This window comes from Heterocephalus glaber, unplaced genomic scaffold (assembly GCF_053883595.1).
Source record: "Heterocephalus glaber isolate CG9 unplaced genomic scaffold, H.glaber_assembly_v1.0 deba00000676, whole genome shotgun sequence".
Taxonomy (NCBI): domain Eukaryota; kingdom Metazoa; phylum Chordata; class Mammalia; order Rodentia; family Bathyergidae; genus Heterocephalus; species Heterocephalus glaber.
The window spans coordinates 13930361-14002449 of NW_028258156.1; the positions used below are offsets into that span (position 1 = coordinate 13930361).

Below are 72089 nucleotides of genomic sequence, written 5' to 3' on the forward strand. Positions count from 1 at the left end.
GCACGGATTACATCAGCCCCTTTCTGTGAGTCTCTGTCTTCAGTTGTACTCTTTATGGCCTGTGCCACATAAACATTTTATAGCGAGTGGGAGGAGACAGTAGCTAAAGGAAAATTCAGTGTCTTACCAAGAGACAACTTTTATTACAACTTCCGCTGTGACTGAACAGAACCCAAAGAATAGAAAACCTGTAGCCACAAAATAGTCTTGAGGCATTTCTAGCCAGTAGAAATACTTAATTTTGATAGCCAAGGGGTAAAAAACAAAATCTTTTCTGGTAACTATTCCACACATCTAAGTATAGTCAAAATCACATGGAACTGGGATTCAGATCAAACTTGATCTTTACTAACTATAATTTCTCAGGGGAATTTACTTGGTGTCTCATCTATAAATTGGGGGAGAAATAATTTCTGGGGAAGAAATAAAGTAAATGCTTCACAGAGTCTGTTATGTTACAAGTGACCAATTGTTAATTAGTCTTATATATTTTGTATGACCATGATAGAAATATATGTGAGAACAAAGATCTCATTTGTTTGACATTTTAACTTTGATAAATTAATGCTATTTTAATTAATAGTATTTGACCTCTGACATGCTCACTTTTAAAAGACAGCAGTTTATCTGAAGGATTAGAGATAAAAACATATTTAATGCATCATGCATGGATAGTTAATACGTTTATACCACATAATTTAGTATATGTGTTTAACTAATATGAGCAATGGCAAAAATGATGGTGACATTTTTTCTATAAGTTTCATTAAATTTGTGTCTTATATGTAACAGATACATACACACACACACACACACACACACACACATATATATATATATATGCTAGAATCTTGACAGTTTTACTACAATTATTTCAGAATTCATATATTTCTCCCTTAAGTATTTTATTCTGATTTTGATTTACTTATTTTGCACTTTTGATCACCTAAATTTTCTTTCCAGGCATCTATATAGTAAATCAAGTCTAACATTTTCAAAATTAACTTTAAGTTCATCACTCTTCCCTGTCTCCTCTCCCCAGATAATTATTCCTATCTTGATTCTGCTATTGCTGTTAATGGTACCATTTTCTTCATATCACCTAGATGAATTCTCTCTTTTGAATTTTGAATTCTTCCTTTTTCTTTAACTGCTAAATAATTTCAAGCATATATTTAGTATGTGTATGTATCATCTTTCATGTATACATACATATACACATATGTATGATAGCTAACACATAAATGGAAAATTAATCTGTGTATATATGTAACAGCTGGCATTTATGAATGTATGTACACATGTACACTAGCTGTATACCTTCTATCATATTTATATTTATGAATGTGCTGTGTATGCATATGTGTGGATTTTCTTCTATTTTTATATTAGTCAGGATACTCTAGAGAAATGGAACTAATAGGATGTGTTCATCAATATACACACATGAGGAAGGGAGGGATAAAGAAGGAGTGAGAGGGAGGGGAGGAGCATAAGGAAGGGAGGGAAGGAGGGAGAGAGAGAGAAATTATAGAGGCTGGTAAGTCTAAAGTCTGCAGAGCTGGCTGACAGGCCAGGAACCCACGGGTGAGCTGAGGCGACAGTGTCAGGTCAAAAGCTCCCCCAGATGGAGGCCCAGAAGACAGTACATGTACAAATGAGGTGTGCAGAGTCTGCTGGAGAATTTCTCCTTGCTATGGAAGGTCAGCCTTTTCAACTGATAACATGAGGCCCACCATGGTAATGGACGATGGACAATTTTACTCACAGTCCATCAATTTAAATGTACATCTTCTCTAGAATAAGTTTGATCAAGCATCTGTGCACTTTGGCCCAAATTGATGCTTAAAATTAATCATCACAATTAGTATTAAAATTCTGCCAAATTGGATATTTGTGAGTCCCTCAAACCATCTATTCTTTCCCATCTTCCACTTTTGCCAAGGTATTCCCTTTTACTGAGCAGCACACTCCTACTTCTCACTTTATCATTCAACAATAGCCATGTTGAATTAATGAGAACATACATGTAAGAAGGAAAATGAAAAAAAAGTAGCATTCAAAGTGTTGCCTAAAATGGTAATTGATTAAGGCCTTCAACAAACGCTAATCCAAGCAGGTTTAAAAGGCATGGGGAGCTCTCTCAGCAGTGTCTGCAGCTTGAAGTCATTTGCCATGTGCATGTCTGGTGATCTCTGAATGGATTTAGTCTTCATGGCTGCAGTTCCCAAAGTGTGGTCTCTGCATCAGCAGCAAGACATCATTTGGGGAGAACTTGTTAAGAATGTAAATCTGCAGGATCTGTTCCCAACGCACTGAATCAGAAACTCCAGAAGTGGAGCCCGGCAGCCAGTGTATGCCACATCCTCCACTAAATCTGATGCCACTGAAGTCAGAGGACCACTGGTCTAGGGATTATATTCTTCCAATTTCTTAAAAACATAAAACATGTGGGAAAGAAACACATTAACAATAATAGTAGTAAAGGTAATAAGAGTTCCAGAACTGAAAAGATATTGTAATCAGGAAGGAAGAAAAGCAGTAGATGCAAGAAAGAGTGAATGGTTAAGTGTCTGTGTCCTAGAGTCAGCCTGATCTGGCTTTGAGATGCCAGTGATTTTCCGTCCTATTTTGGGGGGCTTAAATATGTTCCAGAGACTCTTTCCTCAAATTCATTGGCTAGAGTTAGTTTTTTTTTTGTTTTTTTTTATGGATCAACTGCCCATTTTGGTTCTCACAAATCAGGAGCACAGGCAGAATGAAGAGAAATGCTATGGGGACTTTTCCTTTGTTTGGACAGTTTTCCTAGAAAAATTTCACCCTGGGTCTAGTTCAAATTTCTCTGGAAAAATTGACTAGTGCAAGAGAAGAGATCTGCAGATGCTTCATTCAGGGATCCACCATGAAACAGCCAGGCAGGTACTTATAACATAGTTGGCCAACAGACAAACTCCGTCTTCTTGACCAGTTCACATCTATACATGTAAAATAATACAATTGTTGAGAATTGCTTACAGTACCAGAAAATCTCTGCTAGAAAAGAAAGCAACTTAAAAAAAAGAACTTGGCTGAAGCAGAAACAAAATGGCAAATAAATTTTTATTAATCCAAAATTTATGTACTAAATGGTAATAGTTTAAATTTATCTTCCCCTAAGATGAGATGCTCCCTAAGGGTAGAGAAAGGTTGGCATGAACAGTTTAAATGAGAAATTCTGTATCTTAAAATGTTTTTTCACATGCAAACTTAACCCCATGCCAAATCTACTTTATAGCAAAGGCACTCACTCTGGTTTAAATCCAAGGAAATAAATGTATTCACATATACACTGGGCATAGTCATAAAATGTAACAGCTATTAGAGTCCTTTATTATAAAGCTTATTTTACAAAAATGAAAATTAAGACCCCAAAGTCTTACATGGCTTGTGTCACCTGTGAGCCACTGGACCCAGGCTCCCTGACTTTCAAGCTGCTACATGTTCAGGTGCATTGAGCAAGTGAGCTCTCACATAATCATAACATGTGTCTCGTTTTTCCCAGCTGGGATCCAAAACTCTCTAGCTGTTTCCTATAACTGGAGAACATTGGGAGGAAAGTATAAGGACTAAACTAGCCTGAATCCTTCCTAATAAACTATTATAAAGTACAGTGCAGTAGTACTAGTCCTAGTACAAAGGAATATTATTTAAAGTCATCCCCAATTACTACAGCAAAAATGGGCTACCAGGAAATCCTATGAGTTAACATTGAAAGAGTATATACAAAATATACCACCTTTTGATCTTAATCATAGCACAATGAAGTATATGTTTAAATAGTTTACATAAAGTATTAGGTCCAAATGTAAAGATGCAGATTAAGGTATCTAATTCATATAGATTAATTGTACGAAAATATTAGGAGAAAAACTTCCATATAGTACAAGAATTAAAGTTTCAAGCAATCAGAAATTACTTCCTGAACACAGATATGTTGATAGTCTTCATTTTAAATCTCAGTATTTTAAGTGTTATTAAATGAAATGCTTTATTTTATAACAAAATGAACATTTAGAAAACATTTCATATTAAGTGGTTACCACTTAAAAGTAAGGAATAAATTCTCATAAATATATACATTTAGGAAAAAGAATTGTTCATCAAAATTTCATTGTACCTTTTTTGTCCTGTCAAAGTTATGAGTTTAATGAGAAACATGTTAATTTAGGCAGGGTAATATCCCCTTTGTCATCCATCTCATTCTTTATGATAAGACTCGGAAACAAAAAAGATCATGTTTTACTCACTTTATGTCATAAACAGAAATAAATTTTCCACAATTATTCCTCTAAGTAAGAATTTACTGCAGTTTTTTCTCATTTAAAACAGATACTAAGTTACATCTAGATAAAAGAAATAAATACTGGTGTCTTATTGCATTGTGGAGTCACTAGCAATAATGTACTGTATATCTCATACAAGGATATTGAGTGTTCTTGCCACAAAGAAACGACAAATGCATGAGGAGATCGCTGTGGGTACCCTACTTTTACTATTAAACTGTGCATACAAGTACAGTGTTATCACATGGTATCCCATACATCTGTTCAATTTTTATGAGTCAATTTAAAAAATTATTATTACAAGCATTATACAGTACGAAGTTGCTGTTGTGAAGACAAGGCAAAACGCAAAAGGAGAAGACCAGATTCATTTTTTAGATAATCTGTACCCTCTGGCCTTCTGCTTCTCCATGTGCAATTAAAAGCAGTGGAAGCCAGCACCGTGCTATTCTGAGAACTTCCTGTGATGACAAAAATACTCTGTCTGCACTGTCCGATTCAGTAGTTATAAGGTACATTACCTAGGAAGCTCTTGAAAATGTGACTGAGAAATTAATTTCTCCATTTTATTTATTTAATATTTTCAGGATTCTATTTTAGAGCAATTTTTAGTTTCATAGAAAAACTGAAAGTGGGTTCTCATGTAGTCCCTACCATTGTAGAAGTACAGATCCAATATTAACATCCCTCACCACAGTGGTATATTTGATGTAGTTAATCAAGTTATATCAACAAATCATAATTGTGCAGTGGCTGTATTTTGCATTAGGGCTCACTCTTGAGTTTGGACAGTTTCTGGCTTCAGACGGACAAGTGTCTAATGCCATGTGTTCATTATTGTAATATCAGAGAGAGTCCTTACATGTCCCTAAAAATCCTGTGTGGTTTGCTTAATCATCCCTTTTTGCTACAACCTCATTAATTATAGATCTTTTTTTCCATAATTTTGCCTTTTCCAGCACCATATATGGTTAGGATCACACAGTTCATAGCATTTTCAGATTGGCAGTTCCATGACTTTCTATACTGTGGCAGGTAATTTCTTTTTATAGCTGAAGAGTAATCCATTGTCTGATATACCACAGTTAATTTAGCCATCTATTAACCAAAGAACATCTTGATGGCTTCCATGTTTTTCCAACTATGAATAAAACTGATGCAAACGTTTGCATGTAGACTTTTCTTTTTTATTTTGGTACCGGGGATCAAACTCGGGTCCTTGCACTTGCTCAGCAGGCGGTGAAACCACTGAGCTAAATCCCTGGCCCGCATATAGACTTTTCTAAGGACATGCTTTCAATTTCTTTATGTAAATACCAAGAATAATAATTACTGGATCAAATGGTAAGAATATGTTTAGTTTTGCAAGAATCACGTAATGTCTTCCAGCCTCATTGTACCATTTTGTATTTCCCCCTGCACTGAATGAGAGCTCCTGTCCCTCCACATCCTTGCAGTAGTGCTCGGAAGATGTCAGAATGGTTCCCTTTCCACTCTCCCTGCAAGAAACCTGAGAGAATTTTACTCTGCTATTTACTTGAAGAACCTGGACAGGTTCCTGGAGGTAAATTTCACAAAATAGCAGAAGCCCTTGTATGACTTGGTTTCCCTGCAGATTTTAACCCTTAGAAGTCTCCACATTGTGCCTCTAGAAAGTTTTAAAATTATAGTTCTGGGTTCCTAACCCCAAACTGGTTCTCAAGGTGGTTTTTGCTTATGAATTTAGCCTCATTGTATTTGCCCATCTTTCTTTCCAGTCTTGGAGCATAGTTTGTCTATGTCCTGCTCTTTTCTCTTTTATCTGAGAAGAGTTGTCCAATTTTCATCTGTGAGGCTTTTTATTCTTTAGAAAGGAATGGCAACTAAATGTGGAACCAGAAACTAGAGGTCAATTTTGATTAATTTAAATGTAAATAGCCACATGTGGCTAGTATCTATCATGGACATTGGAGGAGTGTACAATTTCTAGAGATCCAATTTAGTTTTTAAAATTTGGTATAATAATGTATCTAATCAAATAACCAGAACACATTGGAAACATATTTTTACAGAAATTTTGTTAACTAAATTATAGACTCAATTGAAATTTCTGGAAAATATCTGAATTTGTGTTTGGTATAAGATATTATGTGATAAAACTTAAATAATTTCTAATGAGGACAAAACACATATAATTTCTTTTATAGTGCTGTGACATAGAATGGGTTTCTATGTAGAATAAAGGTAGAATCACACATCACATTAGTGGTTGCATGATTATTGGTATGTTAATTTAAATCATTGTGCCTTAAATTCTATGTCAATAAAACAGAAAAAATACATATTTTATCAATGTAAGTATGGATTTCAAATGAGATAATATACTAAATATTTAATATACTGTCAAGCATGTAGCTAGTCCTCAAGATATATTTTTCCCTATAACGTTTTAAAAAGTTAATTAAAAATACTTTTATTGTGATCTGGATGACAATCATTTTTTGCCATTTCCTATTCTATTTGATTTTATTTCCTGAAAAAAACCCCATGAATAACGCCAATAAAAAACCTCAATGAATTATAAATCACAAATCAAAGCAACACAGAGTTCAAATGCTGAACAAAAGAAAAATATTCTTCACTTTGAAGGTCCCTTTCTCCAAACCACCAAGTTAAAGGATTTCTTCTTCCAATATTGGTGCTGGCAAGGAGACTACAACCTGTTTGTTTTCCTTCTCGTCTCTCTTTGCTCTGAGTGTTCATTTCTGAGCTTTGCCGCCAGCAGTGTGGGCTCTCATCCTTCCAAGGAGATCCCGTCATTCAGGAAAGGATTTGGGGCGGCCTGGTTGCCGATGGCTCCATGCCCCTGCAGGACTGCCAAATATGTGATATCCCTGCACAACTTCCAGTTAGGTGTGTAGGTGTGGGTTATGTCTGGCACCCTTGGTGCCAGAAGCTGTGTGGGGTCCACTCCCACCATAGACTTACCATTCATTGCTGAAACATTCTTGGAAAGTCAAGACCCAAAGCTGAACAGATAAATTTTGCAATGAAATACATTGACATTTCTAGCATGGCTGTGCAAATGGTTTAGGGAAATATTCATATTCAAACAACAGCAATACTAATGCTTGGTAACCCAAAACTCATACTGACATAGAATTCCCATTGAAATAATATTATATAGCAATCCTATCTTCAAGAAAACATGAGTTTTTCTATACAGTAATGGTGTTTGCTTTTCTTTTTCTATTCATCATACTGTGAGAGCTACTTGTATCTCTCCATTTGTGGGGGTACTACCCTCACACCTATTTTTAAGATCTGTGAAAAATGGTTCTATTTATGAAGATGGAGAACCATAGCTTAATCATAAAAATAAACTAGTAATATTTCTTCAGGGAAGATCCATTATCATAAAATTTGTGCATTGTGAAGTATGATCATGAGCATGAAGTCTACAGAAAGTTATGTGTTTGGAAACAGAGAGTTTATTGCTTCTTTTAAGAACCTTTTCCAGTTTTAATCTCTCTTATATTTAAGAAGCACATGCTTAATTCATTTGGCCACTTGGAAACATGTGATGAATGTGTAATCAAATCCTGCACCTATCCTCATGCTAAGAGCTCCAAAGTAAAATTAAATCTCTCTAAGTAGGAGAGAGTAGGTGGTCATATTTTCCATACTTTGCTGTATAAGCTCCAAGCTCTGGAATGTACCGAGGAATGCATATTGAATGATTTGGTGTTGATATTTTTTTCTTTGATTTTGTTCAGATTTTATTTCACTCACAGGGAAATATGAAATCACTAAGCTATCTCAGGCATTGATTTATTATAGAAATAAAATATAGTGTTTGCTTCTTTATGGATATTTTGCTTTCTATGGTTAAGGAGCCTTTTTCCCAGAGAAAAGTCAAATGTAGTTTAAGCTAATTATAGTGCACCTTTCAGATCCCAGGTTTGGTTTCAGCTGCAGAACTGGAAATCAAATCACATCTCCCCTGCGTCCAGTGAGGAGCGTGATGCCTCATTTATCAGCACGGTTAAAAGGCCAGGGACTCCTCATAAAAGAAATGTCCAGGTTCTTGAATCTTGTTCCTTCATGTGTAAATTGAAAATTTAAAAAATTTCCTAAGTGTACTTAAAAAGGTTACTCATTAATTTCATAAGCCATGTGTCCTGAACACAATTTAATCAAAACTGAAACTGAGCTTCATCACTTATTAGTTCTATAACTTTGGCAAGTTACTAAAATCCAGATCTGCGATTTACTAGTTTTATAATTTTGGCAAATTAGTTAGCCTCTGTTTTCTCATCTGTCAAGCGGAGAAAATTATACCTATGCCACAGTTTGAATTAGCTAATCTTCGTAAAACACCTCATAAACCACCTAATGCACAGTAGAACTACCCAGCATAGCCTCCTGGCCAGGCCTGATGATTCTGTAGCCAGACTGTCTAGATCTGCATGTTGGCTATGCCACTTCCTTGCAAGCAAACGTGAACGGGCTCGTTAACCTAACCTCTCTCTGCCTCAGTTTTCACATCTGTAAAATGGCAATGATATAGCACATAAGTACCTAATATAAAACCCTTAAAGCATTGGCTAGCATATGGTTAGTATTCAATACATTGAGCATTAACAATAAATATTTTATAGAGCATTTGTTAATGATACAACTGCATAAAATTTTGGCAGAGATACATTAATGTGTGAGTGTGTGTTCTTTTTCCCTCCCTCTCTGTCTTTTTTTGACATCTGCTTATTTCACTAATACATTTTAATTATCATCCGTAAAAAGTTCTCTGATATGTATCAACATCCATTTCTATGGTTTAGCAATTTCTTCTGCTTGGTGGATTTGTTCTATCCTTGTTTCCTTGTGAAAATAGTATACTCCAAAAAGGCTGAACAGGCCACATCTGCTAATATTACAGCAATGTTGAATTTTGAGCGAAAACTCAAAAGAAATGCCCATCTGGGCATGCTGACACATGCTGTACCCTCAGTACTCTTGGAGGCTAAGCTAGGAGGATTTCTAGTTCGAGCCCATGCAGAGCAATTTAATGATTTAGTAAGAGCCTGTCCTAGAGAGATAGGTAGGTAGATGGATAGATAGGAAAATGGATGGATGGGTGGATAGATAGATATAGATAGATGATAGATAGATACATAGATAGATAGATAGATAGATAGATAGATAGATAGACAGAAAGATAGATAGTAAGACTGGGGATGTAACCTAGTACAAAGGTGCAAGAGCCTTTAATGCAGCAAAAGAAAGTAAAATAAAAAAAATATAAAAATGCCCACCTGAAGTCCACATTTTCTTCTTTTGGCTCACCCCCCAGGTACCTGTAATTCCAGAATCCTTGTCCACAGTGCCTTATCCTACTTGCAGATTACTATACTGGTATGTACTTAACCAAGCCCAGTGATTAGCTAAAAGGAAGGTTTGTAGGGACAAGGACAGAGCTGAGACATCTGGCCTGGGTTTTTCACTTGGGTGTGCAAGGGTAGCCCTCTAGTCAGTGGGTGGGAACCCGGACTGGGAATGCACTGGAGGTTGGAGGCCCCAGGCTTGCTTCCCCCTATTCTTCAGTCAGGTGTCAACTCTGACTCTGCCATCCCAGGTCATTCTAAAGGTTTACATGTCTAAAGGTTTATATGTCTGAAAGTTTATATATATCAATAAAACATGCTTATATAACAGTTTATTAGCTTGGATTAGAATTTCTGAATATTAGACAATGATTCATTGGTCTCTTTTTGGCCTCTATTCTGACTTAGCAGTAGGCCTAAATAATTTGCCATATATTCTTCTAATAGAGGATAGATGTCTAGATATAAATAAATAGAAAAACCAACCAAAAAATGGGCAAGTGAAATGAATAGAAGCGTCTCCCAAGTAGAAGTACAAATTATCTGTAAGTACATGGAAAAGTGTTCATCATCTTTAGCCAATAAGGAAATGTAAATCAAAACAGTGCAGAGATTCCATCTTACTCCAGCAAAAATAGCTATCAGCAAAAACAGAAAGCAACAAGTGCTGGTGAGGATGTGGTAGGAAGGAACACGTCTACATTGTTTGTGGGAACGTAAACCACCGTGATATAGGCACTATGGAAATCAGTATGGAGAGTCCTCAAAAATTGAAGATAGGAATTCCATTTGATCCATTCGTCTCCTGGGAATCCTCTCGAAAGTGTTAAGGTCACCATACTAAAGTGATGTACGCATTGCTATCTTTATAGCAGCACATATCACAATAGCTAAGGGATGGAAGCAGTGTAGAGACCTATCAAGAGAATCAATAAAATGGCACAAATATACATAATGAAATTTTATGCAGCCATAAAGAAGAATGAATTCAAGTCATAAGTAGGAAAATGGATAGATCTAGAGACCATACTTTTAAGTTAAATAAATCAGACAGAGAAAGATAAATATAATATAGTTTGGCTTATATGAGAAACTCAAAATATAAATAAGGAGAAATAAAGGAGAGCTAGTTGGAAACAGGGAGAAAGACTTTTTACAGATATAAATGGGGATCAAGGGAAGGCGAGAAAGGATGGAAAATGATATATATATTTTATATATATATATATATATATATATATATAACCACAAGTGTGTGATACGCATATAATGAAATCTCATTCTAGAAATATAAAAAAGAATGAATTCCTGATATAAGCAACATGAATGAAAGCATGAAACATGTTACTACTGAGTAAAAGAAGGCCTACATAAACAGAATTTGCATATTTTATGGTTTTATTTATACAAATTTTCAAGCAGTTAATCTATGATTTAGAAAATGCAGGATGTGATTGTCTCTGGGGATGTTGTTGGAGACTGCTGGGCGTCGCCTCAGCCAGTGTTGCAGGACCAAGGTAACAGACTGTGTGCTTGTGAATAAGGCCACAGGAGAAACAGAATATCCTTGAGCAGGGATAGTTCTCTGATAGTGGGAAGAAGGCCATGCTTTGGGATTCTGTCAGGTGCAGGGATTTCTAAGATGTGTTCCAGGGAAGTGGCAGAATGTTCCAGGAAAGTGGCTTGGTGCAACCAGAGGCCTCTGCTTAGGGATAAGGCTGTGATGGATCCCAGAGTCCTGAACATGCACAGGTAGCTTCCTGCAAGGATCAGTTGATCTTGAACAACAGGTAAATCAGAAGGGAAAAATTTGGACTGAGAACCAGACCATGAGTTAACTTTTGTAAGACTCACGGGTTTTTACATGACTTGGAGCAGGCAAGGACTCACAATGACCAAGATTGAATTTAATGCTGTAACGGTAAGTGAGGTCTTAGCCCGAAGAAGAAGAAAAAAATAAGTCAAATCCTGGGTCTTTTATTTTGATTTTATATTTAAAAATTTAGCCCCTGCTATGGAAGGATTAGGCTTCAAATGGGTTATGTGTGTGGCCCGGAAGGCAAAAACCGTAACGAATGCATGGAAGTTTTACAGAAGTCCGTGTCAGCTCAATATAAAGAATATTTCCTAAGGGAGCAATAAAACCGGAAGAGGTAATGTGTTCATCAGCAAATACACATGCTCTGGTTCACTTAAAATTTGATATTCTCTTTGTAAATTAATAAACGGCATTCTGAGACATTAACACAAAAATAAAACCAGAATTGGCTGCTGTTGTAAATTTACCTAAACTGATTTCAGAATTTTTGGGTTCCCTTTGGGTAGATAGCTATAGCCTCAAGCACCTTGCTACCATTTAGGCTGTTAAATAAACGCAAGTGTCAGGCTGAATTCTTCCCTATATATATATATATATATATATATATATATATATATATATATATATTTATTAGCAATCTCACGCACAACAGGCATCCAACCCACAAACTTGAAGTTTCTTTGTTCTTGGGGTACACTTAGAATGAATTTCAAATGAAACAATAAACCAATTTCAGCTTTATATTAGTTTGCAGTGATGTAACCCTCAATCCAGGGTACCATTTTGAAGAATTCAACCAAAAAGAAGAAGAAATGATATTTTCATGCCCCCTAAGACAATCTTCATTTCACCACTGAAAAATCACTGGTAACTTTTGCTGGTAAGCTAACATCCGAGCTGATCAGGGATAAAGACTCAGATAGCTGAATTGATTCTGACCATCCTTGTAAGCCATAGGATTCTGATGTGGATTTTCCAAGTGTTAACCATCCTTGGGCTGTGTGGTCTTGGTTGAGATTCTTCAAGTTAACTCACTGTTCCTATAGAATAGATTAAGACTAACATGCACATTTATATCAATTTAAACTGAGATAATCATAGGTAAAGTATAGAAACATGCTATCTGCTTCAGGGAATGATGAGTCCTGGGTCATCCCTGTGTTGAAATTAAGGTTGTAAAGTCTGTTCTTCACAGTTTTTTTCACTGGAGAAACTTTTTCACTGGTTCTTTTGGATCCTCATCTCATTTAAAAATTCCCTATTTTTATCCAAGGTCACACATCTAATTAGTGGTGAAACTAGGAATGGAAACTGGGATCTCCCTTTGATCAGTTTTTATTCAAGCTGGCTACAAGATTTAACAAGTTATTTGACACATAAACAGTCATTTCTGATCAAGTTTTATAATTTGAACATTTCTTTTCTTACTATTATTTATTTTCTTAATATTCCCCTTTTTATGATTTTTTATGATAAAATTCATAGTCAAGTTTTTTTATTCTGCAGACTAATTGAAAATCTCATTTTATATGAGAAATGGATAAAAAATGAGGCGCTGACCTCTACTAAAGTTTTAAATAAGAATCATTCCTAACATTCATTAGTGAGACTTTTAGTTGCTACATAGCTCACTATTTTCACAGTAATTTAGAATATTTGTAATCTGTCAGAAAAGCTATATGAAATATCAACATCTTTTATTTTTTGTCAGATAAAAAGCTACAAATTTTAATATGTCCAACTATGACAAAAAGTTATTATACATATGTTTATTTTGTTCTGTTAATTTAAAAATGCAAAATTAAATACTGTAATCCCAAGCTTTAGGACATAATGGAAAATACACATTGTGACTGAATGATATTTTTGGTAAGGTCACCGTTTCAGAATAACTAAAACTGCTTTAGTTTTCACAGTGAAATTGAAACTTTCTTTTTATTAGATAAAAAATATTATACATGGGCATTAAGCTCCTAACTACTCTAAGGTAACTTTTCCACTTCTTTACTGATGAACCTTTCTTCTTGTCTTCACCTTCAAGTTTCAGGGACTATGAAAAGTGGCTAAAGGAACACACTGCTCTGTGCAGGCAGGGTTGGTGGTTTGATGGAAGCTAAGTAGCAACCTTTCTTCTCACAGCTCTGCATACATTCTCAATGAGGACAGCTGAAAAAGGCCAAACCAAATGTTTCCTTCCTGGGATTTTGAGGACTCTACTTTGAGTTGAGAAATAAAGGTGCACAATTTAGTGGCTTAGCCTGTTGAAATAAAAACTACTATTTAAGGTTTGAAGAGTTGACTGAGCATGAATTAAAAGTCTAAAGTCTAATGAGTACATTTGATGGGCTTTATAATGATCATTTTAATAATTACATTTATTTAGCATTAAAGAGGCATGAGCCATCCTGATATCTTTGTGAAGTTTATTTTAAATTTAATTCCACTGTTAGAGCATAAACCACATTATATGCCAAGCTTGTGAAATTATTAGGAATTATCTTACATCACAGTGGATCATTTATCTTGCTGACCATTTCATGCACATTTGAAATATGGAGACATATGTATATTTTTTTCTGCAGATATTTGATCTATAGATGTTCAGGAGGCTGATATTTGCAAGACTGACTTTTTAAATTATTTTTATTTTTTTGGTACCAGGAATCGAACTCGGCACCTTATGCTTGCGAGGCAGGCAGTGGAACCATGGAGCTAAATCACTGGCTCCATAGATGATTGAATGTTCATTTCTACCCCAAATTAGTAGAATGGTTTTAAAAGGTGGGACTTTGAAGTTGGTTAGATCGTGGGGATAGAGCTTTTGTGAATGGGTTAGCACCCTTATGAAAGGCATCCCCATCAGCTCCTTAGCTCTTTTTCTACCACATAAGAATGTAAGTGGAAGTTAGCAGTCTGCAGCTTGGAAGAGGACCCTCACTGGATTCAACCATGCTGTATCTGACCCAGACTCACAGCTCTCAGAACTGTTAGAAATAAATTTGTAAGCTGCTAAGTCTCTGAAAGTTAACTACAGGGCACTAAACAAAGATGATGCTGTTCAGCTCTTTCATATGATTATTTTTACCCACTTGTTTTATTACTTGATGAGAAATGAAGATTAAAAATATGTAGAAGTCCTACTCTCATTACACACTTGAGTCTTTGGTTTTATAAAATTTTGCTTTATAATTTAAAACTTTTAAATTAAGATTTCTCATTGTTGTATCTACTTGACAGATTGACTTTTATCATTTTTGTCCAGCAACAGTCCAAGTTTGTGGTCTACTTTGATGTTAATATAGCTGCACCAGCTTTCTGAAGATCAAAAAGTGCAAGGTGACCATGTCCATCCTTTTATATTCAATTTTGTGTTTTTAAATTTTAAACGTGGAATATGGTAAACACTGTATATTTAGATTTTTCTGAAAATTCACTGTTTTAATATAAGCATTTATGATCTATTCGCACCTAATGCAGCTTTTGACAGTTGAATTTGTTTACTACCTTCATAATTTGATTTATATTTTTCTTCTCCTACAAGAAAAACTTTCTTCTTCTATAATCTCAGTTTAGGACACAACCTTAGTGTCAGATAACTCTTCTCTAGATCTCACATACAGGAAAATTTCAAATGACAAAAGCAATCATACAAAATGTATACACACACACACACACACACACACACATCGTCTTTTGGCCTTTTTTATTTTCCTTTGGATCAGTTATTTTCATTTCAAATTATTCTGTTTAATGACATTATACCTTAGTGCTTTATATTTTTAGTTACCGGATTATAGACTAGAATGTACATTTCATATCATTACTTCTATAATCTGAACTTTTCCTCTATATCAGAACAGTGGAAGAATTATTTGGGTATTCAACACTAATGGTATTTGCTACATAAATTCTGATTATGGGTATATTGAAAAGCAGGACATTTTCAGAGTTATTTACTCTTATGAAATAAGAGTATAGTTTTTATAAGAGAAGACAAGAAGTAAGACAAAAATGACAACTATGGTATAAGACTGAAGACCCATTTACATTATTTGGACTTGAGAGCAATGACTCTGTTCTTTAAACTTAGACTTCAGAGAGCTGATGCAGCACATTGAGACTTGAAGGCTAAATACTATTTCAGTAGTCTGAAACCAGTACAGCTTTGAAAGTAAGCTGCCTCACATGAATGAAAAATACATTTGACTGCCAGCCATTCAAGGATTTACATTTACATTATACCTAGGCAAAACATAACTTATTGTTTTCTTTTCATTCCAGTGGTTCATTTATTCATTCATTCATTCATTCAAAGTTAGGTCATTTTGCAACCGGTGTCACTGTGGCCTTGGGAAAACCTTGGGCTGCCTCCTAAGGAGTAGGCCAGAAACAGCTAATGTTTCTTTTTTGTTTCTTCAAAGCAAACGGAGGCCTGGCCTAAATTAAGCTGGGAGTGCTTTTTGCAAAGCATACCAAGCTTTATGGGACTTCAAGCTCAGCATTTTAGGCACAATATTTCAAACTAAATCACAAGAAAAAAATTCACCACTATATTACACTCTTTAAACAAGTCAGCATGAAGCATTTACCCCCCCCTTTTGGAAATGGGATACAGCTGCTTCCTGGGTCATGACTATGTTTGAGGCTCTTTTTCGGGTAAACTGAGGCCCTCCTGAAGAATATCACTATTAAGAAGTGAAAAATATAAGTCTTACTATGTTAAACACTTACTCAGCTGTAGAAAAAACAAAGAAGAGTAAATTTTTAAGGAAAAGAAATAAAACTTCAAGTTTTTAATGCATATTCTTCTCAGCTTTGTAAATTCAGAATCTTATTTTTAGACCATTAAGAACAATTGGAATCAGATTTTTATTTTTCAGGGAAAGAACACTCTTTACTAAATAATACTTATAGTGTGAGAAGAAAAAGTTCCTTGAACTTCTTCAAGTGTTTAAATCAAATATATTTTACAACCAAACTTTCCCCAAACATTTCCTAATTTGAGGAACTAAAAATCTTTTCCACTTACTGTTTATTTTTACAAATATTGTTTACCTAAAATAGATTATCTCATTTTTTTCTTTGGGCTTTTGTTTCTTATTTTTTAGGAAGTCATTTGATTATACATTTTTCCTGATTGAAGAGAAATTCTCATTAGAAAAAAGCTAGAACCAAAGCATTAAAAGCCTATTACTATCTTGGAAGATTTTATTTCATACTTTTCTTTATCTGTATTAATACTAAATATGTGTATGTGTCTGTACATATATAAATGTACACAACACACATATGTAAACATGTTGGATGAGTTCATATTGTGCTTTCCAGACATGTTATTTTATGTGTTACTTTTCTATCAAATAGGCTTTAGGAGATTACTTGTCTCCGAATTTCCATTCAATTTGACTTCTATGCCCTTTCCATAAGGTCATCCCCGATGTCTATCTTCATATGCAGTCCTTGTTCCTCATTTTACTTGATCTTCACATAACATTGTAGATTCTTTTTCTTGAAACACCGCTTTCCTTTCCTTTCCTTCCCAGAACCTCTTTCAGTTTTATTCTCCTGGCTGCTGCTTCTTGGTTTCCTTGCAAGCATCTCCTCAGATCCAGTGTTCAGCCCCTGGAGAGTTGTGGGGCTCAGTCTTTACACCTGTCTTTCTGTCTATCCACCCCCATTCTCTTGGTGCTCAGATACTGTCGGATGCTTTCAAGTACCATGAGAGCAATGGCATCACCCAAATATATATCTGTGCTCTGGCATCTTCTCTGAATTCCTTGCCACTACCTGCAAATACCTACTTGGCATCTCTGTTTGGAAGTGTCATAGGCATCTTGAATTTCAATATTTGAAATTCAACATCAAACCTGATTTTCTAATGTCATCTATCAAACTTAACTGCTTTTCCCTCTCAGTAAATGACAACTTCCTATTATGCAAGAAAAAAACTTGATATTATTTTTAACACATTTACTGATATTTCAACTTGATATGATAGAATGAAGTAGTATTGATTTTCCAAATAAACTCTGAATCTTACTCTTCCCTCGCTCCACTACTACACCCAGGTTCCAGGCTTATCTTTCCTTGTTCAGATTCTTGAAGAAACTTTACAACTGGTCTCCTTTTTCCCTCTGACTAAGTCTAGTCTTTTCTGAACACAGCAACCAGAATGACCTTATTGCAATGTAGACAGGTAACATTGCTTCTATGATTCATGCTTTCCAAAGACCTCATTACCTATTACTCACCTTGTTGCTCTTTCTGAGGCACCCATGAGGGCTCCTTATTCCTCAGAGGCTTTGCATTCACTATTCAGTCTGTACTGGGTCCCATTCTTCTGAGATATGCACAGCTTCTTCTCCGGACTACTTTAGGTCTTAATGCAAATTTCTCCTTCTCACAGGATCATTCACAGACACTCTATTTAGAATATCAACATACATTTTCCTGTTTTATTTTTCTCTTTAGTACTAACATTATAGACTATGTATATATCATACTCATAGTTATGTACTATTGTGTTTCGTCTCTCTCTCCCAATAGAATGCCATCTCTAGGATGGCAGAGGTTTTTCTCTGCTGTATTCATTTCTGTGGCCAGAATACAGACTAGTACCTAGAATACTATGAGAATTTAAATATTTGTCAAGTGAAAGAATAAATTAGATGAAATTCATGACATGGCTGAACATTTCCTTTTTTATAACCAATTGTAGATTGATGAATGCTAGGTTATTTCTATTTATATATTGATATATTATAATAATATTTTGATATCCCAGTGTTTTCTTAAGTTAAGTTCTCATAAGTGGCATTGCTGTATTAAACGACTGCCAGTTTTAAAACTTTATCTATTTGGACAATATTTTCTCAGGAAAGATGAGAAAGTTACATGGCCAAATAGTGTGAGTGCTTTTAGTCTAATACATTGCCTCTAGTGAATATAATCATTCTTCCTAATGTTTCCAAATATTATGTTGAAAACTCAGTATCTCACTTCTATTTCATCTTCATGCAAAGGTCCACATACATCTAGATGGTGCCAGCTCCCAGGCATGTGGACAGCTTTTAGTAGCAGCACTGTAACACCTGTCTGGAATGCACAGAGAAACTGGTAAGAATGCTTCAAATCTAGCTGATGTTTCACCTTCACATGTGGTACCTTCCCTTTTTCCAGGTACTGCTTGTCTGCTGCTGTTGTTTCACTAGTTCCTGGTAAGATCCAGTACCATTGATTAGACTAGCTCTTTGCCAGGAAAAACAGCAAACAAATCTGACCTGACATGGTACAAATGTTTATTTCTCCTCAAAAGCCAGAGTTGGATCCTAATCCCCAGTGCATTGCTGATAGGAAGTGGAACATTTGGGAGGTAAATGGTCTTGATCGCTTATTTTCTCTTTTCTTATAAGTGCATTTATAAAAAAGACTTCGGAGACTGGTCCTGCTTTTACTTCTGTCTAAGGGCTCAGCAAGGAGATGACATCTGTGAACCAGGAAGCAGAGCCTTACTATTTTAAAAAAATTTAATCAGTAGATGTTAGCAGTAGGTAATGATTGCATCTCTCATGTGGAGTTGGCCCACGTATATAACACATCTTAATTCCTTCTCCATGCCTTCCCCTCCCCTCCCTCCCTCTCCTTCCACCTCTTGGTCTCCTTCCCATTTGCAAGAGCTCAGTTCCATTTCTTTTCTTTTAATTCTATTTTTTCATCCCTTTTCTCTCCCCTCTGTTCCCTCCCTATAATCGTGTCCCCCTTGTCATTTGAAAAAAATCTACTTATTTTATGTAATTTATCTTTAATGCTGCACTTTGACATTTTGGACTTCTGATATGAGAGATACCATGCACTATTTAAGCTTGTGATCTGTCTTATTTCACTTAATATTGTGGTCTCAATGTGCTTCCATTTAATTAAAATGCCTCAAGTTTTTCCTTCTTTATGGTAAAGAGGTACTCCACTGTGTATAAATGCCCCATTCTCTTTATCTGTTCACTTGTTATTGGTCATATAGGGCCTTTCCAAGATGTAGCTACTATATCACTGTAATATGACTTTAACTCTTTCTGGAAGGAACCCAGAAGGGAAATACCTGGGTCAAACAGAATTTCTGTTTTAGTTTTTAGAGGAATATCCATACTTATTTCCATAGTGGTTGTACTAGTTGCATTCTTACCAACAAGATAGAACTCCTTTTTCCCCACAGCCACACTAGCATTAGTTATTGTTTGATTTCTTGATGGTGGCCATTCTTTCAGAAGTAGGTTGGAATCTCTGTGTTGTTTAAATTTGTATTTTTCTAATAGCCAGTGATATTGAACAGTATTTTTATGTATTCATGAGCCATTTGTATTTCTTCTTCTGAGAAGTGTCTATTCATTTCAGTTGCCCACTTTTTGATTGGGCCTTTTATTTCGAGGGTTTAAGTTTTTGAGTTCTTTATATAGTCTAGATTAGTGATGGCAAACCTTTTAGAGACCAAGTGCCCAAACTGCAATCCAAACCCATGTATTTATTGCAAAGTGGCAGCATTGTCCCTGTATTCACTGTTATCCAGTGCTTGGGTCCTGAAGCAATGCTGAGGTGACTTGGTTCACTTGTGACATAGATGCCTCTGTGTGCCTGCTGAGGCATGCATGCCATGGGTTCACCACCACTGTTCTACATGTTAGTCCTCTGTCTGAAGAATACCTGGCAAAACATTTTTCCCATTCTGTATGATGTCTCTTCAGTATATTGGCTGTTACCTTTGCTGTGTAATAACTTTGCAATTTGATGTGATCCCAGATGTTGATTCTCAGTACTATTTCTTGTGCAATTGGGCTTCTATTCAGAAAGCCCTTGCCCATGCTTATGCCTTGAGAGTTTTACTTATTTTATCTTCCAGCAGCTTAAGTGTTTCTATTTTAACATTTAGACAGTTAATCCAGTCTCATTTTAGTTTAGTACATAGTGAGATATATGGTTCTAGATTCAATCTTTTGCATGTGAATATCCACCTTTTCCAGCACCATTTATTAAAGAGGCGATCTTTTCTCCAGTGTATGTTTTTGACCCCTTTGTCGGAGATCAAATGGCTGAACTTGCCTGGAGTTCTTTCCACTTCCTCTATTCTGTTTCATTGTTCCTTGTGTCTGTTTTTGTGCCAGTACTATGTTGTTTTTATCACTGTAGCTTTGTGATATAACTTCAAATCTGGGATTGTGATGCCTCCTTCTTGGCTTTTATTACCCTGGATTGCTTTTGCTATCTGAGTCTCTTCTGGTTCCATATGAATTTCAGGATTATTTTCTATAGATCTGTGAGGAATGCTGCTGTATTTTGATTAGGAATATGTTAAATCTATCTATCTATTATCTATCTATCATCTATCTATCTTTCTTTTTTTCTATCTACCTTTCTTAGTTTTTTATATCAGTTTTGGAAGTAACAGCCTTTGTAATTATATTGTCTCTTTCTAACCAGGAATGCATGTTATCTTTCCATTTTCTAAGATCCTGTTCAATCTCCTTTTTCAGGCTGATGTAATTTTTGTTGTAGAGGTCTTTCACTTTAGTGATTAGGTTTATTTCTAAGTATTTAATTTGTCTTGATAGTATTACGAATGGTATTTTTTCCTAAATTCTTAGTGAGCTCATTACAAGAGCACAAGAATAATATTGATTTTTGTGAGTTGATTTTGTAACCTGCTATATTACTGAATCTGGCTATTAGTTCAGGAATATTGGTGAAATATTTTGTGTCTTGTAAGTAAAGGGTCATGTTATGTGCAAATAATGATGCTTTGACTTCATCTTTTCCTATGCAAATCTCTTGTTTCTTTTGCCTAATTACTCTGGTTAATATCTTGAGGACTATGTCAAAGAGAGTGGTGATAATGGACATCCTTGTCTTGCGCCCAATTTTAGAGGGAAAACTTTCAGTTTTTCCTTATTTAATATAATGTTGGCAGCAGGCATGCCATAAATGGCTTTTTTAGATTGATATAAGTTTCTCTTTACCTATTTTCTTTAGAGTTCTTATCTTGAACTGATGTTGGAATGGGCAAAAGTCTTTTTTATGTATCTCTTCAGATGATCTTGTAATTTTTGTCCTTGGTTCTGTTTATGTGATATATTACATGTATTGATTTGTGTATGTTGAATCATCTGTGCATCCCTGGAATAAATTCTACTTGATCATGATGTCTGATCTTTTTGATGATTCAGTGCATTCTGCTTGCCAGTATCTTGTTGAGAATTTTCATCTATATTCATTAGAGAGATTGGCCTGGATTTCTTTTGTAGTTGGATCCTTGTCTGGTTTTGCAATCAGGTTAGTGCTTGCTTCTAGGAATGAATTTGAGAGTACTATTTTTCTTTCAACTTTATTAATGAGTTTGATGCATATTTATTTTAGATCTTTCCTGAAGTTCTGGTAGAGTGCAGCAGTGAATCTGTCAGGTCCTGGACTTTTCTTAGTCAGTAAGTTAATTTTTTTAACTGCTTCAATTTCATTGCCTATTATTGGATTATATAGAGTTTTAAAATCTTGATTCAGTTTTGGTAATTTTTATGAATCTAGGGATCTACCATTTCGTCTTAATTCTTCAGTTTATTGTGGTAGAGGTTTGTAAAGTAGTTGCTAATAATCTTCTGGATTTTTCCTTATGTCCATTGTGATTTTACCTTTTTCATTTCTAATTGTATTGATTTATGTCTTTTCTTTCCTTTTGAGTACAATTAGCTAAAGAGTTGTCTATTTTGTTTATTCTTTCAAGAAACAGCTTTTTAATTCATTGATTGTTTGTCTTGGCTTTTTGGAGGGATCATCATTTCATTGATTTCTGTTCTGATCTTCATTTCTGCTCTGTTCTTCTTTGTAATAACTCTGAATTTGGATTTTTCTTGTCTTGTTTTTCTAACATCTTGAAGTTATTTACTTTGTGCTCACTCTGTTTTCCGATGTGGGCCTTCCTAGTTATAAACTTCTTGTTTAAGACTGGTTTTGTTGTATTCTATAAATTCTCATATGCTTTACTGGCACTATCATTTAATTTTAGGAAACATCTTATTTCTTCCTCAATTTCTTCTGTGACCTATTGATTATTCAAAAGTGTGTTGCTTAATTTCCATGCATTTGCATAAGTTCTGTGGTTTCTTTTACATTGATTTCTAGATTTACTGTGTTATGATATGATACCATGCTTGGTAAAATTTTGATTCTTTTGGATTTACTTAAAAATGTTTTAACTGCTAATATATGGTCTGTTTTGGAGAAAGTTCCATGTGCTGCTGAAAAGAATGTGCAATTTGTTGATGTTGGGTAGAAAACTCTGTATATATTTATTAAGTCTATTTGTTCAAAGCTTTGGTTCAATTCTAATATTTCTTTATTGATATTTTTGGCTAGTTTATCTATTTTTTGATAGTGGGGTATTGAGGTCCCCTACTATAATTGTATTGATGTTTAATTGATTTTTAATACCCAATACTGTTAGTTTTATGAATAGGCAAAAATACAGCATTGGGAAACACTTTTAGGACTTAATGTAGAGTATCAGGAGAAAGAGTGTATAGGTAGAAGTGCTAAGAGTTCGGGTGGGGAAATTAACTTATTTAGAAAAAATGGCAAAGTCATACATGTGCAGCGTGCCATTGGCTAACTTCAGACTTTCGGTTTAGTCATGGGTAGGAGAGAGACTTTACAAATGGTAGTGAGAGTGGCTACAGAAAGGTCGCTATCTAGTGAGGCGTGGGGCAGAGTCACTGTGTTAGACCCGTACCTGACACTTGCCACAGCCAAAGCAGAAGCTCCCAGAACAGCTGTGGGGCAACTGATGTAGCCACGGACAGCCAGAGGGGTTTCCGCCATCTGGACAGTCAAAGAAGGAAGAAAGGCAAAGTACCTCTTGGGGAACACTGGGCCTTTCCTTCTATATCACAAACAGACCACTTTACATGTGATCAAGAATATTCTTTTAGATTATGATCACAATGGAGTAGACTGTCAAAAATATGTGAAAGATTATGAGTAGGTAAACTGTTCACTTGGCATTCTGTCTAGCACTGTTTGGTATTATTATTATTAAATACATTTAAGCTTTTTAATAACTGTATTTTTCAGAAAGTTGTTAGTAATAAAAATCATTCCTGTCCATATAAATATAAAAGCATTTACCTACCAAACCTCCAGGAAGAGGTTTTCTTGAATCTTTTTTCAGATTTACTCCAGTATTCATCACTTCCCATATCTGTGCTTTTTAAATTTTCTTTTGCATATGTTTTAACATCTTCCTGGTTTTCTAATTTATTAATAAGTGAAATAAAATACTGTGTTCAAAAATGGCATAACAAAATTTACATGTTATTCATATATATTCACTATTAATAAAAATAAAACCTCAAGACACTTTGCAATATCTAGTGGGAAAATTACATATTGTTTTTATTTATTTTTTATCTCTTCCTCTAAAATGAAAGCCTCATAAGGACAATGATTTGGTCTTGTTCAATACTATTATCTCCAGAATTTAGAATAGTACCTAGCATATGGAAGGTACAAAATAAATGCTGGCTGAGTAAAAATATTGGCTGAATGATCACATGTTGAGAAAACGAATTATACTTCACACAATTATGTTTGAGTCAATATTTCAACTTTATCAATAGAAAGAATTATGAGACTAAGAAGTAATATGACATTTTGCCATTAGTTGATGAAATTAATAATTTTTTCCTTTTGAAATTAAAAGTTTTAATAACACTAATAAAATTTAAGCTGAGATTATTGTATTTACATATGTGCATTATAAAATAAAATATAATATTTATAAGTTAAATTACTTATATATGCTAATATTTTTATAAAAATATCAATCCAATAGAATTCAAATACATAATTGTAGAAAGTGACTACCTTATTATTACCACTTACAATAGGAAATAAAATAACAAAGTTGTATACAGTAATTAATCATTTGCTTCCACATTCATATTCTCTCTCTCTCTCTCTCTCTCTCTCTCTCTCTCTCTCTCTCTCTCATTCTCTGGCAAACACTGTCATTTACCTCCAGGATCCAACTGTGGAACCAGCCTCTTTCTTCCCTGGAGAAAAACCTGTGGTACTAAAGAGTTTTTAAGTGATTCTCATCAGAGGTGGTATTAATGACAATCAATTGAAATATTCTTGGATTCCATACATATCTTTTCTAAAGTTAATCTGCCCAAGAATATGGCCCTGGTCCAAATTTAGGCTTTTCTTCTTTCCTACCTCATTTATCTGACTCACCATACTCACATTTAGTAAGAGGCATGGCTCGCCTACCAAATCCTATAATTTAGAGTTTTAGATGTAAAACTTCAGGTCACTGAATGAAGAAACAATTGATATGCACTTTATTAGGAAATCTATTTAACTTTTAGTTTTTATGAGTTTTGATCCTTATTTATATTTTGTGTTTCTCATATAAGAGAAACCATGTAATATTTAAACTTGTTTGTGTGATTTGTTTCACAGGAATATGGAAAGGAGGGATACAGATCTTTTGCAGATGGGAAGGAGACCAAGCAATGGAGTGGGTGAGGGCAGGGAAAGGAATCAAGATGCGTTACGTGCATGTTCCAACTCCCCACGAGGAATGCCATCATCGCACAGTACAAATATACACTACTAAAACATAAAAATTGATGAAAAAAGAAATATGACAATAAATTTATGTTTTAATGAGGAAAGCTTATCTATCATAATTTAAAATACGAGGTAATCATTTGCACATCAATAATCATGATAAAAGTTACATCCAGAAAAAAATTCTTAACTTTTAAGAACACATCATCAAAGAGGTCTAAAATTTTAATTGTAATTCATATATACACATATATATGTATACATATGTATATGTAGGCATTTATATGTGTATATATATGTATATATATGTATATATGTATGCTGCTGTCACAGCTGGGAATGAAAAAATGTGTGGTTAATATAAAGATTTTTGAATAAAAAATTTATAGTAGGATGAATTTAAGTGGGAAGAGAGAAAAAGGAAATAATATTTCAAGAAGAAAATTGATCCAAATTGAAATTTCCAAATACTAAAGAAGAGCTTTGCTTGTGCATGAATATTTTGCTAAGTAATGATGAATGTCAAATGGATATTGTATTTGCTTACATTTTAAAAGGATATTCTAAAAATGTACACTTAAACATGCCTAAAGCATTCTATTTTTACAATTCTTTGAAAGGAATATTAGCAAAAACATGTTAAAATTACTGCTTTATACTCTTCCAGGTCTGTAGGCTTTCATGAAAGTGATGACTGGTAATAAGAAATGAATCTTTGTTGTTGATGGGCTAGGCATTGTGTCACCCTCACCTAACCTCATACATTATTACCTTTTAAAAACCCCAGGGAACCTTCACAAATTATTCTAATGATAGATCTGTAAGACTAAGTCATAGGTGTGTGAAAACAGACATTCTTACTTGTAAAAGACTTAATGCCCATCATATCATTGGAGACTGGAGTGTCGATATCTATACAGGATAGGATAGGATATTAACTAACAGCCTGTGTGCCAAATTATTGTTAATTTCACTAAATATCTTTAAAATTCCAATTTCCATCATTTAAAATGGGTCTCTATGAAATAGTCTTACCTCAGGATGCTTTTGAAGAACTAATTATATATCAAGAGCTTAGTACAATGTCAGGAACATGAAAATCAATTACATTTTGGCTTATAATTACTTATGGATGTGCTAATTTATTTCATTCTATAAAATACTGACTAATAGTTATTCCTAGTCAGTACTGAGTATACTATCCATGAAAGCAGCTGAGAAAGAACAAAAGATTAAAAGCTAACTACTACTTTAATTACCCTGTACTCCATTACCTCCATTCTCCTTAAAAATGATGCTTTAAACGACAAAAATAAAACACAAAGCCTTTACTTTGAATACCTGATCATTAAAATTAAGAAATTTACAGAAAAAGGACCAAATATGAGTATAATGCTTGTTTTAAAAGTCCAGATTCTTATTATTACATATTTGGAAATTAATTTAAATATATATATATATACTTATATATATGACTCACAAGCTTACGTATATTCAGGTGTTTCAGAGATGTGCAAATGTTTTAGTTTGGAAGACTTATTCTACCACTCTGGTATAAAATTTCTGAAAATTTTACACCTACACATAATGAAACTTGTCTCCAAAAGCCTTGCCAATTACTCTATCATATCAGCCATCAAATTGTGTTCACAGAAAGCAATAGTTTGTTTTTCTTGTCATTTGACTATTACTAAAGCCAATAAGGCTGGTTTTAAACTTATTTCCTGATGACTTTGGAGAGGTGGCTGTGTATTAATGTCCAGTGAGTGAGCTGCTGTTTTGCAGAATTTATTTGCATATCCTCAAATGTGCCTTGCATCTAGGTAGAATGTCCTCAGGGTACACCTAATACACTCACTGAGTTGGAGCCCAGCTAATGGCACGGAGGGAGGGATTTTCAGCATACTAATCACACCATATATTACACCACAGATTGGCTCTCTTAAACTGGGATAAGCAGTCCAATTTAATCTCAAAAATAAATAGTCTAATTAGTCTGCATTCCAAATGCTGAGGAAATTTGATAAGGTGGTACTTGGAGAAAAGAAAAGCCAAGCAGCTTGAATTTGGCCTTTTCTTCATAAAATCATGCTCATTTTCCAGTTCTCAAGTTACTGGACCAATCAGTGTTACTTGCCACACTTCTCCATTCCTTCCTCACTGAAACACATTCTATACTTGGCCTCTGGAATGTTCTCTCTTGGTCTTTTTTTTTTTTTTTTTTTTTAAACTTACTGGCTTCTCTTCTGTCCTTCATTCCTGGGTTATGTTCCTATTCCCCAACTGCTAAAATTTAGCATGTCCAGCAATCAGCCTCCAACCTCTGTACTATGTGTTCTCATTCACTAAATGATTTAATTTTTTCACAACCTTTAATGTATCTATGTTCCAGTAACTTTCAAATATAAATCTTTAGCCACAATTTCTTTCCCAAGCTCTAGATTTGTACACCAACCATCTACTCAAGAATTCCCCAGGGATACTTACATAAGTCTAATTTTTATCTTTTTTCTAATGCCAAATTTGAAAATTGCTGATGCCAAATTGAACACATAATTCCATTCTCTTTCAATTTAGCATGCTTTCCTGGTATTACACTCTTAGAAAAAGATGACTATTTATTCAGGGAGCAATCATGAATTCTTGATGCCTTTCTTTCTTTCCTGCCCTTTATCCAATGTTTTATCAATATTCAGAATACCGTCAGAATCTGGTGACTTCCACCTACATCCATGATTGTCTCATGAATTCAAACCACTAGTTTTGGTTACTTAGACTCTTGCTTTTTCTAACATGCCTTTTTGCATCTAACTTTCCCTCTGAAAGCCTGTTTTCTCATTTCACTGAGAATGACACACCTCTGCACAAAAACCTCAAGACACAAGTCCAGAGCCTTTATCATATCTATGAAGCCCTACATTTAGTCCTTTTCTCTATTACTATGTCTTATTTCTTTCATATCTCCACACTGTGTTTGAGTTACTTTGTAACTACATTGATAGCATACTGTCTATTTTGTGCTATTTAGAAGAATATTTCTATGCCTATTAGTCCTCCCCAGAGCTTCACATTCTATGGACACAACCTTCTGATCCATATATGTAAAATCAGCTATCAAGGAACAATGTTTTTACAATTAGTTTGTGAAATTAGAGCACTATCAAAAAAAAATACATATATATATCCATCCCATTGCTCCTGGCCTAGAGGAAGGGGCTTCCTGGCCACTGTCCATCCTGCTGCACCCGACCCAGAGGAAAGGGCTTCTGAGCAGCCATCGCACCACTCCCCGCTCAGAGGAAGGGGCTTCTGAGATGCTTTCCCAACCCTCCCAGCTCAGAGGAGGTGAGCAGCGTGGGTGCCAACAGCACCCCCCTGCCCCGAGGGATGAAATGAGAAGGCATGGAAACAAGTCTCAAAACCAGACTTCCAGTTCACCTACAGCAACCCCAAAGGGAAATGAGATGGAACACTCTGATACTCAACCACCTGAACACCCTGAACTGGCAACAAAACAGGATATGGAATAAATGAAATAAGAAATAATTTCTCAGATAACAGCAGAGATTGTGCTTGTAGTGTAAGACATGATTAATAAATCTAGAGAGGAGCTAAGGAAGATGATGGAATCTCAACATAGGAAACAAATGGAATCCATAAAACAGATGCAAATAGATTTCCAGGACATGAAAAATTCCATTGAAAGTCTACACAGCAGAATGAGCCAATGTGAGGACAGAATTTCAGATATAGAAGATAAGATTGCAATTAGTGACCAGGAAAAGAAAAATTGCTTCAAAATTGTAAGGGACCATGAGAAATTGATCCAGCAGCTGTTAGACGATGCAAAGAAGAATAACATCAGACGGATTGGAGTCAAAGAAGAAACAAGAGAAAGTGGAGATGACATAAAAGATCTCTTCACAGAAGGAATGGCAGAAAACTTCCCAAGCAGGGGAAAAGAACTTGATATACAGATAAACGAGGCATATAGGACTCCAAATAGCCTTGATCAAAAAAAATTTACACATAGGCATATAATTGTTAAGATTCCAGAAACTCAACAGAAGAAAAAAGTTCTACAAGCAGTTAGAGAAAAGAAAGAAATCACATACAAAGGAAAGCCCATCAGAATCACAGCAGACTTCTTAATGCAAACCATCAAGGCAAGAAGAGCTTGGAATGACATATTCCAAACCCTAAATGAAAACAGCCTCCAACCCAGATTGATGTACCCTGTAAATCTATCTTTCAAAATTGTTGGGGAAATAATATACTTTCATGACAAAGAGCACCTTAGGAACTTCATGATTACCAAATCAGCACTACAAAGAATTTTAGACAATATCCTAGGACAATGAGGATCACAACCCCAGGAAACACAGCAGAATGAACCCATCGGGCATGGCAAGAAATTAAATGTAAAGGGGGAGAATCTAACAAAAAGAAAAAGTCATGACAATGATAAGTCAATACGTATCAGTTATAACCATCAATGTTAATGGTCTCAACTCACCAATCAAAAGAAATAGACTGGCAGAATGGGTCAAGAAGCAAAATCCAACAATATGCTGCATACAAGAAACACACTTAATTCAAAAGGAAACTCATAGACTGAAAGTTAAAGGGTGGAAAACAATACTCCATGCCACGGGAACCTGAAAAAAAGCAGGAGTAGCTATCCTCCTGGCAGATCAAGTAGATTTCAAACCAGCACTGATTAAGAGAGACAAAGAAGGACACTACATCCTTGTAAAGGGAAGAATCCAAGAGGAAGAGATGACAATCATAAATATCTATGCAACAAACACTAGTGCCCCCAACTATATAAAACAAATACTAATGGACATGAAAAGTCATATATGCACTAATACAATTGTAGTGGGGGACCTCAATACCCCACTGTCACAAATGGATAGATCAACTAGAAAAAAACAAGTAATGAAATACTAGAACTCAATCGAACTCTTCAACAAAGGAGCTTAACAAATGTTTACAGAGTGTTCCACCCCACAAAATCAGAATACACATTCTTCTCAGCTGCACATGGGTCATTCTTCAAAATAGACTACATACTGGTGCATAGAACATGTTTAAGTAAGTGCAAAGGAATTGAAGTTATCCCCTGTATATTATCAGACAATAGTGTGATGAAATTGGAGATCCATAGCAAAAGAAACTGGAAAAATTTCATAAACACGTGGAAATTGAACAACACACTTCTGAATAACCAGTGAGTCACAGAGGAAATTAAAGAAATCTGACAGTTGCTTCAATTAAATGACAATGACAATACAACATATTGGAATCTATGCTACACAATGAAAGCAGTCTTGTGAGGGAAATTCATAGCAGTGAATATGCATATTAGGAAAACAGAATGAGCCCAATTAAACAATCTGATGTTGAACCTCAAGCTTCTCAGAAAAGAAGAGCAGGACAAACCCAAGCTCATACAAGGGAGTAAATTATAAAGATCAGAGCAGAAATGAATGCAATGGAGACTAAGAGAACAATACAAAAATTCAATGATGCCAAGAGTTGGATCTTCAAAAAAATAAATAAAATTGACAAACCCCTAGCCAACCTTATCAGAAAAAGGAAAGAAAAGGCCCAAATCCATGCAATTAGGAATGAAAAGGGTGAAATTACAACAGACCCAGCAGAAGTCCAGAGGATCATCAATACCTACTTCCAGAACCTATACACCAATAAGATGGACAACACAGAAGAAATGGACAGATTCCTAGACATGTATGAATTACCAAAGTTGAAGGAAGAAAACCTAAAAATTCTAAACAACCCAGTATCAACCAATGAAATTGAAAACATAATTAAAAACTTATCAACTAAGAAAATCCCAGGTCCTGATGGCTTCACTGCTGAATTCTACAAGACATTTAGTTGGGTATTTTTTGGTACCAGGAATTGAACTCAGGACCTTGTGCTTGCGAGGCAGGTCTACAAGACTTTTAGAGTGGAACTACTGCCAATACTGTTTAAAATCTTTAATGAAATTGAAAGGGAAGCAATACTCCCAAATTCATTCCTGGAAGAAAGCATCACTTTGATCCTCAATGCAGAGAAAGACCCAACTGAAAAAGAGAACTATAGGCCAATCTCACTAATGAACACAAGTGCAAAAATCCTTAATAAGATAGTGGCAAGTAGAATGTAGAAGATCATCAAGAAGTTCATACACCCTGATCAAGTGGGATTCATCCCAGGGATGGTTGAACATAAGCAAATCAATGTAATACACTCTATCAATAGAGCCAAGGAGAAAAACCATATGATTATCTCCATAGATGCAGAAAAAGCAGTTGACAAAATCCAACATGCATTTATGATAAAAACCCTACAAAAAATTGGAATAGATGGTCTCTAACTCAAACTGATAAAAGCCACCTGTGAAAAACCAACAGCCAGGATCATATTAAATGGTCAAACACTGAAATCCTTCACACTAAAATCAGGAACAAGACAAGGAAGTCACTATCACCACTCTTCTTCAATATAGTTTTGGAAACATTAGCCACAGCAATTAGACAAGAGGAAAGAAATAAAAGGAATAAAGATAGGAAATGAAGTCAAATTGTCATTATTTGCAGATGACATGATGCTGTATATAGAAGACCCCAAGAACTTTACCAAAAGTCTTCTTGACTTAATAACCAAATTTAGTAAATTAGCTGGATACAAGGTCAACACAGAAAAAATCAATAGCTTTCCTCTACACAAATAACAGACTCACTGAGAGAGAAATAAGGCAAATAATTCCTTTCACAATAGCATCCAAAAAACTGAAATATCTAGGAATCAACCTAACAAAAGAAATCAAAGACCTCTTGTCTGAAAATTATAGCACTCTGAAAAGAGAGATTGAAGGTGATATCACGAAATGGACAGACATCCCCTGATCCTGGGTAGGAATGATCAATATAGTGAAAATGGCCATATTTCCAAAACTGCTATATAGATTCAATGCAATTCCAATTGAGATCCCAGCAGCATACTTCATGGACCTTGACAAAACAATCCAAAAATTCATTTGTAACAACAAGAGTCCCAGAATAGCAAAAGCAATTCTAGGTAACAGAGAAATGCCAGGGGGTATCACAATCCCCAAATTGAAACTATAGTACAAAGCTACTGTGATAAAAACAGCATAGTACTGGCAAAGAAATAGACCTGAGGACCAGTGGAACACATTAGAAGATGCAGAAACAACTCCAGATGCACTCAGTCTTCTCATCCTGGATAAAGGAGCCAAACACCCTCACTTGAGGAAAGATATCCTCTTTAATAAATGGTGCTCATAAATTGGGTTTCAACTTGCCAAAGATTAAAACTAGATCTATATCTCTTGCCATGTACTGAACTATAATCGAAATGGATTAAAGTTCTAAATATTAAAATAGAAATGCTGAACTGGCTGGAACAGAGGTTAGATAGAACTCTTGAGGACATTGGTGTAGGAAAAGATTTTATGAACAAAACCTCAGTTGCCTATGAACTAGCACAAACAATCAACAAGTGGGATCTCTTCTTATTAAAAGGCTTCTGCACAGCAAGAGAAACCACCAGCAGTGTGAAGAGGCAACCCACAATGTGGGAAAAAATCTTCACCTGCTCTTCCTCAGACAAAGGTCTACTATCTCGAATCTATAAAGAACTTAAAAAGATCAGACTTCCCAAATTTAAAGACCCAATCCAAAAATGGGCATCTGAAATGAACAGACATTTCTCAGACAAAGAAGTAGAAATAGCAAATAAATACATTAAAAAAATGTTCAACATTACTGGTCATTGGAGAGATGCAAATGAAAACAACGCTGAGATTCCACTTCACTCCAGAAAGAATGGCTGCTATCATGAAATCAACCAACAACAAATGCTGGCAGGGCTGTGGGGAAAGAGGAAGCCTGCTCCACTGCTTGTGGGAGTGTAGACTGATGCAAGCACTGTGGAAATCAGTATGGAGATACCTCAAAGAACTAGGACTGGAAGTCCCATTTGACCCCGCTATTCCACTGCTGGGTATCTTCCCCAAAGAATTAAAAGAATCATACCACAGTGATATATGTGCATCCATGTTCATAGCAGCACAGTTTGTAATAGCTAAAACTTGGAAACAGCCCAAATGCCCATCAACTGGAGACTGGATAAAGAAAATGTGGTTTTTTAAATAAAATGGAGTACTGCTCAGCCATAAAAAATGAGAAATTAGAGACATTTATAGCTAAATGGATGCACATTGAGGCGATAGTCTTAAGTGAAATAAATAGGACACACATGTGTAAATACCGAATAGTTTTGTTGGTGTGAGAAACTGAAAGTGTAAATAAGGACTAAAAGCTAAAATAGAAAATGTGAAATAGGAAGAAAAGGGGCAAAGGGGAAGGGGAAGTGGGAGGGGTAGGGGAACGGAAAGAAGGTAATGGAATTAATATGAGAAAATGAAAAAATGGAAACAAAGTCTTTGTAATAGGGAAGGGTGGAGGGGGTGAAGGGAGAGTAGGGAATGGGGAAAAAATAAGAGCCAAGATGCATCATGTAAAGGTACAAGTTCCCAATGAGAAACGTAAATGTGTTGTATATCTAAAATGTACCAATAAAAGAATTTAAAAAAAATAAATTTACTATAGAAAAATGGAAAAAAAAAGCTTGACATGATTCATATAGGTAAGAGATAATTTTTTTCAGTATTTCCACATCATTCCTTTTTCACTTTGGTATGAAAGGAGAGACCAACACTGGCAGAAATCCCATAACCCTTTCTGTACTCTCTACTTGCTTTCATTGCCACGTCATATGAAGGGAACATTTTCCAATAATATTTGCCGCTCAAATTCTGGAACTAATCTTATTCTTCTGCCGATATAAATGGATTGCTAGAAGATAGTATCTATTTCACAAAAATATTTAATTATAATTCCCAGGCCAGATGGCACCAGTGCCAGAGAATCTGAACCACTCAACCTAGCTGCATGTCAACTACCAACCATGACAGAAAGAGGAAAAGGAACAAACAAACAAACAAACAAACAGTAAGTCCATGGAATAAAGGCAGCAGTTTTTATTAGATAATTCCTCAACTTTCAGAAGTCTGCAATGGCTAATGATTTCTTTATTCATGTCTCACTCTGCCCCAGCAGCCCCAAAGATGCTTTTCTTGGCATTTTTCACAAACCACCCTAATCTCAGCTCTAGTTTCCCAGTGGAATCCTGTCTAGCACCCAGCTGCACTTCAGAAGAGCCAAGGGTCTCACTTCCTCTGTGACTTACACCAGCTCTTCTCACTGGCACCTGAGGCTTTCCCTCCAGAGCCACAACTCTGCTGACTAGCAGATTCTATGCACACTTCTGGTTGAGAGGTCATATTTGGATCCTAGCAGTGAGATCTGTTCAGACTCCAGTGCTCATTAAACTTCATCATCTTGAAGTTCACTGGCATAGCTATTATTTTCAAGAACACTAAAGTATGAAACACACATTCCATATTTACTAAGTATGGCTTTCATCACTAAGAATTTCCATATTCAAAATATAAGCCTAGATTTCTTCTATGGCTTCTGAAAAACAGTTATAGAAAGTCTCCATTTCAGTTGAATAAATACACATTAATTTTTGTTTTCTCAAAAGACTTTCCAAAATGAAGAAACTAAGAACAAGAAACTGTGGGACTCTTTCTACAGAGATGATTTTAAACATATAAGCAGCATTAGCAATTACCCTTGCCTCATATCCTTTCCAACTGATACTCTGGAGACCAGGGAAGCCTCCAGAAAAATGCTTTTTGTAAGAGTTATTGTTGTTATTATTTTTTGTTGTCTTTTATTTTTAGCATATTTAGAGAAATCCAGGGAATAAATGCAACTAGTGATGAAAAACTAAAAATTCATACTTGAAGTATTACCACCTTAGGTATTTGTGAACCTTGAGAATGACAATATTGTTTTTATTACAGATATAAATCTTATGTTTACCCTGCCAAAGTTGACATATTAACCCAAAGAAAAATAAAAGCTTCTATTCACTTTTTATAAGCAATTCTCTGAGTAGCACTAAAGGAATTAGGTAGGATGGCAAATTCCAAAGTGGTTTCTTAAATGTGATTTATTTCCATTCACATGAGTTTCTTTTTTTCTTTTAGCATATCAATGGCTGACATCTCTGCATGGTCAGATCTACACCCACTGAGTTTGGAAAAATGACACAAGGAAAGGGTATAATGGAAAGTAAAAAATTCCTCAGTACCACAAAAAAGTGCATTATATACTTACTCTATAGAAACTTTCTACAAGAGATGAAATAGAAAAATCTTGCACCAGCAGGGAGGGGGACAGTAATTTCTTACTATTTCCTCAGTGTCTTTGCAAAAGAACATGTTTGTCAAGCACCCTAGAATTAATGACACCTTTTGATGGGAGAACAAGAAGGTCTATGCTTCAGTGCCCCCAGCCACAGAACAGGAAATGGAGCTGTTTCTAAGAGAAATGAAGTTGCCTTCTCCAGGGGGAAGACAAAGGATCATTTGAACAGGCAATTGATCAATAGGAAGACTGCAAGGTGATAAAAGAACTGGAAGTCACAAAAGCCCCTGGCATACTAGTTTTAATAAAGAGAATTCTGTCTCAAGCTAGACTTTATGCAATGAATTCCATGACATATGTTTCTAAATTTATTTTTAACACTGCAGGTGTTTCCATCCAGAGCCAGCCCTTTCTTTACCAAAGATAAAAGGATCCCTTTGGACTATTTATCTGAATGACCAATCAGGTTGTGCATTTATATTTTTACTGATTTTGACCAGAGTGTTTGCTGCTCTCTACTGTCCCAGATAATGTGAACTATAGTTTTGATTCTGTAACTTTTTAATGATTCTTCTCAGATTAATTTTGAAGCCATTAAAAAATAGGCACTTACTAATGATTACCTTTTTGATAAAGTTATTACATGGCAAAAATCCCAAGTTTAGTTATGAGTAAAATATTTAATGGCTCAAATTAATTTAACATATGAACATCTTAAGACATAAAAATTAATGTTTAACCTATTGACCCTTATAATATGCTGACTTATGCCATTTATTTTGTGGTCATTATATTAGAGTTTTAAAAACATGAACTAGATCATTCTAAAGATTATAACCATCACAAATGCATCCCACGATTCATAATATCTCCTTACCATGATTCAATGTCATTAACAGATGAAACCATACTAGCTATTAAAATAATTTTCAATTCAAAAAGAATACCTGGTCTTGAGGTTTAAATATAGTGGACCATTGACTTAAAACTCAATCGGTTCCTGAGGAACGGTTGGTAATAAGTCAATACAGCTAAGATCTGGATGTTTACCTGGGTAAAAGAAGCAGATGAATCTTCTATTAACCTAATTAACTCAAGTTGTTTGTATGTCTGGCCAGTCATAACTTGAGGATCCACTGTAAATTCAGTTCAAACAGAATATGTTGGGATTTCTAGAATTTAAAAAAAACAGTGTAGCCCTGGCACATTTTTGTGAAGAAATTGGCTGTATAGAAACATCCTGGCAACTTAGTGAAATGATTGTGATGATACCTCCTCCTCCTTTTTCTCCTTCTCCTTCTTGTTCCATTCACCTGGCATTTTCCAGGTCATTTATCACTATTGCCAAGCAGCTACTTCTCAAAATTGGGATGAATAAAAATCTTATGCACTAGATATTTCATTTGGCATCAACTGGAAGATGATTTGTTTAAAAAAACACACCAAAATTCAGCAACACATCAGGATCCTTTGCCATTGTCATTGACCCTAAATACACTAGAATTTGTAGATGTCATTTCTCTGGCTTAGGGGTAGGAATGATGGAGATGACTCCACAGTAGGAGACAGAATCTTTTGACTTTGTGTTTTAAGAGTCAATGCCCATGGCTTTTGTGAATCACTTCTATCCACAGTTTCATTGGAAATACTGCTGAGAATACAGAAAAAGTTTCCAGAGTCTCATGGAGGGAATCTTTCTTGTGGCTATCTATACACATTCAAATCAGATTCATCTTAAGGTTACCACCAATCCACCACATTCCCTCTCAAGTACAAGATTATTCATCAGTCACATTAGGGGAAGCTTTTGAACAAACATAGATCAGCATATCAAAGCCATAAAATGTGCTTGGCTCGAGTGAAGACATTTCTTCATGGGTTCTTTGTATATATGTTTCCACAGAGCTCAAGTAAATAATAATTTGAGATAGTTAAATGTTTAAATATAAGCAATGTAATGTAGTGTTAAATGTTTATATGTCCAGCCATGTACTTATGTATTGACCTATTGTAATCAGAAAGAATCTTCTTCTGGCTGCTGCCTGGGAGACACATTGTAACCCTTACATATTTCCCTACTTTGCAATGTCAGGTGCAAAGAGCACAGCCAAACACACCAATGCCCAGCTCTTCATTAATCAGCTGTGTGGCTTTGAGCAAGTACCTTAATCCTGGAGTCTCATTTTTAATAAAATGTCAAAGATAATTTAACACTTTTCATTTGGAATTATTAAAGGCAATAATATTTTAAATACCTAGCTTCACAAGGAGCACACATTGGAAATTTTGTGAATGTCAGTTTCCTTCAGTTTTCGTGTTCATGTGGTTGAAGTGCATATATTATTTCTTGTAGAAATGGACACCTGATTTTAAGGTGGCACCATGTTCTGGGAGAAGAGTGTGGAGAGTCTAGCATCATAAAGCTCTGGGTACCTCAGGTAACTTAATTCTCTGAAACTGTTTTTAAGCCTAGCAGTTACTAAATTAAATGCTATATTTTAGAGTGCTTGCTATAGTGCATCCATAATGCTGTATAATATGTTTAATAAACTGACAGGCCAATCTCCCTAATGAACATAAGTACAAAAATTGTCAATAAGATATTAGCTAACAGAATGCAGCAAATCATCAAGAAGATTATACCATGTTCAAGTAGGACTCATCCCAAGGATGCAGGGATGTTTCAACATACATAAATCAACAAAATGTAGTAGATTGTATTAACAGATCCAAGGACAAAAATCATATGATCATCTCAATAGATGAAGAAAAAGCATTTGACAAAATCCAACACTCATTCATGATAAAAACTCTACAGAAAATTGGAATAGATAGTCTCTATCTCAATCTGATAAAAGCCATCTATGACAAACAGACAAACAATATTATACTAAGTAGTCAAAACCTGAAAGCTTTCACTCTAAAATCAGGAATAAGACAAGGATGTCCACTCTCACCAATATATTATTCAATATATTTTTGAAAACATTAGCCAGAGCAATTAGAAAACAGAAAGAAAAAAAGAAAGAAGGATGGTAAAGGAAGATGTTAAATTATTACTATTTGCCGATGACATGATATTCTACATGAAAGACCCCGAATACTCCACCCAAAGACTTCTAGATTTAATAACCAAAATCAGTAACATAGCTGGATACAAAGTCAGCACCCAAAAAACACTAGCATCCCTGTACACAAATAAGAGACTCACTGAGAGAGAAATTAGGGAGACCACACTTTTCAGAATAGTATCCAAAAAACTGAAATACCAGGGAATCGATGTAATGAAGGAAGTAAAAGATATTTACAATGAAAAGTATAGTACTCTGAAAAAGGAAATGAAAAAAGATATCAGAAAACTGGAATATAGCACTTGTTCTTAGGTAGGAAGAACCAATATAGGCCATAATTCCAAAAATATTATGCAGATTTAATGCAATCTCAATCAAAATACCAATAGCATATATCACAGAATTAGCAAAAGAAATCCTAAAGTTTATTTGGAACAAGAAGAGACTTAGAATAGCAAAAGCAATTCTGGGCAACAAAGCCAAGGCAGGAGCATTACAATCCCTGACCTGAAACTATACTACAAAGCTATTGTGATAAAAACAGCATGGTACTGGGCCGGGGATTTAGCTCAGTGGTTCTGGTGCCTGCCTCACAAGTGGAAGGTCCTGAGTTCGATCCCTGGTACCAAAAAAAAAACAACAAAAAAACCCAAAACAAAACAGCATGGAACTGGCAAAGAAACAGACCCGAGGATCAGTGGAACAGATCAGAAGATGCAGAAACAACTCCAAATACACTCAGCCACCTCATCTTTGACAAAGAAGCCAAACAACCTCACTGGAAGAAAGATAGCCTCTTTAATAAATGGTTCTAGAAAAACTGGCTTTCCACATGCCAAAGATTAAAATGAGACCCATACCTTTCACCATGCACTAAACCAAAATAGAAATGGATCAAAGATCTAAATATTAAAACAGAAGTATGAAATCTACTGGAAGATAGAATAGGCAGAACTCTTGAAGACAACTGTGTAGGTAAAGACTTTATGATCAAAAACCTAATTTCACAGGTAATGTGACTTTTACTACAATAAATTTTTAAACTTTAGACATTCACTATATTTTTAATCACATTTCATATAACAGTAAATCCTTCTGTATCATAAAATAATTGAATAATTTAGTGTCATAGACAATGTGTTCTAGTGGTATGATTTCACTATAATTAAGGGCATATATAATTGTTCATCCAAACATCAACACTTTTGAGTTGAATGTGACCTTGTAACCTGCACAATATTCATGTGAGATGGGGAGTAGCAATACAATTTAAGATAATTTGGGGGTGGAAAGGTTAGGACAGAAATAATTGCTGTAGAATACAATTACAATGTAAAATAGTTTTGGAATAAGTAGGTTTTTTAAGACTTGAGTATTCCACCAATGTGTAAAAGTGATTTCCTTAACTGCTTGTCTTCTCTACTTGATGTTAAACATGTTTCAATAAACATGCTGGTTAAACAGTTGTACATGGAATTTTATTCCATGTAAGCTTTTCAGTTTCTTTATTATGTTTATAAATGCCATTCACCTCCAAGGAAGGCTGCCTTGGTTCCTCAGAGGCAGATTCTAAAATGAATATTTATGTGTAAGAGATTTGTCAATAAAAAGGATTCCAGCCCTTCATTTTTATCCTTTCCTTGGTGTACATGCACACTTTTTCCATACTAGCACAGAGTAAGTACCAAAGCCATGATGTCAGCAGTGAAAGACACAGTGGAGTAAGGCATCTCAGGGAAAAGCAAGATTCAATCCAGCTATAGACAATCAAGGAAGCATGGACTAGATGGCTTGGAATAGGAGGGAAATACAGGATCAGATAGAAGGAGATCTAAGGGAAATGAGAATAAGATCCGAATGTTCTTCTGTGAATAAGATCCAAATCAACACCTTGTTTTTTTACATTGAATATCCAATATAAGCCAAATTTCTCTCTGCAGAATAGAAGATGATGTGACATGAAGACCCACATGTCTCTCTCATCCCTTTTCTTGTTACTCTTCTCTCTTTATTCATCAAGCCATGGCACTGGCTTTCTTTCAGTTCCCTAAACCTGCCAAGCTCAGTCCTACCATGGACATTTGGGGTGCTCTCTGGAAGATACATAAGAAAATATTTCAGGGATATGGAAACATTTTATATCTTAATTGAATTTGTTGTCTCATGGAGAGATATTTGTAAACGTTTACCAAACTCTACACCTAAAATAAGGGCATTTTAGTATATGTAAACTATATCCCAAGAAAGTTGACTGAAAAAAATCTCTAATTTAGTTATAGAACTCACAAAGGAGAATTGACCTTAGAATATATTTTCAAAAAATTTTGCAGGCATTTATGGATAAAGTTGGTGATGTTTTCCTTCTCTGGTATGTAGAAGCTGATTTTCTCTGACATTAAACTTAAATGACTGGACACAGGATTAGAGTAAAGGAAGTGGGATGTGGTGAACATGAACTGAAAATGAGCGGTGGACCGAGAATTCAATAGGGGCTGATCACAGACTTATCTGTGATCCTCACTAGGCACAGATCCAGCCAATTGGAGACAATGGAGGGGGCCTTTAAAATACAGTTGCAAAACTCCCTTTCTAAACTTTGAGTTTAATTTTGAAGTCTAATTCCAGTTCATCACAGCAAACAAAACAAAGCCAAATAAAAAGCTGTTGGTTCCTGTTTTTCTGATTTGGGAGATACACTGGAGATATTTTCAAGGATACTATGGAACCAAACTTGTACAACTCACTTCATTGTACACATGTAGGACATCCTAAAGGAAATAAGCCAAGATGTGACAAGAAAGCATTTACTATTGAGAAGAAACTGCAAACTGTAAAAAACAAATTGCTAGTGGTTACCAGTGGTGTTTTCCCTCTTAATCTTCACTTGCTGTGGCCTTGATTAAAAGGAAAGGGAAGAATTCCTGCAGTTGATTCGCTCTCCCTAGGTTTTTAGAATTATGTAAGGATAATAGTATTTCCCCACCCATCCCCTGAGGAACCTTTAAGACTAGCATCTGTGAGGTGCATTTCCTAGATAAATGCAATCTGCCCTTTGGCTTTCTTCAAGATAAGAAAACACTGACCCTTTTAACCAAGTTATTTATGACATTCACATAATGTGAAACAGGGCTCGGACCTGATGAGAACGCCCAGGAGTACACACACCACACCGAAGGCACTTAGGTTCCCCCTTTGCTACTACATAGGAGAGGCCACCACACAAGTCGAACAAGGCCCAAGGCTCATTAAAGAGTTTGATGAATTTAATACTAAAATTAAAGGAGCTCTCAGGGGAACAAGATTAGAAAAGAAAACCAGATGGGGCTCCAGGGTAGAGCATCCAGAGAACAAGAGTGGGATGTCTTATAATCCCAGGGATTCTGAAGACATGAGAAAATGTGATTTATCTTCTTGGTGAATTAATGTGCAAATTGCGTTGGAGGCATAATATTGAGTTTCACATTTTATAATGCAATTTTCCAGATTGAGAAGGAAAAAAGACCACTAGATATTGGAAGGAGTCACCTCTTCTTCCCATGAGACTTGCCAAAGTAAAGGAGAACAAAAGAAGAGAAAAATGCAGACAATCTACCAATGCTAGTTATCAAGTGGGAAATGGCAGAATGTGTGCCACCAAGAAAATAAGGACGGATCTTGGATCCAGATATCAGCTTGGTCAAGAGCTCTTTTTGCTTTTTCTTTAGTACAGGAGTAATGATGCTAAATGACACTTTGCCCATTGGGCTGGAGAATGGAGGAGTGGTGATTTTATCAAGAGAAAATGCGCAGGGAAAGGGAAAAAATGTAATAAAACATTCAGTTTGCTATTTTCTAAATAGGCAATGTTTAAAAATAGATTCTGAAAAGGAAGTTGGAAAAGTGTATGTCTAGCTTGGTCACTATATGTTGCCTATATTTAATCTAGAGTTTCCAATTTGATTTTGTCATGGTGGTTTCACCATTTCTGAAATAAGCTCCTGACTAGATCAGGTACAGGCGAAGGCAGTGTCTGCCTCTGGTCAGACGAGGGCTGCCAACCCAGAGGAAGTGGAGAAAGGTTTGATTTATCTTATTCTGTTTTAGGAAATCTCATGAAAATATTCTTTCAAAAATCATATTGGATTGATTCCTAGATATTTCCCTTTTTGGGATGCTATTGTGAAAGGAATTGTTTCCCTAATTTCTCTCTCTGTGAGTCTGTTATTTGTGTATAAGAAGGCTATTGATTTTTGAGTGTTGACCTTGTATCCACCTACTCTACTGAATCTGTCAGTTAAGTCTAGAAGTCTTTTTCTGGAGTTTTTTGGGTCTTCTATGTAAAGTACCATATTGTCAGCAAATAATGACAGTATAACTTCTTCCTTTCCTATCTTTTTTCCTTTTATTTCTTTCTCTTGTCTAATTGCTGTGGCTAATGTTTCCAGAACTATATTGAACAGGAGTGGTGATAGTGGGCATCTCTAATGTGAGAAACTGAAAGTGTAAATAAGGGTTAAAATGATTAAAATGAACAATTGATAATTTGAAATAGGAAAAAAGGTCCAAAGTGGTAGGGATGAAGAGAGGGGAAGGGGAAAGGGAAGAAGGGAAAGAAAGAATTATGAGAAAAGAAAAAAAAATGGAAATGATGTCTACGTAAATAGGGAAGGGTGGAGGGGGTGAAGGGTGCACAGGTAATGGGGAAAAAATAAGAATCAAAATACATCACGTACAGGTACAAACACCCAATGATAAATGTAAACGTATTGTATGCCTAAAATGTACCAATAAAAGAACTTAGGAATAAAAAAATAAATCATATTGGTGATTTGTGTTACTAATACCCTGTTTTGAAAATATTACCAAAGCTCAAACCCAGAACAAGTATTCCCAAGTAAATGAGTATTCTAAATTTTCAATATGCACTTTATCAGAAAATATAAAATAGTGAAAATTAAATTCTATTACTCAGAATTATGCAAAACTTTTTGAAAAATAAAGTCATATGCTCAAATTATGTAATATGTTTTTCTTTTATGTAGTTAATATCTTTTCATGTCAAAACACACAGATTAAAATAATGGTTGATAATGACCATTTAATACATTGTATATACCATGATTGAATTACTAAGTATATCATTTTAGTGTATTTATGTTGTTTTCAATTATATTCTATAATTAAAAATAATACTGGGATAAATATATAGAATTATCAGAGCAAGTTCTGTATTTTGATTCTCTTTCTAGTATCTTAAGAAAGAGCAAAATGAATGAATTAATGATTGACCTAACCATTTTAATTTTATGGTATATAATATACAATATTTTTCAGTTCCATTCTGCCTTGAAGTCTTTATCCTAACTTATTGGCATTAACTAGTCAAAGGAAATAGGAATCATTTAGAGAGGAATTAAAACACAGGAAGCCTGTACTCTCTTACAATGACCTTATTAGAAGCCTGAGGAAAAATGTGTGTCGCATATAAAAAATAACTGGAGCTCACGTTGGCAAGCAAAATGGGAAATGAGGGATAATCTGATTGTTGAGGGGTGGGATGAAATCACCTTTAGAGGAAAGCAAGGTATGCACAAACTTTGGCAGGCTAATATATTTTTAAAAAAATACTTGTACTGGGCAAATAAAGCATGTGTTCTATATTTAATTGGCCGACTAGATATAAATAAGTCATCAGGGATCCTGGGGAAACCTTTGGCTTGAATGTGCAAACTGTCATGCTAAGCTGACTTGTGGTAGCAAAGACTAATGGTTTCCAGTACACAGTGTCCTCTGGGAGGAAATTGGAAGCAAACCTGGAAGCTTCAGAGTGGTGATTGGTATCCCCATTCTTGTCAGGATGGCAGCAGCTGGAAAGAATGATGATATCCTGGATTCCTAGAAAAATATAACTTTGATATGAAACATGAATCCTACAAGGGAAAATAGTGCCCCAGTTATTAACTCAATCAGAATTGTGAGTCCTATTGATTGAGCCCCTAATGAGTAGTTTGTCTCCTCTTGTGTTGTGGCTCTAGAATTTTCAGATGATCTGACTTCCTCTAGCCTCACTTCCCATAGGATACCCTTTATTCTCCTATCAGAGGAATCTCTCCGGCTCATGTATTTCCCAGCAAATGTTTAACTGCCCAAACTGCAGGATAAATTGGAACTCTACCAATAGCTGAAAAGGCTTTCACATTAGGGTCTGTTCTGATCTCTTCCTCCGTGGCCTCTACCTCTGAAATTCTTGATAGCCTGCAGCCCTTTCCACAGGTGACATGGTGCAGCCTCTAGGGCTTAGAATGTGCTATTCCTTTTTGTGAGAATGAACTTCCTGTCTCAGGTAAACCTTCTTGGGTGGCTATAAATACAGAGCTAGCAATGTGCGCCCTTGTACTTTCTTCTCATAGTAGACTGCAAAGAGCGAGGCCTTTCACAGACACATGAGTGTTCCTTCCATGTGTCCTTATAGTCTCTCATAGTGGCTCGCACATGGGAAGTTCTCAAAAAAAGGTTTTTTGTAGTAAACAAATGTCCTGGATTTCTCAGAAGTAATAAGGACAAAAGAGAAGGAAATTTTAATTCCACTTTCAAAACGATTATGAAAGTGTGTATGGTATATGTGGTCAAACAACAATTCTTTAAAAAAACTTGGCTTCCTTGTCATTATGGAACATGTTTTGTCTTAAGTACGGAAATACTTTAATGACAGGAAGCAATGTGTAGGGATAAATGATGATTTCTCTACTTAGAAAAGTGTTAGTGCCAATGTTCCCTGGGGACTGGTGCTAGAACATAATCTCAACCAATATGCTAAATGTATTGCTTAGAATAAAAGGCAGAAAGAATCCTTTATTTTTATTTTATTTTTTAAAATTAATTTTATTGGTACACTTTAAGTATACAATTCATTTACATTTATCATTGGGTGTTTGTACCTGTACATGATATATCTTGGTTCTTAATTTTTTCCCCATTACCTGTGTGCCCTTCACCCCCTCTACCCTTCCCTATTTACATAGATTTCATTTCCATTTTTTTTCTTTTCCTGTAGTTTTTCCTTTCCCTCTTTTCCTTTCCCCTTCCCTTCCCTTCACTCCTTCGTCTTTGGAACTTTTTTCCTATTTCAAATCATCAATTATTCATTTTAATCATTTTAACCCTTGTTTACACTATCAGTTTCTCACACTAGTGAAACTATTTGGTATTTACACATGTGTGTCCTATTTATTTCACTTAAGAGTATGGCCTCAATATGCATCCATTTTGCTATAAATGACTTTGGTTTTTCATTCTTTATGGCTGTGTAATACTCCATTTTATTAAAAAAAAACACATTTTCTTTATCCAGTTTCCAGTTGATGGGCACTTGGGCTGCTTCCAAGCTTTAGCTATTACAAACTGTGCCACTATAAACATGGGTGCACATATATCACTGTGGTATAATTCTTTTAATTCTTTTGGGAAGACACCCAGCAGGGGAATAGCTGGGTCAAATGGAACTTCTAGTCCTAGTTCTTTGAGGTATCTCCATACTGATTTCCACAGTGGTTTCACCAGTCTGCACTCCCACTAGCAATGGAGAAGGGTTCCTTTCTCCCCACAACCTGGCCAGCATTTGTTATTTGTTGATTTCTTGATAGCAGCCATTCTTTCTGGGGTGAGGTGGAATCTCAGTGTTGTTTTCATCTGCATCTCTCGAATGACGAGTGATGTTGAACATTTTTTCATATATTTGTTTGCTGCTTTTACTTCCTTGTCTGAGAAATGTCTGTTCATTTCAGATGCCCATTTTTGAATTGGTTCTTTGAATTTGGGGAGGTCTGATTTTTTCAATTCTTTATATATTCTAGTGAAAATGGCCATATTTCCAAAACTACTATATAGATTCAATGGAATGCCAATTGAAATTCCAACAATATACTTCACAGAACTAGAGAAAACAATCCAAAAATTCATTTGGAACCATAAGAGACCTAGAATAGCTAAAGCAATTCTAAGCAACAGAGGTATGGCTGGAGTATCACAGTCCCCAACTTGAAACTATATTACAAAGCTACTGTGATAAAATCAGCATGGTACTGGCAAAGGAACAGACCTGAGGATCAGTAGAATAGATTAGAAGATGCAGAAACAACTGCAGTCATGCTCAGCCACCTCATCTTTGACAAAGGAGCCAACAACCATCATTGGAGGAAAGATAGCCTATTTAATAAATGGTGTTGGAAAAACTGGATTTCAACCTGCCAAAGATTGAAACTAGACCCATACCTATCACCATGCACTAAACTAAGATTGAAGTGGATTAAAGATATGAATATTAAGACAGAAACACTAAACTTGCTGGAAGATAAGTTAGGTAGAACTCTTGAAGACATTGGCATAGGAAAAGTCTTCATGAACAAAACCTCAGCAGCATGGGAACTAGCAGAAAGAAGCAACAACTGGGATATCATCTCATTAAAAAGCTTCTACACTGCAAAAGAAACCACCAACAGAGCTAAGAGACAACCTACAATGTGGGAAAAAATTTTTAGCACCAGTACCTCAGACAAAGGACTACTATCTAGAATATATAAAGAATCCTTTAAGATTAATTTGTTACTGGTATCTTCAGTGTAGTGAAATAACTATTTGGTGGACAAAGCACACAAGCATGTAATAAAATCAGGGATTTAGCTCAGTGGTTCCACTGCCTGCCTTGCAAGAGCAAGGTGCCAAGTTCGATCTTCGGCATCAAAAAAAAAAAAAAAAGATTGATGGCATTTGACTTTGATGTGAGAAAATGAAGGTATAGGGTTAAAGAAAAATCCATTCATCTGATTTATTTCCTGTGCTTATTACATACAAATCTTACTTTAAAAGTTGCAGAGGTGAACAAAATTAAGCCATTGCATCTTGAGACTTGAGTGCAAATTTTAATCAAAGTGAAATGTATTAAATCTTACAGAGATACAGCCATATAAATATTTCAGAGAAAAAAAGCTAATATTTAGTTGGAAGAATCAGGAGTTTCAGGAAAACCATGATGTTTGAGCAACTATTGACATCTGGTTATTATTATTACTATCATTTATTATTGTTATTGTTATTATTACTACTTTTGAAACAGGGTCTTGCTATGTAGTTCAATCTGACCTTGAACTCACTGTGTAATCCATGCTGGCCTCGAATTTATGGTGAACCACCTGTTTCAGCCTCTTAAGTGCTGGGATTACAGATATGAGCCACTGTACCTGGACCCTGAATATTATTTTTAAAATGAAGTTTAGTGGAGATTATTTAAACTGGTGAATAAACCACAAAAAATCAACAAATATGATTTCCTAAGTAAAACTTGTGGTTATTGAAAGGCGATAATTCACAATTTAGAAAATTAATTTGAAGGGAGAAAAAAGGATCTGATGAATTAAGTTAAGGGCAGTGAAGTATACGCTTCTGCCCTCTAAGTGATACATGGACACCTGGGAAAAAGATTATGGAGTATGGGGAACACTTCAGCTTGTTATCACAGTGGTAGCTGAACAAATAGTACAATCGTGCATTCTAAAGATTATTAGAAATAAAAAACTTTATAATGAAATGAATCATTTTGTGAGAAATAAAGCATTCAATAGGACCTATTTGTTGCATAAATCTTGATGCTCCTATGCCCGAATAAGCCTTTGTTTATAACACCTTATTATTTGAAAATTATTTTGTGTACATGATCTCACATCAGATTTTATAAAAAGATGTTGTCATGTTCACTTTAAGAGTAAAAGGTACAGATGATGTGGTTTATATAATTTACACCAAGCTTACATTACTAGTAAGAGATAGGGAAGGATAACCAGGGATTGAACCTAGGTTTTCTACACACAATGTCACTGTTTATTTCCCTAGGCCACTTAGCACTCAAAGAAGATCTAGACGTAAAGTACTAAAAAAGGTACAAAGAACACCACTAAAATATTCAAGAGAATAAAGAAGATTCTTAGGAAGGAAAAAATTAAAAGTACACATATTAAAATTTAATTTGGAAGGCAGCAGATTTTGTTAATCACTTTGTAAGTGCTACATATAAGTGAGAGTGGCTTAGACTACACAGTTTAGATGACTAGCATTGGAAGCTACAGAGGTTCTGGGAAAAGTGGGTTTTGTACCAATAGGACACTCAGCCAGAACTGAATACACACTATACTCTTTAAAAGTAGAATTCTTTCTCTGCTTCAACACACAATCCCTAATGTGCACAGCAGAAGTATACTAGCCACTAGTGGATTACACCTAGGCTGCTTCACACCTTCATGTTACAGAGGAAGTAAGCATCTGAGTGTTGGTCACTACTGTGAAATCTAAGCAGAAATGTTTGGAGGTGATATTTGATACTGATGGTGGCAGATAGTTTTATCCTCCTCCAAACTAATTCTCTGAATATGGTAAGCAAGAATGAGCATAGAATGAAACTTTAGAAGACATATTCCACTCTCAAAAGTGGACTTTCATGTTGTTGGTAGATATCTAGGGAAAAAAATCTAAATATTCCTGCTTAGAAAGAACATAACCCCTGGCTCTTTCAGAAGTTAAACTTTTAAAAAACATTTTTATTTACTGTTTTATTTTTTTAATAAGTATATGTTTGCACTACATGTTTGCAGTACCTCCATTTAACAATCATCTTGGGAAGTGGGTACATGTACATAATGCAACTTGCTTCTTTTTTTCAATTTGTGTCCCTGTCTCTCCCAAAGTCAGATTCATTCATTTATTCAAATATTTGAGTGTTTATTGTGTGCCTCGTAGTTTTAGTGTGTAAGTCCAAAGCAGGTGGTCTAAACCTAAGTTTAAAATCCTGAACATCATGGACCTTAGACCTTACATTTAGTGAGAACAGAGAAAAAATAAACTGTATCAATAATCAACGAAATTTAGAACAAAATAAACAGTAATAAAAGCAACAAATCGAAAAGCTAGTTTTTCAAAAGACTAAATAAAATAGATAATCCCTTAGCCAGGCTCACCAAGAGAAAGAGAGAAAAGACTCACATCAATGCAATTAGAAATGAAAAAGATAACATCACAACAGACACTATCAAAATCCAGAAGATAATAACTACTTTGAAAAATTGTATTCCAATAAGTTAGCAAATTTGGAAGAAATGAACAAATTCTTAGATACATACAAACTACTAAAATTAACCCAAGAATACATAAATGTGCTTAACACCCTGATATGAAGCAATAAAATTGACACAGTAATAAAGAATCTTCCAATTAAAAAAAGCCTAAGACCTGACAGATTCTACATGCTGAATTCTACAAAAACTTCAAGGTTGTTATGTCACCAACACTCCTCAAGATCTCCAAAGGAATTGAAAGGGATGGAGTGTTCTCAAATTCATTTATGGAAGCCAGTATCACCCTGATCACAAAACCAGATAAAGATTCAATTGAAAAAATAAATCATAGGCTAATCCCCTTAATGAACATAGAGGCAAAATCCTCAACAGGATATTGGCACATTATCAAAAAGCTGATACATCATGATGAAGTAGATTTCATCCCAGAGATGCAACGATGGTTCAACACATGTAAGTCAATAAATGTAATACATCACATAAACAGGATCAAGGTCAAAAACCATATGATCCTATAAATAGATGCAGAAAAGGCCTGTAACAAAATCTAACACCCCTTCATGATAAAAACCCTAAAGAAAACAAGTACAGAACAAACCTGAATATGATAAAGGCTTTTTATGACAAACCCATAGCCAGTATCATTAAATGGAGAAAAACTAAAAGCATTCACCCTAAAGTCAGGAACAAGACAAAGATGTCCACTATTACCTCTTCTACTCAACACAGTACTTGAAACATTAGCCAGAGCAATTAGACAAGAGAAAGAAATAAAAGGGATACATATAGGAAGGGGAAAACTCAAATTATCATTATTTGCAGACAGCATGGTACTCTACATAGAAGACCCAAAGAATTCCACCAAAAAAACTTAGAATTAATAACCAATTTCAGCAATGTAGCAGTATACAGGATCAACACACAAAAATCATTAGCATTTGTTTATACCAAAAATGAGCTTGATGAGAAGGAAGTTATGAAAACAATAGCATTTATACTAGCTTCAAGAAAAATGAAATACTTTGGAATTAACCTAATGAAAGAAGTGAAATACCTCTATAAAGAAAACTACAGTAATCTGAAGAAGGAGATTGAAAGGACATCAGACAAAGGAAACATGTGCCCTGCTCCTGAATAAGCAAAATCACTATTGTCAAAATGGCCATACTCCCAAACTGCTGTATGGATTCAATGCAGTCCCAATCAAAACACCAACAGCATACTTCACAAAACTAGAGAAAACAATTCTAAAATTTATATGGAACCAGAAGAGACCTAAAATAGGAAAAGCAATTTTGGGCAATGACAGCAAAGCAAGAGGCATAGAAATATCTGATTTCAAGCTATACTACAAAGCAATAATGATAAAAGTGGTATGATACTGGAACAAAAACACATAGGTGGATCAATGGAACAGAATAGAGGATACAGAAACCTGCCCAGTCACATTCAGCCATATGATCTTTGACAAAGGAGCCAAAAGCATATGTTGGAGGAAGATCACCTATTCAACAAGTCATTGAAAATGATTGGGAAAACTGCTTATCTGTTTGCAGAAGATTGAAATTAAATGCTTATCTCTCACCATGAAATAAATTAAAATAAAATCGATCACAGATCTAAACATTAAAACTGAAACGTTAAAGCTACTGGAAGACAAAATATGTAAAACACTTGAAGACATAGGTATAGGGAAGGATTTTTCTGAATAGAACCTCAATAGCACAAGAAATAATCACAAAAAGCAACAAATGGGATTATATCAGACCAAAGAGTTTCTGAAAAGAAAAAGTATCAATCAGTAGAATGAAGAGACAACCTACAGGATAGGAAAATTTTTGCCAACTGCTCTTCAGGTAGAGTAGTAATATCTAGAATATAGAAAGAGCTAAAAAAAATTAAACCACCTAAAATTAAAGACCTAGTCAAGGAGTGGGTAAGAGAAATGAACAGATACTTCAAAGAGGAAGAAATACAAAAACTATTAACAAATATATTAAAAAATATTCCACATCTCTGGGCCTTAGAGAAATACAAATTAAAACAGCATTAAGATTCTATCCTACTCCATGGGCCAGGGATTTAGGTCAGTGGTGCTGCACCTGCCTGGCAAGTGCAAGGTCCTGAGTTAGATCCCTGGTACCAAAACAAAAAAGATTCTATCCTACTCCACCTACTCCAGAAAGAATGGAAATCATTAAAAAATCAAACAATAAGAAATGCTGGCATGGATGTGATGAAAAAGAAACTCTCCTTCATTGATGGTGGCAATGTACAACCATACGACCATTATGGAAATCAGTATGGAGATTTCTCAAAGAACTAAACTTAGAAATTCCATAGGACCCAGCTATCTTCCTGCTAGGTGTGTTCCCCAAAGAACATAAGACATCATACAACAGTGATAGTTGCATACCAATATTCATAGCAGCACAATGCACAATAGCTAAATCCTGGAAGCAGCTGGCATATCCATCAACAGATGACTGGATAAAGACAATGTGGTATATATATATATACATATAGTAAAATACTACTGAACTATAAAGAATTACAAATTTGAGACATTTGTAGGAAAATGAATGCTCCTGGAAAATATAATGTTGAGTGAAATAAGCTAGACACAGAATCTTAAATACCATATGGTAGCTCTTATTTGAGTGAGGCAAAGTACAAACAAAGAAAACAATAAAGGATGGATAGAAGGGGACCAGGGGATGGATCTTTTGGAATAGAGAAGTGATCCAACAGAACACAGGCAAGGGGTGAGGAGGAGGGGAAGGAGAAATAAATAGAATAAAACTATGGCATGTACAGGAACCTAATAACCTCAACTAATGTAAATTAATGTATTGATATAATTAATGTGCATGCAAAAATGAGCTAAGATTAATAATACTGTAACAACAAGAATGAAAAATCAGACAGAGAACCTTGAGGAAGAGGGAGGGAGGAGGAAAAAGCATTAGGGGACTACAAAAAAATAAGGAAAGAAACATGTAATATGTATGTGTAACCACTTATTGAGACAACTGTAAACTACATGAACAGCAAACATGTCCAAATAAAATTTTAAAAATTTAAAAAGAAAAACAATTACTTGATTAAAAGATTTTTTAAAAAACCAAAAAATGTAGTATGTTGTAGAAAAGGACTTGAAAATCTATGAAGGGTTGGCAATTTATTAAGAGATCATGGAAAGCCTCATTGAAAAAGTGAAATTTTAATAACAATTGAAAATTTTTTTGTATTCATTAACTTTATTGGGGCATTTTAGGTATACAATATGAGAACATTAATCACTGAGAATTTTTTACCATTACATGATATATCTTGGTTCTTATTGTTTTCCTCATTCCCCTGCCCTCTCTTCAACCCCTCCATCCCTCCTTATTTACAAAGACTTTGTTTCCGTTTTTCCCTTTTCTCATATTTATACCTTTCCCTTCTTTCCTTTCCCCTATGCCTCCCACTTCCTCATCCCCTTTGGACCTTTTCTTCCTATTCCACATTATCTATTATACATTTTGATCCTTGTTTACACTTTCAATTTCTCACACCAGAGAAACTATTCAGTATTTACACATGTATGTCCTCAATGTGCATTTAAGAGTATCGCCTCAATGTGCATCCATTTAGCTATAAATATCTCTAGTTTCTCATTCTTTATGGCTGAGTAATACTCCATTTTATATTAAAAAAACACCCACATCTTCTTTATACAGTCTCCAGTTGATGGGCCCTTGGGCTGTTTCCAAGTTTTAGTTATTACAAACTGTGCCACTATAAACATGGGTGCACATATAGCACTATGGTATGATTCTTTTCATTCTTTTGGGAAGATACCCAGCAAGAGAATAGCTGGGTCAAATGGGACTTCTAATCCTAGTTTTTTTAGTTATTTCCATACAGATTTCCACAGTGGTTGCACCAGTCTACACTCCCATCAACAATGGAGATGGGTTCCTTTTTCCCCACAACCCCACCAGCATTTATTATTGGTTGATTTTCTGATAGCAGCCATTCTTTCTGGAGTGAGGTGACATCTCAGCATTGTTTTCATTTGCATCTCTTGAATGACCAGTTATTTTGGAACATTTTTTCATATGTTTATTTGCTGTTTCTACTTCTTTGTCTGAGAAATGTCTGTGCATTTCAGATAGTCACCTCATCTTTGACAAAGGAGCCAAGCATCCTCACTGGAGGAAAGATAGCCTCTTTAATCAATGGTGCTGGAAAAACTGGTTTTCAATTTGCCAAAGATTAAAACTTGACCTATATCTCTCACCATGCATTAAACTAAAGCAAAAATGGATCAAAGAACTAAATATTAAGACAGAAACACTAAACCAAGCAGAAGAGAGGTTAGGTAGAACACTTGAAGACATTGGAGAAAGAAAAGACTTCATGGACAAAACGTCAGTAGCACAGGAATAGCACAAAGAATCAACAACTGGGATCTCATCTTATTAAAAAGCTTCTGCACAGCAAGAGAGGCCACCAACGACAGAGTGAAGAGACAACCCACGATGTGGGAAAAAATTTTTACCAGCTGTTTCTCAGACAAAGGTCTACTATCTAGAGTATATAAAAAATTTAATAACAACTTGATAAAAGAGCAAGAAAAATTGCAGTTTCTGAAGCAAGAGGATTCTAAGCAAAGCTGATTCTGAAATCATTCCTATACATTGCCCTTTGTGTCCAGGGAGTTTCCTGCTACTGACAAATAAGAGATTTAACCATTTTGACCCAAAAGAACTGTATATCTGATGGTACCTGTGTTATTAAGGATTTTAAAGCTATTATTGTTTTAATTTATCAGGCAAGAACACACTACAGTACTACAGGATTTGCTAAATTTAGTATTCAAAATTATTTTGTTTTTGTTAACTCTACTGGATATTAATAATTTCTTTTTCTTTCTCTTTAAAAAAATCAAGGATAAACATAATAAAACACAAACTATTATTACCAGAAATCTATAGAATTACTTTGGTCTTTTCCTTAAACTAAGACTTGAATAGAAAAAAAGTTTAACATTTATTCCCCAATTTTGAGATTCTTCCAAGATGCACAGATTACCATTTTTTTAAAGAGTAGGTAGAAAAACTATTTTGCATGAGCATGAACCAGCTTCTTTCACATTTATTTTTCTTAGAAAAAATTATTGTACAAATGAGTAAATTGAGACTTGGGCTAGCTAACTTATACAAATTTGTATAGCTAAGCAAGTCAGCAAGACAGGATTCTACCTCTTCTAATTTTAATGTTAGGTTTCTGTACTCTGAGAAAATCAGAAAGTTCTTTTATAGACCACAATAAATATGACCACAACTGTGTAACCACAATGCTACTTACTTCAGGTGGCTCCTTAATGTAACACTAAAAGAAATCATACCAGTTTTGGGCAGCATCACGTGAAGCTGATGGAACTATGTAAAGGGGAAATTCACATAGTAATTACTAGAGGAGAAGGTGTCCCCTTTCTGGCTGATCCTTGTGGTTCTATCTATGCACCATTAGACAATACACCCCTTCTCTGGGAGACTTCTGGAAAAAAATTCCCAAATCAGTAGTTTTTGTATGTGGAAGCCTAGGGCCGTAAAAAAGAAAAGAAAACTGATGAGAGAAAAGAAAGAGAGAGAGACAGAGACAAGGACAGAGACAGAGGCTGAGGAAGAATGACTTCCCAGTGGGCTCCAGGTTCTCAGGACAGAGCAACCCAACACGGCTCTGTGCATAAGAAATGTCAAGCCCGCAGTGCTTGGAGAACAACGCAGCACTCTCTTGTAACTGTTCTGATGAGGTGTCACCTATTTCCATCCAAAAGCTGTTGTAATATGATAACACCTTTGGGATAAGGCACTTTTCTGTCTATGAAATTATTGAATACAGGCCTTATTCACCTCTCTACATGAGGCTTGAATGCTCAGAATCTGACTTCAGGCTCTGCAGAAGTGAAGAAGCATCCAACATATGAAAATCTTCCATCTGGAAAACTCTTTAATGGGAAATAGATGAACTAGATAATCCAATGAGGTCTTCCACATCTTTAATTTCCATGACTCTGCCTAGAAAATATTTTGGAACTTTCCTAACCCAAGGCAGATTCCACTGATTTTTAAGGTGGGTGGAGGGATTGGCATTCAAGCAAGGAAAGGAATGGTCCTTGATGGCTAGAGAAAGTTGGAAGGCAGGGAGGGAGAAAAGGGCTGTGATTGGCAATGGAGCTCACACTGCCTTATCTTGGTGGAATACCAGAGAGGGACAGAGGGTGCTGGGCTGCCAATCTGCTGACTTTCCTGGATAGATTTAAGAGTTATCACTGCAGTTCTCCCTTGGGTAATCATCTGCTGAGAAATGGACTCACTGTGCCCATCAGGGCCTAAAGCCTATCTTCCCATAAAATAAGCAATTAAGTGAATCCTTTTTGGTTATCAGTCATTTTTTCAGCTTCACTTTCTAATATTTATTGTTAAATGTCCACATGAGACAACAACTGGCTGCAGGAGGTCTTAGGAAGAGAAAACCGGAAACGGACTTGCAGTATTTGGTGATCAATGCATCCTCATACTGGGCTCTGAGACACAGGCAGCATCTGTATCACTTGTGCAGTGTTGCTTAGAACAATGAATGAAAATGTATCCATTCCAAATATTTTTGCATTTAAAAATAAATGTAAGCCCTTGCTACTTCATCTCCACAGTTGCCCATGTATCTTAAAGAATCTATATGACAGAGCAAGTATTTCAAACTAGATCTGTCCTCCCCCAGGAGTAAGACTCTTAGTGAGCACAGTGTACTATTTAGAACCTTTATTTCTTTGCTAGTGAGCTAATTTTATCATGCATGAAGCACTTTTCTATTTGAAATCAACTACATCATTTTTACATTTTTTTTCTTACATTCAAGAAATGAGATCTCATGAGGTTGCCCAGGCTAGTGTCAAATTCCTGGGCTCAAGTAAATCTCTTGCCTTAGCCTCCTAGGTGGTGGAGCTACAGGGGCATGTTACTGTGACCAGCTTTCCATAATTTTTGATTCTATAATTGGTTTTGGATTTTTCCTATTTGAGATTTTTCAAGTTTCTGAGTGCTAGCTATTTTCAATGTTCTCTTCTCCCCTGTACATACACAGACAGCCTTTCTCAGCCTTCTAGGAATTTATTTCTGATTCTCAACATCTACTCATATTACTCTTGATCCTTTTTCTCCAAAAGATGTTTCGATGCTAAAATATATTTCCTACAAAAAGATAAAGTTATATTTACTGAAATAGAACACTTAGTTGAAAGGGAAATTGGCATGTTTTTGTGGCCCGATATGAAAAGTACTAGGTGCTAGTGGTGGTGGTAGTGGTGTGTGTGTGTGTGTGCGTGTGTGTTGGTTTTAGTTTTAGTTTTTATTTCTTGTTTGTTTTTACTCCTTGAGACTATGTTCCTGAGGGAAAAGCCTTCAATATTTTGCTCTCAATTGCTAAACTTAAAAGAATATTTTTAAGAGAATATTTTTAGAGAGTAGGAATCTGAAGAAAATCTTCAAGATTTAGTGATGTATGAGCACCGAAATCCTAGCACAGGCTCCATTCTTGCTACCTATGGGCTGTCTGTCATGACTGTGTTACTAACGGAAAGTGGCAGCTGTGACTGATCTTGAAATTATTAGTTTAGGACTCTTTGATTTTCCTCACTCGATGCCACAAGAGACACTGTTATGGTGCTGTGCCTATCTACTCCAGGCAGCCTCACTGGACTTGGCTTGGGAAGGGCCACCTGGGTCTGTTGCCCTGGGTACAGAGAGCAGTTCCTTCCCCATGGGAACCCATCCCAGCATCCTAGTTGAACTTAGTGTTGTGTTCCACTGGATCCCCAACTTCCTGCCTTTCTGCATATTGGAAGGTTCAGTAACTGTTAAATGGCTCCTGAATACATTGAGTAAATCAATCTTTACTCACTCGTGCACATGGAAACAGTATTATACTTTTTCTTTCCATGTCCAGGAGAACAGTGGAAGTAGAATCCTATTAGTATAAACAAACATGGTCTCCCACTAATTATATGTATGACCTCATGCAGGGGACTCACCTCTCTAGACCCTGGTTTCCTCATCTATAAAGAGAGGGAATTAAACCAGATAATCTCCAAAGTTGCTTCCTGTTATTCCATACAGTGATTCTTGTGTGATGACATAGGACGTGCTCTGGTATTATTTAGTGTTGGGGGCAGTGGCCTTGAATGCCACTTACTCTTCCTCAAAAAGGAAATGAGTTGATTTTAATAGGCAACTAGAGAGGAAAGCAAAAATAAAAGTTTTCTCCCTTTCACTGACTGGTACGCTCCTTTGTTTAGGCTTTAGGAAGCTAAGAGGATAAGAAAAGGAATTGAAGGAGCAAAAAAAAATTTTATACAGGAAAATATTTTATTTTGACCAATTAACTCGATAATGGTTAGCTTTATTCAAAGGAAGGACAATGGTTTTCATATTCATAAAATATTAATGACCCCAGGCCTATTTAATTTCTACACATCTGTTAGGTACAGAAAAAAGAAACTTAATGATCTAACAGAAAAACACACTTAAGGATAACATTTGGTTTGCAGATCTACCGTTCTGTTGCCAAAATGAAGTTACTGAAGCTTTTGTAGTAATTGCTGTGACTGGGCAGAGCACAGGGCCTCATGTACATTCATGCTATTATGTGTACACATGTATTTGTGCCTCCCCAGCCCATATTAGAGCCTGCTATTTATTTCCTGAATGAAGCCTAATTGAGATAGTGATATTCGTCGATGCTGCTGAGAAATGGATGTGCAATGTGTTCTCATTTAAAAGCGAGACAATGAGCAGATGGCAACACAGGAGCATTAAATTACTATGGCCCCATTTACTTCTTAGCAGAACTCTTGCTGAAAGGTCTTTGAGGAAAACAAGGACATTCAAAGAGGAAAGGCTCTGACTATGGATGAATGCATTTATTGAGAGCCTGTGTGGTGAGCTAGGTATAGATTTTTAGATTTAGAGCCCCCCTCCCTTTTTATTTCCCTCTGGGTCCAAGCTCCTCATCTGATAACTGAGGTTAATACAGTATGGCAGTGGGGATGAAGTGAGATACCCGTATGAGCATATCAAGAAGCAATGAGAGAGGGCAGGGTGAGGTCACTCTCAAATCCATGATGACAAAAGCTATTCTACGCTTTTACTCCTTGCAACTTTGAAAGTCCTCTTGGCTTTCATGGAGCAAATATGAAAATCACCTGCCCTTAGTCTGTCACAGTGTTCCTCAGCCATGTTACACTGCAACTGTAATTGTAGACTTGCCACCAACACCAGCTAGGGCTTCTGCCACCACCATCACCTCCTACACGGGGCAAGAAACTGTGTGTTCAATAGGACAGCACATGAGAGGCAAAGTGTACAAGCAAGCAGCTGTGTAAGTGGTAATGTTACTGTATGCATAGCCCAACTTGTTTAGCAATAGTGGAAGCATTACAAGTTTCACCAAGCATAAATCCAAGCAAAGATAAAATAGGAGTGTTGTATTTAGGGGAAACCTACAGCAGATTACAATTTTTAAATTTCAACTCTTTTACTTCTGAGCTAAGAAAAGCTGTTGAATGTGTGCTCTGTGGCAGCACCTGGTCATTTGCCCCACATCCACCTCTACCCTACTTCTAGATGCTGAAAGTCACCAAGAAGAAACTACTTCTGGATAAAAAGACTGATCTGTGCTGGCAAGAGAAATTTCCATAGTGCCCCAAATCTCTCTTTCGTCTATATGCTCCTCACCAATATATGATTTTTTTCGGCCAAGATCTTTATCAAACCAAGACTTACATTAAAACTGAGGATCTCTACCTTTTGAAAGCTTTAAAAGTCTGATTTCATGAATAACCAATCACAGCTGAGAAGCACTGTCAACAACTCCCAGAGTAGGTCCATCTCTTTCTCCATAAACTACTTGCTGTTGCTCTGTACTAAATAAGCACGGTCTGGAAGCCAGTGCTGTGAATCTGGTATTTGGTGAGGTTTGCTGCTGAGGTTCCCAGCTCTCTCTGTTTTCTATTTCCTTGGTATTGAAAGTATCATCTTCTGAGTTAGCCCTTGAATATCTATGAAGAAAATGGCTCTCCTAGATACCAAAATGATTCTTTGGTTATGTCTCAGAGTTTGGGGATTGTTGGATTTGTGTGCCAAAAATATCACTTTACGAGCTTTTTCTCTGCAATTATTCCTGTGGAAGTCAAATGTCTTCAAGCTTCCTGCAGAAAGCTGCTGGCATGGATAGCAGGGCCATCCGGAAAAAACAGGCAGTATACCACATGGCCTTCTTTTGAGGAACTCACTAATAGGGTGTAACAATGTGTTCTCTTATTAAAAATCTCAATACTAAGAGTCTTTTTGTACATATCTGTAGCTCCTTAATGGACATTTGAATTGGGTATGCAAATATTTGAGTTTTTATATTTAGCCATAAAATTAGGAGTATGAGAAATAGCAGTGTCAAGTACAACATTCTTGACTTCATTACACAAGTTAAAGACAAAAATCATGAAAGTTGGTGTATTTCATAAATGTGTAAATTTAACCATTACCATTTACAAATTTAATAGAAATAAAAAATTTTGCCAATCAATGATAGTGATATTCTTTAGTCATCTTGATTCAATTCTGGATATTTGAATAATATATAATTGAACAGAAATTTTGTGTATATAAAATAATTATTTAGGTTTAAGAATGTTACTTTAAAAAATATACAAATCTATCTATCTATCTATCTATCTATCTATCTATCTATATATATGTCCATGGATCTCATATCTATTGTATTCTATAACCCAGGTCAATATTGAAAACGTGATCAATAATATTTGCTGAATAGGGCCAGGGATTTAGCTCAGTGGCACTACACCTTCCTTCCAAATGCAAGGTCCTGAGTTTGATCCTCAGTACCAAAAAAAAAAAAAAAAAAAAAAAGAAAAAAATACAAATCAATATATATATCCATGTATCCCATATTTATTGTAATCTATAGCTCAGGTCAATATTGAAAATATGATCAATAATATTTGCTGAATGAATTTTCTTAAGACATAGTCTCACTATGTAGTCCAGGCTGGCCTTGAATTTATAATCCTCTTGGCTCAGGTTTCCAAGTTCTGGGGATACAGCACCATGCCTGACTTGCAAAATTAGTTTTTAAAAATACACATGTTAATTGGTTACTGACTAAATTTAAACTAGCATATAGTCTAGAGACATGTCTTTGCTTCAAGCCTAGAATTAAGAAAATTAACTCATAGACTCCAGGTAGAGTCAGGTAAGAAATCAAGGTAATTAAACTACTGTAGCTATGTAGGACTATGCCTTGATTAATGATTTAAATATTATTGCTAATAAATAATTCACACTATGATGGCATTTTTAAAAACTGTGTTTTCTTATACCTCTTGGTTTTCTTAAGCTTTTCCTGCAATATTTTCCTCTGACATCTAAGAATTAGCCCTTCAGGGCTCTCCGGGAACAAAGAGGTTATTTTAATTTGAAAGATGTTAGATTCACCCAAAAAATTAACCAGGGTCACAGATCTGCACCTTCCACCTCATAACCAAAACCAAAATTAGATAATTACAACTTGGCTGTATTAAAGTGATATGCTTTGTTGGTCATATTTGGTTAATAATAAAAGGTGAGGCAACACGGGATAGGGTCCAAACTTAAGTGAGGACAAATAAATTTTCTCTGATAATATTCCAAATAGTGTAAATGTAAAATGTATTTTTCTTCTATTATGCAATTCCAAGAAAAAAGGAGGTAAATAAGGAAAATATAAAACCATACATATAAATTTAAACATTATATATGATTTGTATAAATTTGAAAGAAACAGCTTAATGAAATACTAGTTGGATTGATTAATATTCAGTCTACAGCTTTCCAAATTAGCAGTTGAATACTTTATTGAGTTTATACCATTTATTCATTCTTTCCTTCAGCAAATACTGAGTGTTTCATAGTACTTCTCCAAGCTAGTTTCTGGGGATGTATAAATCAACCTGTGCAATTCCTGTCCTCTGACTACCTATTGCTAGTTCTGGAGATAGCACTTTTCTTTTGTCAAGTACAGACCAAAATAGAAAAAAGCCATGTAGTTACTCTGAGAAGTCAGAGAGACATAGCTCAAACGCCTTATCTGTCTATTCCAGAGAAGCTACTAGAAAATGTGTCAGGTGAGTTTCTTCAAGACAAAAAAAAAAAAGGTGAAGTTATCTTTCTAAGGCAAAAGTGTTGTAGATCAACCACTCGTGCCATGTAGCACAGTTAGCTGGATGGAGACATCACCATTAACAACTTCCTAGGTCTTTTCTTGGCACATGTATCACTCAGAGTTCAGGATATTTTGAGTAGCCTGGAACAATGGAGGCTTCCATTAATTTAGAGATTGTCACAATAATCATTTCTCTTAGTTACTGAAAAAACTAAAATGCAGTTAATCTATGCTGTCACAACTTGCAAGTTATATATTTTGGAATGGTATATCATCCTACATATTTGCGTTTTTGTCTTAAAAAGATAAAAATTGGCCTCAGGCTCTCTTATCTAAAAGGTGGCATTATTCACATATTAATTCATTAAAGAAGTATCTACCCTCAAGGGAAAATGGACAGGTCACAGGGAGTTAGACCATTCTTATCCTGGATGGTAAGTTCTGACAAATTGATGGACTGATTAGAATACGGTTTTGGAAACAACCCAAGTGCCCATCAACTGGAGACTGGGTAAAAAAGATGTGCTTTTTTTATAAAATGGAGTACTACTCAGCTGTAAAGAATGAGAAACTAGAGATATTTATAGCTAAATGGATGCACATTGAGGCCATCCTCTTAAGTGAAATAAATAGGACACAGGTGTAAATACCAAATAGTTTCTCTAGTGTGAGAAACTGAAAGTGTAATTAAGGATTAAAATTTTTAAAACAAATAATGGATAATTTGAAATAGGAAGAAAAGGCTCAAAGGGGTAGGGGTGGCAGGAGGGGATGGGGAGAGATCAGAGTTACAGGCTGGAATCTGGAAAGAACCCATATATAGATTGTGTTTAAACTATAGGAAGAGATGTAGATAGAGACTAGGCTGGAGCTCATCAGTGGGTTGGGAAGGAAGAGTCACTGAGATCAAAGGAGAGAAGGGTGTGTTTCCAGAAGAAGCATATATAACTATGTACAGTACACAGTACTCCATAGTGAGATAAATGACTGTTACTGTTTTAAGTACTTTATAACATGCTGTATTTTTCATCCTTTAGAGCATAATTCTACTTACAAAAAAGAGTTTACTGTAAAACAGTGTGCTGCTATGCCAGTGGTAGCCTCATGTATCTTGTGTTTAACTGTGCATTTGGATAATATCAAGGGGCCATCACAGATGATTGATGTATACCTTTTCAGTTTGCACTTAGAAGATGGCACTCTGTGTGGTACTTTGCGATACACATGGATGAAATTGCCTAATAACGTATTTCTCAGATTATATTTCCATCATGTGTCACATGACTGTATTGAAATTTAAATTTTAAAAAATTGGCCTATATGGAGTCTACTAGTTAATTAGAATTTTTTCTCCAGAGCACTATTTGATCAATATTAATTTTGAAAATCTTTCTAAAACAAATCACATCTTCTGATGTCTTGTTAATACTTGAGATTTTTTTTTAATTATATGGAAAAATGTTTAAGTACTTTTCAGTTTTGCTTTGGTTGAGTTCTATTATGTTTGAATGTTATTATAGTTTTTTCCCTTGCATTGTTTTTCTTTGAATAATTTTAATTTTTATATATGAGTGTGTTCAGTGAATGATAATAAAGTTATACATTAATAAAAAAAAAGAATATGGTTTTATTTCCTGTGTAGTTTGACAACAATTAAGGCACATGCAGAGGGTGTAGGTAGCTTGCTTTTAAAAACAGTTATCATTGTAAATCAATGATTTGTTTTTCTGGTATTATGTGACAGTCTGTGATCTTGGTTATGGCACTGCCTTTGCTTCTGCAGTATAAAAAAAAAAAAACAAAAAGCAAATCAAACAAACAAACCCTAAAACAACCCAAGTTTCTGAGATGAAAAAACTGAAAGTTTGAACCTGGATGTGGCACTAAGATGACTGGCTACAGTAAAGGAATTACAGCCATCTCAGAAGTGTCTCCCCATCCTCGAGCAAGAGTACTTTAGATCCCATAAGTTCTAGCCACATATGCCTGGAAGAAATTCACTTGTTTTCTAAAGCTTAAAAACTTTCTACGAACCTGATTTCACAATCTCCAATGTGTTTATTAAAGTATTTCATTAAAGATTTTAAGTTATTTCCAAATATTAATTTGGCACTTTTTTCTCATCCGAACAAAGAATAATTCTAGGGAAAAAGCAAGTCTTATATTTATTTTTGTGTGTTTTTTTCATTTTGGTGCAATGCCTTTATAAATTAGCATATAAAGATATGATAAAACTCAGAACCAAAGAAAAATCCAGAAATTTACAACTGATCACACTATTCATTAACGTTTACTTTAAGATATAAAAATGTGAATAAACTGAAGTAGAAAATGGGTGCTGAAATGTATACCATTCTGGTAATACAGTGGTCAATATTCATTATGATTTATTTTCCCTTGACACGTATTAGACTTTAAGTTATTTTGGTGCAAAAGATCAGAGTACTATTACGTTTGTCCTTGTTTTTTTTTTTCTCAATAGAACTACTGCTGCATTATTTAGTCTAATATTTATCTCTGCACTGGAATATTTCTTGAATCTTTCTTATTTTTAAGTTTCCTATTCTAGAGTGGAGTTCATTTGCTTCTATAGCCTGCTGCAAGTAAGTTAAATGTGATAGTAAAGCTTATGGAAAAGTAGAAACAATGAAATTTTGAAAATTGGAATCCTGTCTTTCTTCTTTTCTGAGAAAATGTTTTTTATATCTATGTGCTTTAGGGATTTGTCATTAGTCTTTCCGTTGACCCTAGGAAAGGATGTGACCTGAATCTTCTTAAACAAGATCATTTTCATTGTTAAATGTTATTGTATTTTTTATGTAAACCTGATTTAAACAATTCTTTCTATCCCGGTTGTTTTTCCTTCTATAAGGAAGCATATATAGTTTTTATCCTTATCAACCCTTGTGCCTATTTGTTAACATTTCCTTAAATGCTTTTTCTCCAGATGTAGGAAGTAAAAAGGGCCTTGCTAGTTTTTCCATTGTCACTCTTAACTACTTTCCATAGGCAGAGACTAGAGCAAGCCAAGCGCTGGAGGAAATAACGCAAGTGTGAGCCCCAACTTACAGGCACAAAAATAACTTCTGTTAAATGGGTTTTAAGTGCCACCCCTTTCAAGCCTAGAAAGCAGTAACTGAGGGGAACATCAGACACAAGTCCAGGGATCCCAGAAATGTTCCATGGTGTGACATTAGCAGGGATGATGACATTCCCAGCTTGCTGCCAGCACATTCCAGAAGGCCCTTTTGCCTCAACAGCATGGCTCTAACTTAGGGAGGTGAGTGTTTATTTGTACAAACCGCCCCTGAGAACTTCAACCCCAGTGCTCACCAGCAAATAGATAAAAGACAAATAGAGAGTCCTAATGCAGGAGCAAGAGCGAAACTCCTGGGTTTTTTCCTTTGAGTGCAGACAGAATCCTGAGGCTGGCGAGGCCTGCAGCAGGCCGGTTCCTGCTGTTCGTAGAATGTTACAGATGGCCGGGCCGGAAGCCCTCCCTTCCTAACTGTGCTCTGGGGAGCACGAGGGGGCCTGGAACCAGCCCTCTCCTTCCCTTCCAAACCTCTTCTCCAAACCCCTACTGAGAAAAAGGGGAGCGGGGGTAAAAAATAAAAAAGCACATCCCTGGAAACATTTCTGCCAGTCTGTGTTTTAGTGGAATCTTGAATTAACCTCTTCACTCCAGATTAGAAGAGCGATTTTTAAACTTTGCAGGCGTTTCTTTAATGTCCCGAATCAGTTTAACCAGCCCATTGAAGTACTGTACCATTTGGGTTGAATTAGAATAGCACTTCTGAGTTATGCAACAATTTCAAGTAAGCGAAAGCAGGTTTGAATTCTGAAATAATTAAAAAGCGTTTTAGCAGTCAAGTACTGTGTTAATAGTGTCCTCTCCGTTTTGTTAAATCACATTTTAAAGTTTTGTTTTTCTCAGTTTTCCCTTTGCTTGTGTTGGTTTCTTTTTTTTAAAGGTAAATTTAAAAAGAGAACTTAATTTTCTTTCTTTTTCTTTTTGTTTTTGGTATCTGGGATCAAACTCAGGACATTGTGCTTGCAAAGCAGGGTGTGGAACCACTGAGCTAAATCCCCAGCCCTGAAAGCATCATTTTCTTTGGAGCTTATTAACAAGGGGTTAATTGCATAACAATCATCTTTCATTTATAATTTTAAGGCCATATCATCAGAGTCATTTATTTACAAATTTTTGTCCTACTGTATTTGCATGCTAAAACAAGACATTTCCTAAAGGTAACTAATTTTGGACTTCATAAAGTTAAGGTGATTTAGCTTACATATCTCTGCTAAAGATGAAATAAATCAAATAATTTATACTAAAATGTAAACTACACTGTTATTTCTGATTTCATAATTGCTATCATAGTGGAAGCAAAATATGCCACATAAAGAATATGGCTATTTGGGAATATTTGCTATTTATTTGATTCAAATCTACAAACTATGCAAACTCTGTAATGCCAAGATAAAATGGATAGGTAATTCATCAAACAAAGAATGATATGTTCCAACCACCACTGGGTAGCTAGATTCCACCAAAGACGAAGGCAGAAAGAAGGGAAACTATGGAAAATGTAACCAAAAAGCCTAACATGGAAAAGTTTAAAAAAGAATTGTCTTTAGTTCATATTAGGGTATATCCAGATATTCTGTGATTAAATATTTTCATTGATTGACAAATTTTGAGTACCTTCTAAGTTTTGAGATCATGCTAAATGTGATTCATACTTGAGTAAAACACACTATTTGGTGGCAAGAAACTGACAGTGTGATGCAAGACATGGCACACTGGAGTTTCATCATCTTTTCTATCTAAATGAAGACATTTTTACTCATGTAGTGTTCACTAATCATTTATATAGGACACCTATTTTTATTGGTCAATGCATTGTAAGTACCACTTACTAAATATTTTGAATAACATGCCTGTTTATATACAATAGAAAATTTGGTCATTCAGTCACCTCTCAAACGAAATATTTTTATATTTTATCTTTCATTCTGACTGAAAATAAACATCTATAAGGCAGTAAAAGCAAAAGCTGAATTCTGTGGAAGGAGGAGTTTCTGAGAAGTGTTTTTCCTTTGAGAAAAGAGAACAAAATGGAGGAGATCTCTACTTCTTCGCCCTTGCCTCTGATAGGATAAGGAAGCAATGCTGCAGCACTCTTGTGGTTAGGAGGGAGGGAGAGCAGAGGAGCTGGCCCAGTGTCCTGCAAATATGAGTACCTCAACTAATCCACCTAGCTTGGGTGACCTCTGCTTTTATTACATGCACTACCTTGATGATCTTCCTTGTTTAATCCTCTTGGAAATCTGCTATTTGTGGTCAAAAGCAATTGAACTGAAAAAAAATGTATTTAGAGGAAGTAGGATGAATTTTATTTCCTAAGAATAAAAATGGAATGCCCTTATTTAAATTCCAAGTAAGGGATTCGTATTTAGTTCATGTAGGTTTCCAAATTGTAAAACTTCTTGGGAGGCATTTTAAGCTTCATAAAATCTAGATTTTAGAATTCAGTATTATTTCATCAATAAACAGCCTTCTTCCATGCATTCTTGAACTACATCTAACTTTGATAGCTAAGTTCAGGTGACTCTCTGCTTGCTGGGTGCAGAGTTGGTGGTGGGACTTATGGTTATAGCTCACAATTTGACTAACCACATCATAAAACACTCAATAGAAATTTTGGCCAACGCATTCAAGTGAGAGCCCAGGACAAAAGCCAAAGTTTCCATCTCTGTATTTAACTGTCATTGACTCTAAATATGCCCTTAAGGGAAAGAATGTCTATTGGACAAATTAAAGCCTGTCGGCTCAGCTTACTAACTATATCACATCTAGCTATTTTCCCTCCTGTGAATTAAAATCATCCAAATGGAAGCAAAAGAGAAAAAGAAGGCATTCTGTTTTGATCGTTCCTTTTGTCGGTTTCCCAGATTTCAACTTCTTTTGCTGTAGTATGATTGGTTCCAGTACACATAAAGACAATGATATTTGAAAATATATATTTGAGCAATCTGAACAACTGATATAATTTAGTTTATTGTTAAATTAGTAGGGCTTAGAGGTTTTAAAAGGATGCATTGATTTCTCAAGGACAGACGAAAATTCCATAGATAACCTTAATAAAATATGAAAACCAAAAGAAGCCCCGTGCGTGTAAGTGTGTCTGAGTGTGAAGGATCTCATTTATTATGCTTTTTACTGGATAGCTATACAGAAGAAATCACCATAAAGATACATGAAAGTGGAAAAAGGACCTGTGTTGTTTAAGCATAATAGATAAAACATGAAGTATGCTCCAGGGGAAGAAAATCAAGTCACACCGAAAATGCCATAAATGTCTACATGTGTAATGATTCAGCAGGACCCTGAACACTAATGATGGCCTATTGCTTCATGCCACAATGCTGCAAAGCAAAGCCATTCCTTTACGTTGCCCTATCCAAGTCCATTAAGAAATAATGGTTCTAAGATGAAAGTCATGTTAGGGTTTCAATGAAAATGTTTGGCACACCATGATGAAAAGCCAACAATCTGCCTTTAACAAGATACACTGGAAAAACGTTGGTTAACATACCACTGAAAATATTAATTCTCCTTAATAGCAGGATGCAACGTAGCTTTTTATAGTTTTTGATCCATGTCATAAATTTGGCTATGACAAAGGGATACTCCAGCTTTAACTCACTGGCAAGTATATTAGCTGTTTTCCAGCCCTAAAAGCTTTGGCCATTAGGATTGTTTGTAATGCACTGACGGGCCAGATTTCGATCCTCAGAGGACAGGCAGTGTGTGTATGTGTGTGTATGTGTGTGTGTATGTGTGTGTGTGCACGCGCTAACTCACGTGACTATGTCAGTGTGTAGTCAGTGTGTGTGTGGACTGTGTGACTGGTTTTCTTTGAGCTTTTAGAGAGAAAAAATAAAGAAAAAGTGTTATAAATCCCAAGTCTTGGCATCCTTGTCAGAATTCCAGTATTTACAAAGCTGAATCAATGAATTGACTTACAAACCACAATGATTTGACCGTTGTGTCCCTTATCATATGCTGTCCATTTCAACTGAATATTGATTTAAAAATATATTTTTCATATGCTTTTCTTCCTTTACATAATTGTAAATTTCTGGATTTTAAAGATGAATGAGAATGCCAAGGGGGAAGGTGGTCCACCTACTACGTAGGTGACTCTGGCTATAAATCTGGCTTTGGATCTTCAAAAACATTTCAAAACAGTGTTACAGTTGTTCAAAGTTTTCATGGAGTCCCCGTTTAGTAAAAAATAGATGTATGTATATGTGTGACAAGTATAACTTTAATGCCAGACTTTAACATTTTATCCCAAATGCTTTCTTTCAACTCTGCCAGTGAATGTTTTTATTTTTCTTCAACAATTGGAGAAAGGGGGATTTATTTTTTCCAATTGTATAACTACAGGGGCAATCACTAAAGGAATGATTCCTTGTTGCTGTGATGGGAGCATATAATACTAATCATAATGTTTTAGGTTTACTCCTGATGATTTTTTGATTCCTCAACAAAAAGAATAAAAACTCATAAACTTAAAATATGTTAAAAGGTTTCTGTTCCTTCTATTTTAAATTTCAATATGAGTCCTATGTTTTATAGAAATGATTGAGAAAAAAGATGAAGTGTGAACTTCATATATAGGAAAAGTGTCTTTTTACCAGAACAATTTAAATGTTTTTGATGACCTGGGATATGAGAAGAGCAAATTGTATGTCAATGCTACTTCTTTTTTTTTTTTTGGTACCGGGGATCGAACTCAGATCCTTGAGCTTGAGCAGCAGGCGGCAAAACCACTCAGCTAAATCCCCGGCCCAATGCTACCTCTTAATAAGAGTATTTTTTCAACTTTTGTCAGCACAAGAATCACTTCTTCGAGCTGAGGAACTTATTAAAAACCAGTGTTTCTGTACCAGAGAGTCTAGAATCACTAGGTATGAGGTGGGTTCTGCATTTAGAACAATTTCCTATTGCTCCTACCCTTGGGCACTATGTCATTGGTCTTTTATTCAATTTTATGTAACACTGCTTTAAATCTTATGAAGAATTACATTTTACACAAATGGTATTACACTTATTCATGGCCCAATTGGTTTCTCTATTAAGGGAATATTTTTGTACACACAAAACAAAAAAACAAACAAAAAACATTGGTTCCGCCCAAGGACATGGAACCCTCTTCAGTGAAAGTGTTCACTTAAGAGGCACTGGCAGGGAATGCCACAAAGTAAACTTAAATATCAGAGAGATGATTAAATTAAATTGACTTCAGGGTGATTTCCAACCTTTATCTTTGTATCTGTTTTTTTAGTGGCCTTTGTGTGTTGAAATAATCTCTCTTTTCATTCATTGTATGTGGTTTTTTATTTATATGCATCCCAGAAAAATATTTTTTGTCTTTTAGAGTGCACATGTATTTATTTTACACATAGCAGTGCATTATATGTCAAGTTCTCATCTATATTTTTAGTATCATATCTTAAAGTCTATCCACATTGTAATGCATAATCTTATCCACAATATCATGCAATTTGTCCTCCACATTTTACCTGTTTTTCCAAGGATGGAATTCTAGCTTGCCTCCAATTACTCTCCACCAAAAAATGATAGTAAGATATACATTATCTTATTGATCTCCAGACGAATCTACACACATCCATTTCACAGCAGATATTATTAATTTGTGCTTTAAAAGAAACTTTAGCACAGGGGAATCCATTGTTTCTTCAAATCTTTTCATTAATTTGGTACCTGTTTAGGAACACTGAAAGCAATATTTTTATGATAACCTTGTGAGAAGCATAGTTTACTTCATGAAATAATTAGTGTAATTCACTCATTTTCTCCTACAGTGTCCTCTATGGCCATAAACTGATTTAAAACAAAAAGAACAGAAAACAATAAAGAGAAAAACATTATCCACTCTTTATTGTTTTCAGAAAGGTGAAATAACTCCTTTTCCTACCTCTTAAATCTACTTAGATCAAATTGACCAAAAAACATTTTTCTCCTGTCATTGGAAAAATCAGGCCAAATGCAGAGAATGTTCCGAGTCAAATTTAGTGAATAAGTGAATGCTTTAAAAAATTCTCTTTAAGCATTAGCAAGTTCTGAGTTTTACATTTAAAAATACTATTTGAGTTGTACATACCTTTGAATAAGGCACAAGCTTAATAGATCAGTCCATTTTGTTCATATTTATTTTGTTCATATTTACTGTGTTCACATTTAATGGACTTTCACATCCTTGCATTTAATGAAGTGTTACTGTAATTTGATTTGTTTATCTCATGCCTCTTTTATATTTGAAGTCATCCAACACCAAACACACAAAAGCTGTTGTGCTGAGATCAGCAAATATCTTTGAAAACTCAGAAATGTAAAGGCAACTTCAGAACACATTAGTGATTCCATACTGCCCCTGCAAATTTCTCCATGTGGTCATTTTGTAGATGATTTAAGTTCTGCACAACTTTAAATGGCTGATCAGAATGATGGGTTGAGTAGCATGTTCCAGTCAAGTAAGATAAAAGTATATATATTTTACCAAATTGAAAAACATTATATTGATTAAATATTTCAATGGGACAAGAGAGAACACTTTTTAAATGGAAGTAAAGATCTGAAAGTCCATGGAAAGTCAATATAGAAATAAAATTTAACATAAATCGCAATCTAACATATCACTTTAAAGAAATATTAATGGAACTCTGGGGAAGAGGTACAGTCATGTATTTATTATAGTTTGAGAGATGATAGAGGTTAAGTCTTAGGAACTGCTTTTCCTATAGTTCTTTAAGGAGTTATTACCATACCCATTTTACCTATAAACCTCTTTACTCCCTAGAAGCTGCTCTAGCAGGAAGTGTAGGCCCAGCCTGACGTGTCTGAACCCATATCCCCAACCCAGCACCTCCAAGGCAATATTGACGCTCCATGAAAACCCATGTGGAATCCACTGATTCAAAAGGAGATGGAAATGGTAACCTTACGGCCTGCTTAAACGGATTAAAAGTAGAGTGAATCTCACTGAATTAGAGAGAAGCTGAAAATGTATCCTTGCCATTATATTTGATGCAGACTCATGAATTTCCCTGAGTCAAGCCTGGGTGGATGACACATTTCTTTTTCTAGTGCCTTGCAGTTCCTAGCAGAGTCCTGTCCACATAAGC

The 72089-nt window shown here is 35.3% G+C and overlaps 1 long non-coding RNA gene across 1 annotated transcript; it reads left to right on the plus strand.

The window, feature by feature from the left end:
• The first annotated feature begins 18758 nt into the window (after window positions 1-18758).
• On the plus strand, window positions 18759-37666 carry LOC147829264 (uncharacterized). The gene is made up of 3 exons (XR_015449305.1): window positions 18759-18876; window positions 34058-34165; window positions 35272-37666. It is a non-coding gene; the product is annotated as an uncharacterized LOC147829264 (long non-coding RNA).
• The last annotated feature ends 34423 nt before the right edge of the window (window positions 37667-72089 follow it).